Source organism: Phaseolus vulgaris, chromosome 4 (genome assembly GCF_000499845.2).
Source record: "Phaseolus vulgaris cultivar G19833 chromosome 4, P. vulgaris v2.0, whole genome shotgun sequence".
Lineage (NCBI taxonomy): Eukaryota > Viridiplantae > Streptophyta > Magnoliopsida > Fabales > Fabaceae > Phaseolus > Phaseolus vulgaris.
In genome coordinates, this window is record NC_023756.2 from 43,071,356 (window position 1) to 43,143,444 (window position 72,089).

Consider the following 72,089-nt stretch of genomic DNA (forward strand, 5'->3'; position numbering starts at 1 on the left):
ATTTTCTTTTCGTATTACTTACTCCATCTTTTCATTTTATATATTTTTTTAGTGTTACTTTTTTTTTATAGTTTCACCTTTATCTTTTTTTTAAATATTTTTCTACTCTCTTATTTTTAAAATATTTTAACATTTTTATCTTTAATATTCATTTTCTTCAAATGCTTTAAAGAAAGATCTATTCTTTAGTATATAATTAAAAGCTACTTTATCTTCTCTTCTATATTTGTAAAGTTTGTATTATTTTGATATATTTTATTCAAATTTTTAGTAGATCTTAATTAACAAAAATTGTAAAATTTCACTACAAGAAATTAATAAATTAGAGTCGATAAAAAGTAGTATAAAAATGAAAAAAAAATCGTTATTTAATTTGTGAACAATGTGTCGATTTATCAAAACGCCCTAAAATGGGTGAAACGTACTAAAATTAAAACCGATGTACTTATTATATTATATTGACATAGAATCCAATATTAATATAAAATTTTATATATTTATATATATATACCGTCCCGTCTCCGGACGTTGACCAGAGTCAAAGTCAAAGTCAACATATGGTGGGACCCCTTAAGGAGTCCAGGGAGGAAGGTCAACAAGTTGACCGCTTGAGGCGTCGCTAGGTTGGGGCGTCGCCAAGTTGAGACATCGACGGTGTTACCCCCCGATACCCACGGGTAGGAAAGACTGTGGAGGGGGCAACACCACAGGAGGCCACGGTACGGATGAGGAGGCATCGGGCCTCGGTACCTCAGGACAATAATAAAGGGAAGAGAAAGGTGGTTTCAAGGCCATAGTTCTAGTAGTACCAGTAGGGAGTAACCTGACTCGTGAAGTACCCACGCCACCTCTAGGAGACCCCAGACCCCTGGAATAGATACGACCCATGAGGGGGCCACGCCCAGGGGTGAACCAGGTGCGTAGTACGAGAGGAAAGTATATACACTCCCAGGGCGAGTGACTAGAGGCTGGGGCGCATGAGTTGGCACCCAGAAAGTCACCCCCTGCGCCAGATGCACTTCGAGGAAGGAGGGCTTAAACGATGGAATGTCCCTAAGTTGGGTTACGGTGCTATGAGGCCCTCCACGTAAAATAGCAATCAAGTCAAAAGAACACAGGGCAATAAGCACTGAAACATCAACGGTTATAAGTTTCCCTGAAAGTTTGCTAAGGTATGTTTTTATTCAATTTACGTTTTGAACGCTTTAAAGCACTTTGAACGCTTTAAATGCTTTGAACGTTTTAAACACGTTGAACGTTTTTATACGTTTTAAATGCACTTTAAGAAGCTTTAAATGCTTGAGACATTTAAAAGAAGCGACTTTAGATGTTTGAGACGAGGGGGAGACAGTTTCACACACACTCTAGTTGCTTGCTCGCGGACTCACTGTACGCACAGGCAATTAGGGAAAGAGAGCAAATTAGTTACTCAGTTATTCGACCACCTTCAGAGCATCCATTCACGGTGCTCCGATACGGAGGTGTGTCCCTTTGATGATTCTCGCTAGCTGACTTGATCGCCGGAGTGCAAACGGCCGCGAGGGCGCCCCTTTGTTCACTTCTTTTCAAGTACTCACGACGGCGCAAAATGAAGGTGTCCTAGCTCGCGAGTTGAAGCCACGCACGAAGACGTCCCTGGTCAATTGCCGGGAACAATATATATATATATATATATATATATGATGGAGATCCCACATCGACTAGAGATAAAGACATTTCATTGTATATAAGTTGGTGCAAACCTCAATCCCATGAGTCGGTTTTATGGGGTTGAGTTAGGCTTAAAGTCCACTATCTAATATGGTATTAAAACCATTTTTGAACTTATCCTAGCGGGTATTTGGTGTGATGGAGATCCCACATCGACTAGATATTAGAGTCTTTCATTGTATATAAGTGAGTGCAAACCTTATCCTCGTGATCCGGTTTTATGGGGTTGAGTTAGGCTTAAAGTCCACTTTGTAATAATATATACTATTATTTTTATTATTATTATTTTATTTTCATTCTTTTATATATATATATAATATATCATCTGCAACATAATAAGTAATATGGAAATTATTTTAAAATAATAATGGCGACCACATATTTGATATAAAATAATATAATTAAGACAGTTAAAGTATAATATATGCAAGACATCCTGCAGATCCTTCAAAAATTAAAAGTAAGTCCAAATAATTCTTCAATTGTCCATGGAAAAAATAGTCCAAATGATTTCACTGCCTTGAATTTGTGTACATAATATAAACCTGAACAGTAGTGAATTTATCATAAAATGAACTTGTGAATTTTTTTTAAAACAGTATTAAATAAATAAATAAAGTTGATTTAAGGAATTAATGTCATTATTGAAATATATAATACCAAAATGTCAAATTTATATGTCTTGTGATGCAAATGGATTGATTTAGTTTGGAATGAAATAATGGATTAAAAATATTGATTTAGAGTTTGAGTATAAAATAAGCTATGTGATTTGGTTAAGATATGGATGGTAATCCAACATTATGGAAAGTATGTATGTATTCCAAGAGATATATTGAGTTATATTCTAAATAAAAAATATTACAATATTAAGAGATGACTAATTAAATAAGGTTTTTGTATTAAACTTTTTAAACTAGATGCAATGAACTATCCTTACTATATCAACTTATAGTTATATATGTAAGAACGTTGCAATTTCCTTTTCTTTCTTTCACTCTCCATCTCTCCAACTCTCTCCCTTTTCTCTTCATTTCTCACTCCATATATTATCTATTTTAGAATCTGATCGCATCACGCTATAGCTGAGGAATTAAGGAACATTTCTACCTGATCAGATTTTCAAACAGATTAAGTTCATTTTTACTCTAAAGATCTCATATTCTATCTTTTTCTCTATGACTTAGTCATCAATCTTAGTGGGGTCAGTTGAGAAAAGTGTTCCTCTCAACTTATTATACTATATATTGAACTTCTTGAGGGTGATGGTACGATGGATCAAGTTGCATGAAACATGTTTTTCATGTAGACATGAGATTTGGGTATCCAAAACTTTAAGGAAAAAGTGAAAATGTGTATAAGGCAACCTATAGATCTAAATATGATCTATAAGAGTGAGTAACAATGTCTTTAAAAGGATAACATGAAAACGAAAAGTTATGTGGATTTAATTGATTGTTACATGAGGTTGATTAGTTACATTCAATATGGTAAAAATCTTAAGTACTTGTTTGATCAAAAGAGATTAGACACGAGACAAAAGAGATTGGTAAAGTTATTAAGGGAGTAAGATTCTAAGTTTGTGTATCATTTGGGGAAGGAAGATTTAGTTGAAACTGCCATGAGCAATGAAACATTTCAAGTATCAAATGTAACGGTTAAAGATTCAAAATAATGAAGAGTTAAGAACTAAGTGGTCTGAGAATTTCATTATGGCACTAAAGGGGGAATTATGAGGTTTAGGATAAGTTTTTTGTATTTGTAAACAAGAAGTTAGAGAACATAGTCTAGTATAAAAGTTATAAAAATGATTTAATGTGCATCACACATAACTAAGATAATATTTGAAGAAGTTTTGTGATGGTTCAACATAAAAAGGAAGTGGCTCTATATGTCCTTGTTTGTCTGACCTATAAAAGATTGAAGTGGAGTATCAAAGACCTGGGATAATGTTACAATCATTGGACATGACTAAGTAGAAATAAAGTTGTGTTTATATGTGTGGTTCCTTTTCCATGGACAATGAGAGTACATAATGGAATCTGGATTGTGGTAGTGTTCATATATGATATTTTAATTTATTCTCATGCAAGGTAAGAACATGCAAAACATCTTAGAACTGTCCTGAACATTTTGAGAGAAAAACATTTATATGCTAAACTTTCAAAATGTGACATCTGGATGTCAGAAATACAATTTTTAGGACATGTTATCTTTGCACATGGAATATCTGTAGATCCTTCTAAAGTGGAGGTTGTACTTTAGCATGAACGTCCTAAAACTGTTACAGAAATTAAAAGTTTTATGGGGTGAGCAGGATATTACAAGAGATTCACATAAGGCTTTTCTAAAATAGTGGCTCCTTTGACCCAATTGACTAGAAATGATCATTCTTTTGCATGAACTGAACAATGTGAGAGAAGCTTTGAAGAGTTGAAAAGAAATTTGATTGGCGCTCCAGTATTGACAATCCCTGATACCAATCAGTCTTTTGAAGTTTCCTATGATGCTTCCTATCAGGGATTGGGTTTTGTTCAAATGTAGAATAAGAAAGTTGTTGCCTACATTTCTCGTTAGTTAAAGGTGCTTGAAAGAAATTATCCAACTCATGATCTAGGTTGACAAAGACGACACACTCCCTACCTATAGATTTGAGAATCTTTATGCGGAAGTTGACGCAAATTTACATAGGTGAAATAGTCAGATTGCATGGTGTACCCTCTAACATACTATCAAATAGAGAACCCAGATTCACCTCCAGATTTTGGCAAACACTTCAAGAAGCTTTGGGGACTAAACTCGGACTTAGCTCAACATACCATCCTCAAACTGATGGGCAATCAGAGAGAACTATCCCGTCCTTAGAGGATATGCTCAAGATTTATGTGTTAGACCATTTGGGCAGTTGGGATGAAATGAGTTCACTTACAATAACAATTACCAAGCTATCATATGAATGGCTCCTTTCGAGGCATTATATGGAAGAAAGTGTAGGACACCTCTGTTCAGGTTTCAGAATGGTGAGAGTGTGTTAATTGGACCATAATTAATACAACAAACCAATGAGAAAGTCAAAATGATTAAGGAAAGATTGAAAACATCTCTCAGCAGGCAAAAGTCTTATGCAGATCAAAGAAGAAGACCTTTAGAATTTGTTGTAGGTGAGCATGTTTTTTTAGAGTTACACCATTCACTGGTGTAGGAAGAGCAATCAAATCAAAGAAATTGACTCTCAAGTTCATAGGACCATATCAAATTCTCAGGAGAATAGGCCCTATGGCTTATGAAATTGCCTTGTCTCCTCCTTTAGCTAACATTCACAATATTTTCCACGTATCCTAGTTAAGAAATTACATACCTGATCCTAGTCACATTCTCGAGTCTAATTCCATTCAGGTCAAAGAAAATCTGTCATTTAGATTCACAAGTGAAACAACTCTGTGGAAGAAGTATTCTAATGGTGAAAGTATTATGGGATCTCATCTCTGGAGATTCCACTTGGGAAATTGAAGAGGAGATACGAGCATCTCTCTCTCCATCTCTCCAACCCTCTCCCTTCTCTCTTCGTTTCTCACTCCATACATCATCTATTTTAGAATCTGATCGAACCACGTTGTAGCGGAGGAGTTAAGGAACATTTCTACTCGATCAGATTTTCAAACATAGTGAGTTAATTTTTACTCTAAAGATCCCTTATTCTCTATGATTTAGTCATCAATCCTAGTGGGGTCAATTGAGAAAAGTGTTGATTTCAACTTATTCTACTATATATTGAATTTTTGTTCTGTTTGAATAACTTGCATTAGGTCCTTAAATCTTGAAGCTTATCCAAACTGAGGGGATACAATTCTAGAAATTGTTTGGAAAGCAAGCAATTAAGGTAAGGGAAGCTAATTTTTTTTAATAGCATCCACTACAAGAAAATAACAATTTAGTCACCGAATTCAGCGACCGAAAATAAGTGGTCGCAATTTGCAACCGAAATAGTCACAGAATACATGTAGTGTCAAATCTGCAACCGAAATAGCGACCAACTGAATTATTAATGATTTTAGTTAGTTTTGCAACCGAATCAGCGACCGAAGTTGAGAGTGACAAAATAACTGGTCGCTAAAGTGGTGACTGTTTTGAATAAATTGGAAAAATATATTTGCAACCGAATTAGCCACAGATTATGTTTCTTTTTTAGCCATCGATTTTAATTCGGTTGCTAAATATTATTGTTTATTTTCTGCAACCGAATTAGTCACCGAAAATGTTTATTGTTTAGCCACAAATTTTCCTTTGGTCGCTAAATATAATTGTTTATTTTTGCCACCGAATCAGCCACCAAATTTATTTAGTTTTTAGCCACCAATTTGTTTGTGGTCGCTAAATATAATTGTTTATTTTCTTTACCAAATCAGCCACCAAATAAATATATTTTTTAGCCACTGAATTCTTTTGGTCGCTAAATATAATTATTTATTTTATTACTACTACTAATAATAATAATAATTCATTTTTATTTTAAAAAAATATACAAGGATAACACTTTATATATTCATGAGTGATATGAGTTTGTAGTTTCTTAAATTTAAATAAAATTAATGTTATATTATTTTAAAAATATCAACTCAAATAAAAATTATAAATAAAATTACATAACAAAAAATTATTATTAATAAAATTAATTCTTTTAAAAAAAATTAGGCCACATAATTATTATTATTGTTTAGAAAATAATTAGATATTAAAATATCTTTTTATTTCAGCATTATAATTTTTTTATTACACGTAATTTCGATAACCCCATATTTCATTTTTACATATGTCTTGTCAAAATTGGACTGATCAGTTTTTGTGATCTTAATATTATATACTTCTCATCAGTTTTGTGATAGTTAATACTATATAATTTCAATATTAATATATATATATATATATATATATATTACTTGACACTATTAATTAATATTATTCATAATTATTAATTCAGGTTCATTAATATGTTGGGTATATGATCAAATATTCATTAATAAATATAAGCTGCCATTAATTAATCAATATATTAATTAATATTATTTTAAATTTAGTTAGTATTTTATTAGTATCTATAAATTAGTAATACCAATATACTTATATAAAAGTATAAGTATATTAAAAATAAAATTAGAAATATATGATTAAATATAATAGTTTGTATTAAATATACAAGCAAATTTTTCATCTACAATGATATGATACATTTAGTTATTTCCGATTGTATGAAGTGTTATTTATAATTTATATTTACATTTTTTATTTATTAGTGACAAATTTGTATGCAATTTGATCCGCTAGCTTGAAGTTATTTGTAATATAACTTATTTTCTTAACTTAAATACAATGGGCAGTAGGGTATATGCTAAATTCCACTTCCGACACTGTAATTTCTCCATTATTGTTTATGCCACATAAACAAAGTTAAATTAATTTATTAAAACTTTTTGTAAAATTAATAATTTATATTTAGAAAAATAATTTTATTTTTCATACACAACTTACTACTTTTAATCCATTTTTTTAATTATTTTTGTTAATTTATAAAACTGAAATTTGAAATTATATATGAAAAATTCAAATTCAAATTCAAATTTATTTAAAAAACTGAATTTGTGTGTCATAAATTATTGAATATTATTATTATTATTATTTTTAAAAAAAAATTCTTATTCTTCTTCAAGTTTCAGTATAGATTTGGTGTTGACTTTTAGGGCATTGAAGAACCATTGGAGAAGTAGGAGGAAGTTGTAGGTGGTGGTTGTGGTGCGAACGAAGGTGCGAGAGGAGGAGGAGGAAGCTGCGGGTGGAAGGCGTCGCAAACGGAGACGAACGGAGGTGCGAGCGGAGGCACAAGCGGAGGCGAATGGAGACGCGAACGGAGGTGTGAGCAGAGGCGTGAACAGAGGCGCAAAGGAAGGTCTGCAAGTATTTCACTTGTCTTCTGCATTTTCTTATACTTACATACATACATTCCTAGAGCTTCAATAAACCCAATTAGAATGTATAAGCACGTCAGAATCTATCAATAGATTCCAATTTCATAATAGATCTCAGAGATGAAGTAGATTCAGCAGCTCTGTTGTGAATTGGGGATTCTTTTTGTGTTTTTTCTTTGCATATGGTATCTGGTTTTATGTGGAACTTGTTGCCATGTAATGTAAATTTTTTCTGTAATCAAATTGATTCAGTCCAGCTTCATTGAACCAATTGCTTTCTGTTTGTTGTTAATTCAAAACCCTCTCAATCAATCGAAGAATTTGTCAAGTTTGTAATTTTGATTAACTTATCTGTATTGTGCCAATATAAGAGTTTTTGTATTGTCAGAAATCATCATTAGAACGATTTCTTGATACATGGCAGTTTGTGATTAGATGACAGTGTAAGTGCAAATATTGTTTATTCATAAAATTGTTATAATAGAGCATATATCAAGGAGAAGAAAGCATCTTGAAAGGAATATGATTACACACAAAAGTTAAATAAAGAACTGAGAATAAATTGTAATGCTCCAAAGTGTCTAAAAAGAGGTTTTAGTTGATGAAATTTCCCTACACCAAATTATTCTGTGAGGCTTTAGAATTTCTTTTATCAAGTAGGCATGATCAGATATAGCAAAAGAGTTCCTACTCCAAGCACAATTATAACAATGTGGACCCACAATCACATGCGTTCATCAGTAGTTGCCATTGTCCATCATATCAAAAAGGAAAAGTAAACATTTAGTGAAATTTTGGAATAAGGTTGCAGTGTAAAGCAAACCTGTATACTGGTATGGGGCATAGGTTGCCTTGTTTTCTTCTCCTGCAAGACCTTCTGGCGGCTTTCGTAAAACTCAAAGTCATCCAATATGGAAGTTCTTGCCACATAGTTCTTGAAAATGTTGAGTATTTCAACACCTTGGGGAAAGTTCACTTGAAAGAAGAAAAACATAGATGACATGAGTAAGCACACAGGATAAATAACCAAGTCTTTCTCAGTGGATTGTGCTGGTTTACAATGAAATGCAAAATGCAAACCTCTTGTGTGTCTCTACTATTTGTGACGGGCTTGTGATCATTATTCTCAAGTATTATGTGTCGTAGTTGAGGATTTGGAACATCCTTTATAATGTGCCATTTGACCTGAACATAAACATCTAGCAGTAAGATATTGAGAAACACAGTTATCAATCTTAGAAAACACATAAGCAAATAAACATGGATGCGGGGAATCTTAAGTTTTTGAGACAGAACCAAATGGCGTACCGAAAAGAAAAGGAACACAGGGCACTTGCATCCTTTATCTTCCATTCTCTTTTGTGCATCCTGATATGCACCATCCAACCTCTTGTTCCCATTAGGAGTACTTGCCCACACGTTGTATTTGATGCTCTTGTGGATATCCTCTTCATTGTATGATTTGATGACAAAGAAAAGTGCATGGTCATATTTGGTTGGAAAATCAGGAAGGTTGTATTGATCTGTCCTGATTTTGCTGGTAACATTTCCACTCCCACCTAGGGCCAAGTTTCTCACATAATTAGCACCAGACACTAATGCACCTTTTGCATTAGCTGTTCTAGGACCTTGATTCTGCTCATTAAGAGAATCATTGACCTTGTTTTTGTTTTTCAACTTATCAGTACTAACATAGGTACTGAACAAATTAAGGTACAAAAAAGTGTTGAATCAAACAATTTGGTCTTATGATTGATTAATGGTAGTTTTCCCATCTGGATGTGCTTAGCAGTTGTGTTTTGATTTGGTGAAGCTTACTTGGTGGAGGAAACATCTACATTTGCCTCATTTTATTATCCTGATCATGTTGAAATAAGAAGGACTAGGATCCCTCGTAATCTTGAAGTAGGCGAGGGTTCTTCACGTGCTCCTCCTATTTCAATTTTCAATTATCCAGGAAGAGAAATCGGAAAATGCATGACATATTATCTAAATCAAAAAGACTTTGATGCTGCCCAATTGTATGTTCTTCAAAACTGTGAAGAGGTTCAATCATACTTTGAGTAAGACAATGTTCACTCATTTGAAAAGAAAGTTAATTATGTTGCATGAGGTTTGAATAATCAATTTCTTTGTTGCAGTATTTATGTTGAATATTTAAGAGAGATTAGTCTTACTGCTTCAGACGCTCAAATTGGCCAATACATTTCATCCTAATTTGCTACATGGTTCAAACAATATGTATGTTTTTAATTTGCCTTTTATACAAATTTTACTTTTAGATAGACGATGTGTAATTTATAATCTTTTGTTTAGGTTCTAAATCCAGAAAATAATATTGAAGATCCATTATTGGTTAACTTAGCATGGGGTCCTAAGAGAAAAGTTCAATCATGGTCTATCTATGTTATCAATGGATACAAATTTCACACTGTTCTTTGGAGTGAAGGCATGAATTCCACTAACTATGGTGTTTATGTACGAGGAACCAATGGTCAATCAGAGTCAGATTTTTATGGAATATTGTCTAATATTATTCAATTGGAGTATACTGGCTTTCCAATAATGAATGTAGTTCTCTTCCAGTGTGAATGGTTTGAGAAATACTCATAATATAGGAACCAAAGTAGATAAGAACTATGGGATCGTTCAAGTAAAAGAATCACGGAGATATAATAAAGCATATGATCCATTCATATTTGCCCAACAAGCAGAGCAAGTTTATTACACCAAATATCCAGAGGGACACCAAGGTTGGTTGGGAGTAATTAAAACAAAAGCTCGTATTAGAATCATTAATAACACAGTAAGTGAGGTTGAGCATGACACTCCATACCAAGATGATGAGCTTCTACAACTTGAAGTAGTGCTACATGTTGATCCAGAATTCATTCATGATTCTCTTGTTGATGTTGATGGGGGGAGAAGAAGTAGATATACAATTACTAAATGAAACAAACATAGATGAACAATACGAGGAGGAATACATTTCAAGTGAGGATAACATTGAGAGTGATTTCAGTGACACAGATACCTCTTCGGTAATTCATACATTAAAATTGATTGTATACCTTGTCCAAATTATGTTTAACATTAATTTTATTGTGGTTTCCCATAATTGTAGTGAATAACAGGGTAGATAACTGACATATTTGGTTGTAGAAAACACAATCAGGTTTGAGTCTTTTGATCATGATTACTTTATTTGTTTATTCAAAATTGATTGATCCACTTTGATTATTGTATTAATTACATTTTATATATGTAATATTTTTTACTTGCATATGACACCAAGGGGTAGAGGTGGTGATCGTAGACCACCTAATCGTGGTGGTCGAGGTGTTCGTGTTGATGATATATCTTTACCCAATACCAACATTCCCCCTTCGTTTGTTCTTCCAACAACTATGGAGTCTACACATCCTATTTATGAAGGAGTCGCCCCACTTCCTACACTTCACGGACAAGATATTGAACATCATGTAGGAGAATCAAATCCTACTACCTTTTCTACAGAGCCAACTATGAATCAACCTTCACCGATACAAGACTCTCTTACACCTGACAATGAGTATGGCAATGTAGTTGATCAAAGACCCTGGCTTCATGCAGAAAGAGGAGAGTAAGTATATTTTAATCTAATTGTAATTCGTAAATATGATCTAATTTTCATATATCATTTTGACAATATGTTTTGAACATAGTTTTTCACCTGCAAATGGACCTTCCAATGTAATCTCACGAATCATCAAGCAAAAATATGATGAACCTAGTCCCACTTGGAAGAAGGTTCGTCTTGAGCTTAGAGATAGATGGTTTGGAGAGTTCAAGGTAATTTGAGTTATGATTACATTTAAAATGATATTTTATTTTTCTACAATGTTTATTTTCTAATTTATTTTACATGCAGAAAGAGTATAGGTGGGATATGGAACAAGACCAACTCATTAGATCCATTTTTGATACAAAAGCCTCCCGTATCTTTAAAAATGCTATGAGTAAAGTTAGGCATGGTCAAGATAAGGGGACCTGGATTCCACAACTTGTTTGAGCAACCTTGGACCAACATTGGAGTTCTACATAATTCCAGAATAAGAGTGCTATTGCCAAGGCGAATCGGGCTGTTGAGAAGGGAGCCTCAGTCTACTGTGGTGGTTCCATATCTACCGCAACTCACTTTGAGAAAATGGTAATATTATTATATTTCTTCTCTTTCTATATTTAATTTAAATACAATCTATTATATCTTTTTATTGAATTTATGTAGACTAAAGAGCTTGAACGACAACCAACTGCTTGAGAGGTTGTAGAGAGAACAAAGAAATTGAAGACTGGACAATGGGTCAATGACAAGACTTGCGACCTTGCGGTATGTTTAAAATTTGTTATGGTTTAATTTTTACTATATGTTTTCTTCGCAATAATCAATTTGACTTCATTTTCAGGAGAAATATAAGAAACGTCGAGAAGAAGCCCAACAACAGCAAATGCTTGAAAGCGCATCTTCGCAAAACTCTCATGTTGCCTCTATTGATGACAATGAAATATACATTGATGTTGTTGGAAGTGGAAATAAAAAAGGGAATGTCTATGGTCTTGGTGTATTGAGCAAAAGGTTTAATAGTTCAACAAGTGCTCACTCTGCTGCAAGTCAAGCTCCAGTAGTCCATCAAATAGAAGAAATGAGTGAGATTATTCAAAAGCTAAATGATGAACTTATGACAAAACGTGTCAAGGAGCGGACACTTGAAGAAAAGATGAAGCTATTGATGAAAACTCATGAAGAGCAAAGTGAACGCATGCGCAAACAAGATGAGAAGATGCAACTCATCCTACAACACATTCAAATGAATAATCCCGCATCAGGCTCTTCAGATCCTACTACCAGTGGACATCATAAAGGAGACCAAAGTAGAGATGACAATTCAGAAGAAGATTAGTTATATGTTGAATTATATCATAGATTTGACTCTTTTAACTAGTTTTCAACAGTTTTAGTTGTGTAGTATGATTTACCTTTAATTTGAGCACAACTTCTTCTTAAACTATGTATTTGAAGTTCATTACAATTTAGCTTGATTGAATTTTGAGTATCTCTATAAGCAGGTCTAATTTTTTTTATAAAATGGTCAAAATACCATTTTAAATAGGTATTAATAATACAAATAAAAATAGCCACCGAAATCAAATTTGTCGCTGTAGAAGTCTCCATTTAGCCACCAAAATAGTCACCAAAAGATTTCTCTGATTTAGCCACCGAAATTTGGGTAGCTAATTTGGGTTTTGAATTTCTGTGACCAAATTTTCTGCGACCGATTTAGTCACCGAAATTTCGGTTGCTAATTTGGTTTTCGAATTTTGGTGACTAAATTTATCTGCGACAAATTTAGTTTCTAACTTTTGGTGACCAAATTCCCTGCGACCGATTTAGCCACCGAAATTTCGGTTGCAAATTAGCGACCACTTTATAATTCGGTCGTTAACGGCTTTGCGACTAGGGTTTTCACTTCCATCTTTATTTGGTGACTGTTTCGGTCGCAGATATGATTAGCGACCGATTATAGTGATTTTAGCGACTGAATTTGGTGATAGCTAAAAGTGATTTTTTTTGTAGTGATCCTAGGCTAGAAGATCTGAATGTGGAGGAGATGTGGTCGAATATTCAATTTCTTTTGCAGGGATATTGTATGTTTATATATTGTATTGTTTGTTTATATATTATTTAAACTTGTAGAAATATTAGATTTTGATGGTTTAGTATTTAAGAGTTGTTTTTTTTGTTGTTAAATAGACTTTTGAATGTCGTGGATCGCGTTTTGAATGATGCTGTATGATGAAAATGGTATGAAATTGAATTCATACATTTGGAATAATGTATGGACTGGTGTTTGTTGTGTACTAAGTATTGATGCTTATGTGGTAACACAGATCTCCGAGCTTCACTGATGATCTAAGTCACATAAACTAAGATATGATCCTTTCTCTTAGATTCATTGGTAATATTTGGATCAAATGTTAGTATCTGGTAGGACTTACTTAATACGGGTCTTCCGTAAGGCGTTGTTATTTTGTTTGTTGAATATCCTGGATGTGTAGATCCATGTGAGATCAATGTGATTATTTTATGTTGGAATTTAAAGAAGATTGAATAATTCGAATATTGATTCATGTAATTTTTCTCTTTTGATTTAATTGTGTATATTATAAAATTTTATTTTCACTAATTTACCCTTACTTTTCTTGTTGTTTTTGAACTATGATGACAGTACTATGTACACGAGTAGATGATCATGTAGATACAAGAGTCTATAAGGCTTTAGAATCTCGTTTTAAGTTATGAATTGTAAACATTTATATTTTTATAAGTCCTATCATGCATTAGGAACCTTTTGAAATACTCTAAACTTATATAATATATTGAAATTTTATTAATAATTAATTGTATTTAGGGTTTAGGGTTTACATAAAAAAAAAATACTTTTCATTATATATATATATATATATATATATATATATATTTCCATACGAGAATTACATTCAATTCAGAAATATGATTTTCTAAAGAGAACTTTCAGGATTTGAAAAACATACACTCTTCTTACAAATGTCAGGGTTTAGGGTATTGCCATAAAAAGAAAATGTCAGGGTTTATAATCTCCAAGCTTCAAAATTATTACAAGGGATTTTAAAATTCTACAAAAGTACAATTATTAAGGGAGATAGAAATTTTTTCGTGTCTTCTGCTTTTTCTAAGTGGAGACACACGTAAAATTTCAATTAAGTTAAGAAACTAAGAGAAGTAAATTTTTTTAAAAATAGTCTTTTAATTTAATTTAATTTAATTTAATGATGAACTATTTTTTCCTCTCATCTTGATCGTTCAATAAATAAGGTAATCAATAATCTGTAAATAAAATATCTAAAAAATCTAAATCTCATTAATAGATCATTGTTGAAAAAAAACCCCACATAAACTTTTTTTCTATTTAAAGATATTGTTCAACCAAAAGTTGAATATTTTTTCAATAAAACCTTGTGGACCCCACATCAACTAATTTTTTCCTTGATAGATCTACCAACTAATATTGCAGCTATCTTGAAAGACTTTAAAAGTACAGCAATTGGGTATTAAGATAGGTGTATGTATCTATTTCTACACCTTTCACTCACACTTTGCATTATTCTTACAAAGAACCAAACAAAACCAGAATGGGTTCACAAACCCCACAACCAAACAAAACCAGAATGGGTTCTCAAACCCCACAACCAAACCTTACTCTGCCTTTCAAAACCCGAGTTGCGTTATCCTTTCTCAGTGCCGTAACGGATTTTGCGCGTCGCTCTGACGGCACCGTTAAACGCGGTTTCATGAACTTCTTCAATTATAAGTCCCAACCCAAAGCCAAATCCGTTAACGGCGTTTCTACTAAAGACGTCACCGTTGACGCCAACAGAAACCTCTGGTTTCGTGTCTTCACACCCACCGCCTCCTCCGCCAACGGAGTTGTTCCCGTCGTCGTTTTCTTCCACGGCGGCGGCTTTGCTTTCCTCTCGCCGGACTCCTATGTTTACGACGCCGTGTGCCGGCGATTCTGCCGCCGAATACCCGCCGTCGTTGTCTCCGTGAACTATCGCCTCGCGCCGGAGCACCGGTGCCCTTCGCAATACGACGACGGCGAGGACGTCCTAAAGTTCCTCGCCGAGAATCCCGCGGTGCTGCCGGAAAACGCTGACTTGTCAAAGTGCTTCCTCGCCGGCGACAGCGCCGGCGCGAATCTGGCTCACCACGTGGCGGTTCGGGTCGCCAAGTCGGGGATCCGGAATGTTCGAGTCGTCGGGTTGGTTTCCATTCAGCCGTGGTTTGGGGGAGAGGAGCGTACTGCGGCGGAGGTGAGACTCGAGGGGGCTCCAACGGTGTCGACGGCAAGAACCGATTGGCTGTGGAAGGCGTTTTTGCCGGATGGGTCCGATCGCGATCACTGGGCGGTAAATGTGAGTGGAGCGAATTCGGAGGATTTGTCGGGTCTGGATTACCCGGATAGCCTTGTTTTTGTGGGTGGGTTTGACCCGTTACAGGATTGGCAAAGAAGATATTATGAGTGGTTGAAAAATTCAGGGAAAAATGCAGAATTGATTGAATATGAAACCATGATTCATGCATTTTACATTTTCCCTGAATTGCCAGAATCATCTCAATTGATCTCACAGGTTAAAGATTTCATCACCAACACAATCTCTAATTTGAATTCATCACTGTTGAGTGCAAATATTTAAGATTTCATCACCTAAACATATTTCTATTTGTATTTCTAAAACTTTATTATTGGATTCTTCTTTAATGTTGTGATGATGATTGGGTGTGTTTTTTATTAGTGTACTTGACACTTTGAATCTTTATAAATGAAAAATGATTTTTTTAAGTCAATTATCCATTAGTTTTTATTAAATAAATTGTCTTTTATGTACAATGCTTATTAGTTTAGTGTGGTTTTTTTTATTAAAATGTTTATCTAGTCGTTACGTTACTAAAAAAGTATTTTTAAAAAGATATAAGATTTGAAACTAAATTTAGGTTAAAAAGTTAATTGCACATAGAAAAGGTATTACCACTTTTGGATATTCTTAACACTATTATTACCTTTGATTAAACGGATTAAACATGTAATATGAATGTAATTTGTAAATTTTTATTTCCTCTCTTAAGTTATTAAATTTAAATTATTTAAATTTTATAAAAATGTTCATTTGGATTTAATAAAAATAATTTCTATTCATAATGAAAAAACCTAGAACTAACTTTTTTGTGTAAAAAGAATATGATGCATATTAAATATTTCTAGTTTTAAATTTTTAAATTTTTAAAATTTTAATGAGATTTTATATTTTTATATTTTTAGAAATAAGATACTGTAAAAGATTATATTTAATATATTTATAAACCATATAATTAACAAAAACTAGTGTGAATTATACATTAATATTATATATTATTACTTGAATTTTATTTAAAACATAATTAATTAAAAAAAATTATTACATTATTTAGGATTTAGAGTTCATGATTTAGGATTTAATATATTTAAATAATTTTTTAATAACATATATAAATTTATCCTTTATTATTCATTTAATTATATTAAATAAAAGAAATTAAGATATTTTTTATTTTGTGTATATTTTTAAAACTTTTTCAAATGAATATTTTCTTTTTATTTTGTTATTTTTAAGTTTTTATATTTTTAATTTTAGTTAATTACTCCAAAAAAAAATTGTTTATACTTACTATTAGAACAAATAAATAAGTATGATATGTATTATTTGAAAATTACAAATTACTATTTTTAACAATTAAAACAATTTTATAAGAATTATCCGTGAAAAACTAAAAGGAATATCTAAGTACTCAAAATAATACACAATATAAACAAGTTTTTAAAAAAAATATCAAACATCTTATTAAGTTTCTAAATTAATACAAAATCATTTCATGATATATTTTTCATCAAATATTTTATAGATAAAAAAAGAGAGCATATGCATGCAAGAGTTTGGAGTGATAAAAAAATGAAAATATTATTTCTCTAGTAACAAGGATTGTTAATATTATTTTTCTAGTAACAAGGATTGTTACACCATCATGACCAAATAAGTAAAAAAGTACTCTCTCTGATAACATAAATCATATCAAAACAATAACCTAATGGTCTTAAATGTATTTCTTGAACATGTGTACTTACATTTTGATACAGTGCATCACTATTGTCGGTTTTGTGATCATGAGGAAGGTTCATCATTTTTTAAACAACGTAAACAAAAAAAGACAAACAATAAAGTGACAATGACCAAAACTTTTGAATATATAAGATATATCTTTGCCAATTTTTTTGAAGAAACCAGATATGAACTTGTGATGTTCCTATAGGACATCACTACAATACTGAAGAAGTCTACGATGGTGCCCATCAACCAAGTTTGTGGTTGTCAAAACTACTCTTGAGAAAAAAAAAAAGAATACCCATACTCTTGGTGGACGGCTTTGTACCGTAAAAAAATGTTAATGAGACAGTTAGATGCAATGAAAGAAAGTTACATATTTATTTAATTATATATTAGTTTAAAAAGAGAGAGGTGAAGATGAAGTTAATATAGTGCATGCATTTAATGATATTTTGAGAAGAAATTTTTTTCATAGTTATTGTTGTTATAAGCTTGATTTTATTTACAAGGTAATCATTTTAAATAAAAAATGTTTTAGTACAACATGAGTGATTATTTAGAATCCTCACTCTAAAATGTATGAACATATTTTTTATTTTATAATTAATAAAATAAATATTAATAATATTAATTTTTTAAAAATATTTTATTTATAATTATGTACTAATCAACTACATATGTTACATTATTATAATAACAACAAATTGTGAAACAACCAAATTATCAATCAATATATATTATTGATTTTTTTTCTTTGAAATGTGGCAATTACCATGTCAATAAAATAATGTATTTATTTATGATATATTTAGTTATTTGGGTCATTCTAATTGATAGGCCAATAATATACTCTCTTTTTTTTAATAGGAAAGTTAGTATAATCTGATATATTTTATTCAAATTTAGAATAGATTTAAATTAAAAAAATTCACAAGATTTATTCTCAGTATATATATATATATATATATATATATAAATAATATTTTACCACATAATAACACCTTAAAATATATGTTTCTACAGTTATAAAGTTGAGATTATTTTGTTACTTTAATTTATAAATATGCATAATTATATATTGATTACCTATTCATTACTTTGTATATTTTGATTTGAATTGATATATACTATATATTATTCATATTATTTCATATCATATTAAAATTAATATTATTTTAAATGAAATAATTAGCTAGATTGTGAACAACAAATAATTCTTTGTAAAATATTCATCATTATTATTATTTTATTATTATAAATTGAAAACATTAGTATTAAAAAAAATTAACTTATGTCATTTTAGTATGTTTAGATTTTTTTTTCATATTACTTACTTCATCTTATTATTTTTGATATTTTTGTTTAATGTTATTGTTTTTTTTTTATAGTTTCACCTTTATAAATTATTTGCGTAAAATAAAATAACCTCTAAGTACACAAAACAACATAATATATATAAAAAAAACACACAAATAATCAAACATCTAATTCAAGTTTTAAATTAATAACAAATCATTTCATTTCATGATATATTTATTCTCAAGAACTTGATAATAAAAAGGAAAGAGAGCACATGTACACCAGAGTTTAAAATGATAAAAAAGAATTGAAATTATTATTTCTTTAGTAACAATGAGTGTTACAAAATCATGATCAAATAAATATAAAACTAATATCACAAATAAGATAAATCATATTAAAACAATAACCTAATGGTCCTAAATATATTTATTGAAAGTGTGCACTTATATTTTGATGCAGTGCATCACTCTTGTGGTTGTGAGGAAGGTTCATCCATTTTGAAGTAATATAACCAAAGCAAGAAATTCAATATGGTGACCATGATCAGAAACGAAAAGATGATAATTAAAATAATTAATATATCATTGCCAACATAATGATGTTTCTTAAGCACATTGGGGACATTAGGGAAATTAGGGACATTGGGGACAAAAGGGACATTGGGAACAAAAGGGACATTAGGGACTAAAGGGACATTAGGAACATCATCCTGAAGAAGTATACGGTGATGCCCATAAACCATGTTAGTGGCTGCCAAAACTGTCGCTGAGAACAAAAAGAGAATGGACATTCTCTTGGTAAGTGACTTTGTGCACATCATTTTGTATGGAGAAGATTTTGTTGGTAGAATTAACTTTGAACACCTTAGAAAAAATGTTAATGAAAGAATTAGTTGTGATAGAAAAGAGTTGCATATTTTGTTTATTTATATATTAGTTTCAGAGAAGAGAGGTGAAAAGGGAATGAATGTAGTGCATGCATGCAGTTAATGATCATTATGAGAGGAAAAATTATTATTGTTGTTGCTTGATTTTGTCCCCAATTACATAATAATCATTTTAAATGAGAAATGATTTAGGAGAACATGTGTGATTATTTAAAATCCTCACTCTATCAGAAAAATATATGAACATATTTTTTTAATAATTAATACAAAAAATATTAATAATTACATTTTTTAAAAGATTTTATTTATAATTATGTAGTAATCAACTACATATTTTACATTATTATAATAAAAAAACTGTGAAATAAGCAAATTATCAATCAATAATATTGTTTTTTCTTTGAAATGTGACATTATTATAATATATTATAATAATAAAAAATTGTGACAGTTTGAAATATGAGAGAACTTGTTTATTTAACTTTTTTTTATAATTCTTAAAATTAACTGGATTGATTAAATCATAATTTTACAGATAAATTTTATTTTAAATTGTATAGCAATTAATTTATTAAAAAAATTTAAATCATTTTTTATAATTACCATAATCAATTACCACGTCAATAAAATAATGTATTTATTTATAATCAATTGCTAGGCCAATAATATATTTTTTTAATTGGAAAGTTACTATAATCTGATATATTTTATTCAAATTTATAATAAATTAAAATTAAAATTTTCGCAAGATTCATTCTCAAAATATATATATATATATATATATATAACACCTCTATTTAGTATGTTCCGATTGTTGAGATTGTTTTGTTACTTTAATATATAAATATACATAATTATATATTAATTACCTAGTTATTACTGTGTATATTTTAATTTGAATTGATTTAAATGAATTAATATAATTTTTTTTATAAAAGTTTTTACATTAACTAATCTCAAATAACAACACTTATCTGTCATCACTTAAAAAATTATTAAAAACAAAAAAGAAAATACAAAAACGTGGAGAACTATACCAAAATCCACATGCTAACAAATATGATACATAATAAATTATACTTATTCATGTAAAAACGAATTAATATTATTAATATATACTATATATTATTCATATTATTTCATATCATATTAAAATTAATATTTTTTTAAATAAAATAATTAGCTAGATTTTGAACAAAAAATAATGTTTTTAAATATTAATTATTATTATTATTATTATTATTATTATTATTATTATTATTATTATTATTATTATTATTATTATTATTATTATTATTATTATTATCAAATCAAAACATTAGTATTAAACAAACTTAACTTATGTCATTTTATTAAGTTTAGATTTTTTTTCGTATTACTTACTTCATCTTTTTATTTTATATATTTTTGTTTTGTGTTTTTTTTTTATATAGTTTCATCTTTATAAATTATTTGCATAACATAAAAGGAACCTCTAACTACACAAAACAATACACAATATACAAAAATAAAAATAAAAAACACACAAATAATCAAACAACTAATTCAAGTTTCCAAATTAATATTAAGTCATTTCATGATATATTTATTGTCAACAACTTCATAGACAAAAAAAAGATAGAGCAAATGTATGCAAGAGTTTGGAGTAATAAAAAAGAATTGAAAATATTATTTGTTTAGTAAAAAGGAGTGTTACACAATCATGACCAAATAAGTAGAAAACTAAACTCACTAATAAGATAAATCATGTCAAAACAATAACCTAATGGTCCTAAATATACTTATTGAACGTGTGCACTTATATTTTGATGCAGTGCATCACTCCTCTTGTGGTTGTTCTGGTTGTTGTGGTTGTGCAGAAGGTTGACCCTTTTTGAAGCAACGTAACCAAATGAAGACAACTAATAAGATGATAATGACAAAAAATACAAAGATGGTAATGTAACTAACAATGCCAAAACTATTGAATGTATGAGATATTTTTTTGAAGAAATCAGGTATGTCATGATGTTCCTCAGGCCCATCGGGGACATCAGGGAAATTAGGGACATTGGGGACAAAAGGGACATTAGGTACATCAGGAACAAAAGGGACATTAGGGACATTGGGAACAAAAGGGACATTGGGGACATTGGGGACAAAAGGAACATTAGGGACAAAAGGGACATTAGGGACAAAAGGAACATTTGGGACATTAAGGACATCACCCTGAAGAAGTTTACGGTTGTGCCCATCAACTTTGTTAGTGGCTGTCACAACTGCTATTGAGAACAAAAAAAGAATGCACATGCTCTTGGTGAGTGGTTTTGTCGACATCATTTTGTATGGAAAAGATTTTGTTGGAATAATTAACTTGAACACCGTAGAAAAATGCTAATGAAAGAGTTAGTTGTGATAGGAAAAAGTTGCATATTTTGTTTATTTATATATTAGTTTCATAGAAGAGAGATGAAGAACGAATCAATGAAGTGTATGCATGCAATTAATGATCATTATGAGAGAGAAAAACTATTGTTGTTGTTGTTTGATTTTGTCCCCAGTTACATGATAATCATTTTAAATGAGAAATTGTTCTGTATAACATGTGTTATTATTTAGTGCACTCAGAATCTCTATAAAAAAATGTAACCATATATCATCTTTTTATAATTAATACAAAAAATATAAAGATATATTAATAATATTACATTTTAAAAAAATATTTGTAATTATCTATTAGATTCAGAGAAGAGAGGTGAAGAACGAATCAATATAGTGTATGCATGCAATTAATGATCATTATGAGAGAAAAAATTAGTATTGTTGTTGTTGCTTGATTTTGTCTCCAATTACATGATAATCATTTTAAATGAGAAATGATTCAGGAGAACATGTGTGATTATTTAAAATCCTCACTCTATCAGAAGAATGTACAAACATATTTTTTAATAATTAATACAAAAAATATTAATAACTACATTTTTTAAAAGATTTTATTTATAATTAGGTAGTAATCAACTACATATTTTACATTATTATCATAACAAAAAACTGTGAAATAAGCAAATTATCAATCAATATATATTATTGATTTTTTTTCTTTGAAATGTGACATTATTATAATAAAAAAAAATTGTAACATAAGCAAATTATCAATCAATATATATTATTTTTTCCTTTGAAGTGTGACATTATTATAATATATTATAATAATAAAAAATTCTGACAGTTTGAAATGTGAGGGAACTTGTTTTTTTTTATTTTTTTATAATTCTTAAAATTAACTGGATTGATTAAATCATAATTTAACATATATTTTTATTTTAAATTGTACAGTAATTAATTTATTAAAAAAATTTAAATCATTTTTTATAATTACCATAATCAATTATCAGGTCAATAAAATAATGTATTTACTTATAATCAATTGGTAGGCCAATAATATATTTTTTTAATTGGAAAGTTACTATAATCTGATATATTTTATTGAAATTTATAATAAATTTAAATTAAAAATTTCGCAAGATTCATTCTCAGTATATATATATATATATATATATATATATATATATATATTATCAAATCAAAACATTAGTATTAAACAAACTTAACTTATGTCATTTTATTAAGTTTATATTTTTTTTCGTATTACTTACTTCATTTTTTTATTTTATATATTTTTGTTTTGTGTTATTGTTTTTTTTATAGTTTCATCTTTATAAATTATTTGCATAACATAAAAGGAACCTCTAACTACACAAAACAATACACAATAATACAAAAATAAAAATAAAAAACACACAAATAATCAAAAAACTAATTCAAGTTTCCTATTAATATTAAGTCATTTCATGATATATTTATTGTCAACAACTTTATAGACAAAAAAAAAGATAGAGTAAATGTACGCAATAGTTTGGAGTAATAAAAAAGAACTGAAAATATTATTTCTTTAGTAATAAGGAGTGTTACACAATCATGACCAAAGAAGTAGAAAACTAATCTCACTAATAAGATAAATCATGTCAAAACAATAACCTAATGGTCCTAAATATATTTATTGAACGTGTGCACTTATATTTTGATGCAGTGCATCACTCCTCTTGTGGTTGTTCTGGTTGTGGTGGTTGTTGTGGTTGTGCAGAAGGTTGACCCTTTTTGAAGTAACGTAACCAAATGAAGACAACTAATAAGATGATAATGACCAAAAATACAAAGATGGTAATGTAACTAACAATACCAAAACTTTTGAATGTATGAGATATTTTTTTGAAGAAATCAGGTATGTCATGATGTTCCTCGGGCACATTGGGGTCATCAAGGAAATTAGGGACATTGGGGACAAAAGGAACAAAAGGAACATTAGGTACATCAGGAACAAAAGGGACATTAGGGACATTGGGAACAAAAGGGACATTGGGAACAAAAGGGACATTAGGGACATTTGGGACAAAAGGAACATTAGGGACAAAAGGGACATTAGGGACAAAAGGAACATTTGGGACATTAGGGACAAAAGGAACATTTGGGACATTAGGGACAAAAGGAACATTTGGGACATTAGGGACAAAAGGAACATTTGGGACATTAGGAACAAAAGGGACATCACCCTGAAGAAGTTTACGATGGTGCCCATCAACTTTGTCAGTGGCTGTCACAACTGCTATTAAGAACAAAAAGAGAATGCACATGCTCTTGGTGAGTGGTTTTCTCGACATCATTTTGTTTGGTAAAGATTTTGTTGGAATAATTAACTTGAACACCGTAGAAAAATGCTAATGAAAGAGTTAGCTGTGATAGTAAAAAGTTGTATATTTTGTTTATTTATATATTAGTTTTAGAGAAGAGAGGTAAAGAACGAATCAATGTAGTGCATGCATGCAATTAATGATCATTATGAGAAAAAAAAAACTATTGTTGTTGTTGTTGCTTGATTTTGTCCCCAATTACATGATAATCATTTTAAATGAGAAATGATTTCGTATAACATGTGTTATTATTTAGTGCACTCAGAATCTTTATAAAAAAATGTAACCATGTATCATCTTTTTATAATTAATAAAAGAAATATAAAGATATATTAATATTAATAATATTACATTTAAAAAAAATATTTGTAATTATATAATAATCAAGTATATTATTATAGTAAAAAAAAATTCTCACATAAGCAAAATACCAATAAATATACTTTATTAAAGAATTTTTTTTAAAATGTGACTGAGCTTGTTTATTTACTTTTTTTTCATAAAAACATATAACTTTCAAAATTAACTAGATTGATTAAATCACTATCTTATATATAATTTTTTTTTATTTCAAATTGTATAGCAATTAATTTTTTTTTTATTTCAAATTGTATAGCAATTAATTTATTTTTTATTTCAAATTGTATAGCAATTAATTTTTTTAAAATTTGTGAAATCAATTTATAATTACCACAATCAGTTATGACGTTAATAAAATAATGTATTTATTGATGATATTTAGTTATTCTGAACATTCTATCTAATTCTATTTGATAGTGCAATGATATACTTTTTAATTGGAAAGTTAGTATATTCTGATATATTTTATTCAAATTTATAGTAGATTAAAATTAAAATTTTCGCAAGATTTATTCTCAGTATATATATATATATATATATATAATATTTTATCACATAATTACACATTTATTTAGTATGAAGGAAGTTGAATTTTTTTGTTGCTTTAATTTATAAATATGCATAACTATATATATATTATCTAGTTATTGTTGTGTATATTTTGATTTGAATTGATTTAAATGAATTAATAAAACTAATATATACTATATATTATTCATATTTATTAAATTAAAATTAATATTATTTTAAATAAAATAATTAGCTAGATTTTGAACAAGAAATAATTATTTGTAAAATATTAATTATTATCATTATTATCAATTGAAAATATTAGTATTAATTTTTTTTTAACTTACGTCATTTTATTAAGTTTATATATTTTGTTTAGTGTTATTTTTTTTATATAGTTTCTCCTTTATCTTTTTCTTAAATAATTTTATACTCTCTAAATTTTAAAATATTTTAACATTTTTATCTTAATGTATTTCGTTAATTCTGCATATATGGTTAAAAGAGAAAAAAAAATACTATGTTATAAGAAATATGGTTTCTTTTTTCAGAGTTTAAAATTTATATATGTTTGCTTCTCTTTAAAGAATATTGTTTCTCTTACTATTTTTCACACACGTGTGTATATATATATATATATATATATATATATATATATCGTTTTCTTCTTTTATTAATATTTTTAAATAATCTTCAATATTTATTCTCTTCCAATGCTTCAAAGAAAGATATATTCTTTAGTACATAATTAAACGCTGCTTTTGTAAACTACTATCTTCTCTTTTATGTTCTTTATAATTACCATAATTAATTATCATGTCAATAAAATAATGTATTTATTTATGATATATTTTTTATTGAACATTCGAATTGATAGTTCAGTACTTATATTTTTTATATATTTTATTCAAATTTTTAGTAGATTTTAATTAAAAAAATTATAAGATTTCGCTACAAGAAATTAATAAATTAGAATCGATAAAAAAAATACGTGTAAAGAAGCAAAAGTCATTGTTGATTCGTCAACACTGTATCGATCTTTCAGTATACTCTAAAATAGTGGAAGATACTCAGTTTAAATTCCATGCACATAACAAGATCCTATATAGAAATTACATATTATAATATATTATTTATGTGTGGGCTTCACCCATGTAAATAACAACAAAAAATTAAGAGAGTCGATTTGGATGACACAAGAATAATTATTCTGTAATTTAAAAAAAATCATGTGTGGATTTGATAAAAAAACTAAAAAAAATTTAGAATTATATTAACCCACGCTTAGAATTTTTAAAAATTAAAAGAATGCTAAAAATGAGTTTTACCCATGCATGAATCGACCTTAAAAATTTAGAAAATATAAACAAAGAAAAAAAGTTAGCATGGACTTCATCAGCGCATAAGTCGATTATAAGATTTTTTTTAAAAAGTTATAATTTGGAGCAAACGAGTAAACACCTTTAAAAAATTAAAACTATCAAAATTTCAAATTGAACCCATAAAGATAAAACGATATCATATATATATATATATATATATATATATATATATATATATATATACATAAAAATATAAATACAAAAGTTTTGAAGTTTTATATAATTTAAATGTGCTATAATTTTGTATGCTTTAGACTAGATTATTTACACATATGTTTACTAAATATTTGTTTAAAACACTTGTGTAGTGTAATAGTAATTGATTAAAGATTAGTTAAGGTTATATAGATTTTGAATAGTAGAAATGGTATTTATATATAAAAAATTAAAATATAATTTCTTCTTCACCCTTTCATAGATTTATCTTGTTTTTGTCTAAGGTAAATATGTTAGGTAATTTTCTAAATTCAAATCAAAGTATTAAATGGATGTTGTCCACCTAATTATAAAACACCATGTAATTTTAAGTTTAGGGTTTTTGAGCATGGGTTATTTTTGTTTGCTTTTTACGAAAATGGGGTTCGTTTAAAAAAAATTACAAATTTAGGCAAGTCGTGCCAATTCGGCACGACTTCATATGCACAAATCGTCCCAATTAGACACGACTTTGTCATGTCCCCAACTTGGCACGACTTCTGCCACGTCATAATTTATTTATTTTTAATTTTATTGTTTATATATTGGGTAGTAAGTTATGTAATGTTAAAAATTAATTTGATACATAATTTTCTAAGAGTATTAGTTTTAAGGAACAAAAAATTGGATAATCGTGTATGAATCATGGTTGAATTGAATGAATAAATACACGAATAAATACACAATCGTGTAATTGAATTGAATTGAATGAATAAAGACCCTCTATGTATTTATTCATTCAATTCAAACATGATCCATACACGATTATCCAATTTTTTGTTCCTTAAAACTAACACTCTTAGAAAATTATGTATCAAATTAATTTTTAACATTACATAACTTATTACCCAATACATAAACAATAAAAAAAATTATGACGTGGCAGAGTCGTGTCTAATTGGGACGATTTGTGCATATGAAGTCGTGCCAAGTTGACACGACTTCAGTATGACAAGGCAGAAGTCGTGCCAAGTTTGCACGACTTCAGTATGATAGGGCAGAAGTCATGCCAAGTTTGCACGACTTCTTCAGTATGACATGGCAGAGTCGTGTTTAATTGGGACAATTTGTGCATATGAAGTTGTGCCGAATTGGCACGACTTTCCTAAATTTGTAATTTTTTTTAAAACAGACCCCATTTTGGTAAAAAGCAAAAAAAATAACTCCATCATGGTAAAAAACCCTTAAGTTTAATAATGAAGAGTTCATAGTATCATGTAGAGATTAATATGGTACACATATCTTAATTTTAAACATATGATACAAAGAAATTCAAGAATAGCATGTATTCAACACTAACAACACAACAAGTTTTTATAAGAATGTTCAATTATAAATTCATCACATATAAAAAAAGACAAAATATTTTGCCAAGATGAAGGTCAAACTATAATTCATTACTTTGAAGATAATAAAATGGTTAATAAAATACTTGGATGACGAGGTAGATGCTTGAAAATTATGTCATCGACAATTAAGGATTTGGAAAGGCAAGACAAAGGATCAGATGAAAATGCGTTGAAGGAAACAAAAGATACAATGAAGAACTTAATTGAAAGTCTTTCATGAAGAGTTTCAATGGGATTATAAAACAAATAAAAACCTTATACGGGCTACGAATCCTTTCAAAATTGAAATATACGGGCAAAACATAGTTGAGCCATAATTTGAAAACAATTGTGAGATATTTATTTCTTTTTATATTTTACCGAACTTATGTTTCTTTTTTTTTAATTTTCAAATGAAATAAGGTTTATTCTATTAATAACTTCAGAAAGCATAAACTAGCAATTTCCAATGTCTAAATTGACAACTAAATGATAGAAAGAATCTAGATTGTGCCCCTTATCAAAATTGATGATATAATGGTTTTAAATACATAAATCACGCTTTGTGTCAAATAGGACATTAGAATAGTTGAAATAACCAAGAGTGTGTGTCATGTCAAAATGGTTAGACAACCTAGATCATGCCTCATATCAAAATTGATGTTGGAAAATTTGAAAAAAAAAATATAAATCACACCTCTTATTGGAAAGAACCTTAGAATTGTTGGTTATTAATTCAGATTTTATTATTATTAATTCTGATTTTATTACCCTTAAACTAATTTACTGTTATTATTGCATTAATGGTCAGTTTACATGCATGTTAGTATTTATATTTTATAGCTTTCAGTAATTGTAATTTTATTATATAGTATTGAAGTAAATCAAATGAATAAGACGAACTCAACAATTTGCAATCTTGTGCAATTACCTTCAATCAAATTCTACAATCTTTTGTCTTCTCTTATTTCCTTCAATTAGTTCCTACAAGAATAATCGAAATAACTTACACCACACCTCTTACACCAAGTGAAAAACGTTGATTAAGATTATGATTTGTTGAAAATGATGATAAATGTTGTTGAAAATTGAAAATTAGGGGTCACAACATTTATATACATTTAAAAACATATATAAATAACAATATCAAGTAACAACTCATTCATCAAACTCTGAAAGTCTCAGCAAAATAACATCAACAATCATCATCAATCCATTTTACACAACCAATAATGATTTACAAAATAATCATGATAAAAAACGAGTCATGCAACCAATCACCATTAATACAAGATCAATAGAAGCATAATAATAATGAATAAAAAATACATTTTGAAACATGAAAAAAAATAACTAACATGCATTATAGAAAAATGTAATCACAATTACCATAACAAAGTGAAATTAGTATCAAACTCCGGTCATTTTATTTCAACACTCACGACATAACAAAGATATTAGCTTCAAATTTAAAAAACACACCACACACAATTCTATAAATGCATTTTAAAACTAAAATAAAAAATAAATCACTATGTGTTACACTGTGTTGAATGATAGAAGATTATACACACAAATCATGTATTGAAATTGTGTATAGAGTATAAAAAAACACTATATAACTCCTCTCTATATAAAAAAGAAGTTGTCGTGTAATATTGCTTTATGACATTAAACATAACTTCTTTTATTGTGAAAAACATGCGTTAGTAAAGTTCATATTCAATGTTATGTTCGAATTGACTTCCTAATACAATATGTTACGAAGAATATGTCATGATAAAATCTTCATCTTTCAATACATATTCATAGTTCTCTTATTTTTCACTTAAATCATCCTTAATGTCTTTGGTTAATGTTTCTTCATGACTATCTATTGAAGTTCCATCAACATGCCATGTATGCATATGCTATGACCAAAGAGACAAATAACTAATAAATATATGAATGTTAATAAATAAACAACTACTTGATAAGATGAAACCTTCCACTTACCTTTTCCCTTTGCAATAAAACCTTTAAACCATTTGCACAAAAATAAGGAAGTTGGAACAATGATGATAGATGCTTTGAGGTGAAACTTTTATTTCTCTAGTCTCTTTTTAATGCTTCCAAACTATGTGATTCTCCATAAATTCAACATATTGATATGAATAGGGTATTTAACTTTCGCATATGATAAAACAAATAATATATACGTATGCGATTAGAATAAAAGAGTCGTATAAATATGTGATAAAGAGGAAAATAAATATAAAAAAAAGAAATAAATTGGTAGAACAGAAAAAATCAAACTCTGAATCGAATAGATGGTAAAATAATTGTGAGAACTTTATGTAATAAACTATTATAAGATCAAGGCGTCGGGTAAATCATCTCATTAAATCATTTCATTTTTAATTATTTAAGAAAATAAGCATAAGTTAATTTATTACAAATTCAATCTTTTATAAACTATAATAAACTAATTAACATTTTCTTTCAAATATTTAATTAAAATTAGTTTATTCTTGTTATCATAGTAACTATATCTTGAATGTTGCCAAATATATTAAACATAAATTAGTGATTTGACCTTTATATAATTAATAAAAAAACTGTATAATAAATATTAGAATATTATGGTATAAGAATATGTTCCTACCGTTGACCTGAAACGTCTTCATGCGTCTACATCGCTCTCACATCCAAAAATTTTACATTTGCAAGTGTCTTTTCTGTGATGAATGCTTGAAAACACAAAGACAGAGGACGCACTCTAGAGACCGTTTGCACTCCGACGCTCAAGTCAGTATTAGGGCTAGGAAACACCAAACTGTATAACTGTCACTATTTAATATATATATATATATATATATATATAATATTAAATAACCTATTAATATCAACATGTTGAATTTAGGGAGAATAGGGGAAGAAGAATTTTAGCATATACATGTTTATCACAATAAAAAACCGTAGATAGCTATTTAAGTGCAAAATAAGTATATATATATATATTATTTAGAAAATTTTCTCTATTATAAGAAAGTGAAACAAAGTTTTTTAAAATATAAATTAACTTATATATTTTGTACTTAGAGGAACTTAGAAACAATTAATACTCTTCTTCTCTTCTCAGTATATTGGACTCTCACTGCTATCTTGGGTTTTTGGCTACAATGTTCACTATTTTGGGTTTGGACTGGTTCTCGGATGTGGGATATGGACTCTCACTTGTCTGGCTTGGTTAAGTTCAACTCTTGACTTCTGGGCTCAGAATTAACTCTCGGGTGTGTGTATCTACAAGGGACTTCGATGATAAAATCATAATCAATTTATAACACTCACTTATTGAACTTTTGACTTAATTGGACTTTTACTCTTTGCACTTTACAATTATTAAATGTATAAATATTTTGGACCTATGTATTGAATTTTGGTACAGTATTTCCCAATTTTATTATTTATTTATTTTAGTTTAATTTTTCATTATACATAACTTCTCTATCTTTTCTATCTTTCAACCTATTTAAAACCTAGCCAGTACCTATTTAATTCTAAAAACAATTATGATCTAAATTCTTTAAAAGTTATAATGCATAAATTGATTTTAAATAAGATTAATTCCTTTTATATTTACTTCTTGTTCTTATTACTATTTATAAAGAAACCGGCTCAAATAAGATGATATTTAATAGTCTTGAAAATATAAAAATGTAATATTTTTATTTATAAATAAGCAAATTAGCAGAAGGACGTGACAGAAGAAGGATCGAGTTATAATTACTTAATCTTATAATTAGAAATTACAATACATAATAAAACTCTAAAATAACATTTAATACATTGTTAATTAAATTTAAACATATATAACATTATATTAAAATATAATCATATTATTTTTACATGAAAATACATTGATGAATTGAATTAGGAGAGTTTGGTGTTGATGAAATCCTTGATTTGTGTGATCAATTGAGAGGACTCAGGGAAATCCTGAAAAATATAAAACGCATGAAACATATTTGGATACTCAATCAATTGGACCTTTTTACCCCATTTTATTAACCAATCATGATACCTCCTTTGCCAATCTTGTAACGGGTCAAACCCACCCACAAACACAAGGGTATCCGGGTAATCCAAACCCGACAAATCCTCCGAATTCGGCCCACTCACGTTCGATGCTTGGTGGTCACGATCCGACCCGTCAGGCAAAAACACCTTCCACATCCAATCGGTTCTCTCCATTGACACCAGCGACACGCCTTCAAACTTCACCTCCGCCTCCGTCCGCTCCTCCCCGCCGAACAGCGGTTGGATCGATACTAACCCGACCACCCGGATTCTCCGGAGCCCTAAATTGCCCACCCGGTTTTCCTGGAGCCCCATCTTCCCGACCCGAATTGCGACATTGTGAGCTAAATTGGCACCGGCACTGTCCCCGGCGAGGAAGCATTTTGACACATCAGCGTTTTCCGGCAGTACCATGGGATTCTCGTCGAGGAAGTGGAGGATGCCCTCGCTGTCGTCGTACTGCGTCGGGAACCGGTGCTCCGGCGTGAGGTGGTAGTTGACCGAGACGACGACGGCGGGGACGTGGCGGCATAATCGGCGGCAGAAGGCGTCGTAGCCGAAGGAGTCTGGCGAGAAGTAGGTGAAGCAGCCGCCGTGGAAGAAGATGATGACGGGGAGGCTGCCGGCGGCGAAGGAGACTGAGGGGGTGAAGACACGGAACCAGAGTTTGTTTTGGGCATCAATGGTGATGTCTTTGGAGGTGACGCCATTGACGGGGGTGGCGTTGGCGTGGGACTTGAGGTCGAGGAGGTTCAATAGGCGGCGGTTGATTGTGCCGTTAGAGCGGCGCGCGGTGTCGGAAATGGTAGAAAGAAAGGTTAGTGAAATGCGTGCCTTCCAAGGTATAACTGGCTTGGGTTTTGAGGTTTCAGGCGCTTTGAATGTCACCATTTTCGTTTCTGCGTTTCTGAGAGCGAGTGAAGCTTCAAATAGGAGAATCGCAGAGGAACAATAACATGTGCCAACACCACACTTATGTCATTTTCTCTGTCCTAAAAGAAAAGTGGTCTTTATTTATCCATAGTTAGATAGGAATAAAAGCTTCCAAGGGGTTCTTTGATAAAAATAGCTTATTTATTACAAATATACAAATATTATTTTGTTGTTTTCATTTAAAATGAGATGTCTAAATAATCCTTCCCTAAATTACACCTAAATTGTTCTTGGCCTAATTGTTATAAAGTCTGTAACATTTCATTTCTTACAAGATTGTTATTAAAAGTATTAACTAAATGAAATTGAGTTCACGTTACTTTCTCTTAAATATTATTACAATAGAATTTATATTAAAATATGTTTTATTTAGTTAACATCAGGTTAAAATCCGATCATTATGAGTTGGATTTGATAGTTTTATAGATCAAATTTGGCGATCGAATCTAGTTGTTGAAGCCCGCAGATATACTTGATATTTACTGTATTCAAGTGTGTTTTATTATTGTTTCTTTTTTAACATAAGTCTAACAGAACATAATATATTATGTGCATCATCATGCATGAATAAAGAGAATATGAGAAACAATTAAGAAAGTTGTTTTGATTTTTTTTCGAAGAGAGATAGACGAACACTACAAAAGACCAATAAATAGTCCCTAATCCAAATTAAATACATACTACACTGATACTTTATGTTTTCATTAATATTGTCGGAGTATTTTTAACGATGAAACTCCCATCATCTCATTGTCATATCTCAACACTCCAAAGTTGCAATTGTCAAGGATCATTATAGAGATCATCCTCAAACATTCGAATTTTGGAAATGACAAAATATATTTTAAATTTTATAATCTATTTGCATATTATTTTTTACATTTAACTTATCATATGCTTCCTTGTTATTTTATGAGTGAAAATTATTGTGAGATAATTGAAAACTACTTTACATATGATATTTAAATTAATTATTACACAATCAATATCTTTTAACTATATGGTTATTTGTTATTAGATTATGACATAAAAAATTTGAGTGCTCATATACTATAATATAAATAGGAATTAAGAATTCATGAAACAAGTATACATATCACACAATATATATCAATAGAAGGATCATTAATTAATTATAAATAATAATGAGGATACAATGGTACATTTCTTTTTCTTTTTTAATCAAATGTAATGAATTAATTTTTCAAATAATAAATGTTTTGGTTCTCATGATAGTGTTTGTAATTATACACTCAATTCCTACCTTTTATTATAATTAATAATTTCTTATTATAAAATTACCAATTTTAAGTAAATCACAATTTAACATTTTTTGACATGTGTACCGGACACCGGACGACCGAATGCATTAATAAATAATAAATAATATTATAAATATGTGACAAAGGGTTACTACTCATCATTGAACAGGTCAAAGGCACGTTGAAACATGTTCCTGTAATATCGGGAACCACTATGCACGACTTGGAGACCACTAGCCATGACACATGTCTGGGCAACCAACTATCCGACCCACATAGGAAGAGACCCAAGTCAACCTATATAAGGGACTTCTGAAAGGGGGAACGGGTATGTTTTTGATATCCTGAGAGACTAGACTAATCACTAGGACTGACTTGAGCGTCAGAGCACAATCGCAGGTACTCCGCCGACCAGACGAGCGCACGCGCGAAGGAGAAAGAAGTTGAGGAATTAGGGAGTTACTAGCACAACAACAAATTGTGTACCAACATGTATCAATACTACTTTGACTCTGACATCCACACAAGTACAACATGAAATGACCTTCAAAAACAGAATAAATCTATATATCTTGAAACACAAAGAAAGAATAAAAGGGACAAGGAACTATTTATTCTAACTTAGAGAATGAAAAAATAGAAATGGTGCAAGTGGTACCTTGTGTGGGAGCACTTCATTCAATATAGGTTATTACTCATCCCTTTTCACTCTTATGGAGTTCAATTTCTTTTAAGGCTTACCTCCCATCAAATTTCTCTTAAACATTGTTGTTGCCCAATTTGTTTTCTCTATTCATTAACATTGTTTTGTGTTGTGACCTCAACCAATGTATCAAGGATCAATTCCTCAAGACCACACTCTTTTGGTTCAAACAAAAAATCGAATTTCCACCATTTTCAAAACAAAAAATAACAACACGATATCTAAAAAGGATAACTAGAAGCATGACAATAAAAAATGTATTTGCTCATAAAAATAATTGTTTACTTTCTTTATTTTGGATTTCTTGAACTCATACAGTCTAAGAGTTATTTTTCCTTTTATTTGTAAAATATGTGCAAATATTAATTTTTAGTTTAGGTTGTAGTTGAACCTATTGAGCCCAATAAGTACTTCGGAGTGCGACTTTTGGAAGACAAGGTAGCAAGGAGTAAAGACAGCTTCTTCCTGCACCTCCATGACTTCTTCTCCCACCCCCATACTAAAAGTACATTTACTAATATACCCTTCAGTAAAAATATTAAAAAATTAAAATAATATTTTAATATACTTTTAACCTTTAACCTACCTAACCTTCACTTTCACCTTCGTGCCTCTTCTTTCTGTTCCTTCCAGCGGCGCCGCTCCACACCCCCATTCGAAGGTTTCTTTCTCTTCATCTCTCAAATCTCTCTAAACCCCACTTTCTCTATCACTCACACATCCAAAGTGCCCTCTTCACAGGTTAGTAAGTTGAATTTTCCAGATTTTGCATTGCTTCTGAAACCTGCTGCTGTGTAATCTGGTATTATAATTCGTTTGTTGTGTAATCCGGTACTCTGCATTTTTTCGTAATAGGCACTTAATTATGTAATTCGGTATAGTTGAGAATGTAAAGTAATACTAGATTACTTAATCCGGTTTAGGTTATTTAAGTAATTCTGATTAGGTATTTTAGTAATTCTGGATTATGTAATCCGGTTTAGGTTTACATTGTGTATGTTTCGGATTATGTAATCCAGTAGTGTTCTTACAAAGTTTGTATTTTTGTGATTTTGCGTTTTTGTTATGTATTTAGTTTCCAACCCACTTGTTAAAAAAAATTTCTAAATTTTATATTATGTACACAAATTCATGATTATATTATTTATTATTTGTAAATAATTGAAATTTAAATTGTGTTGTGGATACATATGGCTAAAACTAGAGGTGGTGGATCTCAGGATCATGATCGCAGAAGACCGACAACATCCGTCCGTAGAAGAGACTGAGGTGGTGTCGAGGAAAGGATTGATGATGATGTTCATATTGATAATGACAACGAACAAGGATTACAGAATGATGACCAAGTAGACCATGGAGAAGGGTTTCCTGGAGGACCTTCTGATATGTCTTTACTGGTAAATTTTGCTGACCATATTGTTGTTAAGCTTTGGGAGGGTGAGGTAAGAACGAAAAAAACCTTCAATTAAATTATCTTTATTAATTATTGTTTAAATTTATTTAATTATATTTAATATATACAAAATTTATATTAGGATCAGGGAGAACTTAAATTGGTATCTCACGGTAGGAAATTACGTAAATTTGGGATGCCTCATGCTAATATTGAGCTACTTGTACAAAATTCCGGATTGTTTAGTTTGTGCAATATAAGTTATGAAGTGGGTGACAAGGGATTGATTTCAGCCTTTGTTGAAAGGTGGCATCGGGAGACAAACTCCTTCCACCTTCCTGTAGGTGAGATGACCATCACACTTGATGATGTGTCATCTCTTTTACACCTCCCCATTTTGGGTCAATTCCCAACATATGTGCCCTTAGATTACAACGGAGCTGCAACAATTTTAGCTAAGTTACTAGGGGTGGATGAGACTCGGGGGAAGGCTGAGATGAGGTAGTGTTGAGGCGTCCACGTACGATTGAGTTGCTTCAAGATATATATGAGGAATGTTGCGCTCAGGAGGCTTGGGAGTGTGCTGCCAGGGCTTACTTGTTGCATCTGCTTGGATGCACTATTTTTGCAGATAAAAGTGCCACCTCTGTATCTATATCGTACTTATTGTTATTCAGCAATCTACATGTGTCATGGATATGCATGAGGAGCAGCAACACTTACATATCTATATGAGCAGTTGGGGGATGCATCTTATTTTAACACGAAGCAATTGGCCAGTTATGCGACACTGGTTCAGGTATGAAACCATACAAATAATTAGCAATCACATGTTACATTCCATAATGTTTTGTATTAAATATTTTATAATTAATATGATTGAATTACGTAGGCATGGATTTATGAGCACTTCTCGAGCAAGGGAAGAAGGGATATTAATCCCTCATATGACGAGGTACACCCGCGGGTAGCACGGTATATTGTTGCACTTCATATTTGCGTAGTTGGTGATGTGCGGTTGCAGTTGGATGGGGTCACACACGATGACATCATCTGGACTCCGTATGAGGACCATAGATTGAGCAGACCATTTGAGACCATTTATTTATTCTCAAGTCACTTGCGATTGGGCAGCTTATCACATAGACATATGCCCGAGCGTGTTTTGTGCCAATTTGGGTATGAGCAGAGCATTCCACCATCACCGATGGCGGCTGAGGCTCCTGGTGCACATGTCATTGATCAAACGTGGTTGCAGTTTGATCACCACGTGGTGACAGGTTTGAGAGTTGCTTCTAGTCCATCTGCATGTGTTCCTGAGTACATGTCTTGGTTTAGGACGGTATCACACCCATACATTCGCAGAGGTGAACTTGGAGATCGACCCAGTGTTGTACCACATTGTTGCCTTCATAGTCCAAATGCTGAGCAGGCAGGTCATTCGTCTCAAGATGAGCGTGCACAGGCGGTAAGTTTTTTTATTGTTATGTGATTAAACAATATATTTGACAAGTTTAACTTATTTTGAAATTGGTGCAGGGTATATTTAGGCGCATTGTCAATATCCTCCAGTGCATTATAGATTGTCGTCAGGTCACTGAAGGCACTGACGCATATGAGAGTACGGAGACAGCGCTAAAGTTAGCCCGGAGTGTGACAGATGACGGGGCAGTCTACACGAGACGATCACGTAATGTTCGTGGACGTCGTTGATATTTTTTTTATTACATGATTGTAATGATAGTAACTTTGTATGTGTACAATATGGCTTAATTAATTTATGTTATAGTGTTTGTTATTTTATTTTTTATCTAACATAAATGCGAATAAATTATGAATCGGAATTGAAGTAATAAATTATGAATCAGAACTTAAGTAATAAATTATGCATCAGAAACCGACATAATAAATTATGTTTACATCAATCGTCTCCAAGATTCACATATGTCGGGCTAATATTGATTAATTGTGTAAAAGATTGCATCTGAGCAATGTAATATGATGACCATAACCTTGCCTCTGGGTAACAATGTGTACACCATAAAATGTCAGCGGTAGGTATGGGACAATCATCAAGCAATTTTACCTGCACCACAAATGGAAATTAGCAAACAAAGAAAAAAAATAATAAAAAATAAAATATATATATATATATATATAATGTGTTGAGTAATAACCTTACCTGCACAAAGTGTGAATCATACACATGACCAATACATAGTAATCGGTGTAGACTAGCATCGGTAGGGGGTGCAGTACGCAATGGAAAAATAGTAATATTTTGTTTCAATGACAAACAAACTAAGATAATATTGTATCTGCTTGCTATTAAGTATCTCATATCCGGTATTGTCATCCATTTTTCAACACTAGCCTGCAAAATGCAATAATGAAATTAGATTGCATACAGGTTCAATTAATCAATGCACATGAGTCTTATGAATATGCACTTACCACTGACAACTCATCCACTAGTAAGGACCTCTTGATATCTTCTACTCGTTGATGACCACCTAACAATGTTGCGTATTCTTCACGCCACTGAGATATTTCTTTGAATAAATTCATTCTGATGAGTGGCCATGACTCTTCACCCATCCCCAACAATGAGGCAATAGCACGAAACCCACAATGTCCATTAGCTTTAACATCTATTACATCCAAAATATAAGGGTGACATTTCGGATGAAATTGATCAAGCATGGGAATTGCATTGGTGTTGGTCATCACCTTAACCTTTCCCTTACAAGTCTTCAAAGATGATGAACTATCATTTACAAAATGGATGCGATCTAAATGCTCAAAATATGAAGGGGTGCGTTTTGTAGACCTCTGAAATTTATTTCCTTGACTCTTTTGAGATCCTTTTGTCTTAACTACATTAAGTGGTGCACATAATGTTGTCATGTCCGGATAGGCAATTTCACGCAACTTGTTTTTAATTGTCACTTTGCCATAAATATCAACCTCGTCGAACCGGGATAGAATCACATCCCATTCTTGTTGAATTGACAACCGAGATGATGAATCACATTTAAATAAACCTGAAAAACTCAGTCTCGTCCACATAACATGAACTTCATTAAGAGGAATGACACCCATAGCATACCTGGCTAACTGACAAGCACATGGTAATCCGTGAATCTGTCTGAGTACACATCCACATCGTTCACTATCAAACCCCACATCATTGACCCGATCAAACTCTTCAGCAATGAGAATTAAAGCATGTTTAGATATAGAGCCAACCAACATTTTATACAATTGCACATTGAATGTGTGTCCTATCACATGTAGACTCATTTGAAATGATGTCTTGATCTCGTTATGTTGAAGTATAATAACATGCCTGATAGCATCCCAACACGAGCACAGGTCTCCCATACTATTTTGTAATATTCGTTTCAAAGACCAATGAGCTGATTCAACCCTCTATAAGTATAAAACATAATAAAACAATTACACGTTATACACATTCTAAACAAAGTAAAGGCATTCATATACCTGTTTGATGTTGTATTTCCCAAATGCATTAACAAATTTGTCCAACACTTGACAAACTTTTCTTTGTGCGGAATAATCCAAGTGTTCTTCACATGTTCATTCGTTTTTAATCTGCCTGCATATGAATGACCAACTAAGGTATCATACAAATCATGATTATGAGTACCACATACTACCTTAAATACCCAACCTTGACCCTTTCCAACAGGTTTACCTCGCACTTTAAAGGGACATTCACATTTTCGAGTACCAGTTACACTAACCTCCAAACCATCCTTGTACTTTCTGTAACTACCCCCCCTTTCACAGCCTAACAAGACATATGTCTTTCTCCCTTGCTTACCATTTGCTATGTCAGACCTAATAATGACAATAACAAAACCAAGTCCATAACCAACCCTATGGACCCATTCAAGTAAGTCTTCTCACGAAGGAAACACCTACACAAAGTTATTCTAACAATATTACAAAATCACTTCTTCAAATTATAATGCAGTAAACATAAATGAAATGAAATTGTATTCACCTCATTTGTTGTAAAATGGATACCATAGTCCCCTTCAAAAAATTCATGTTGATGCACAAAATTCATTAATTCTTCCATACTTACACCTTCATTCATAAAACATAAATTTTCATTTTATTATAAATTTCCATAAATTCACATATGCAAAACAAAAATAGCATAAGATTTTGTAATTGACAACTTAAACATGACTTCCGGATTGTATAATCCATAAGTCAAATTTTAACAGCATAATGAATTCCGGATTACGTAATCCATAAGTCATTTCAGGTGACTTTCGGATTGTGTAATCCATAAGTCAAAATTTTCACAGCAAAATGACTACCAAATTATGTAATTCGTAAGTCATGTTTGATGTTCCAAATGTCTTCCAAATTGTGTAATGCGTAATTGAAATTCATATAGCAAAATGAGTACCAGACTACGTAATACGTAAGGCATATTGAAAGTTTTAAAATCACTTTCGGATTGCGTAATCCATAGTTCATTTGGTACCGGATTACACAATCCAGAAATATGACTTTGGCAGGTTCTGGATCTGGTATGCACAGAAGTTATCTAATCCAAAACGCTTTACTTAAGCACCGGATTGTGTGATCCGTGAATCCACCGGATTAACTAATGCGGAAATATTTATTTAAGACAGAAGAATGAGAATGAGAATGTACCTCACCAACGGTGCCAATGCCAACACCACCTACCACCGCTGCTACCTACCACCGTGCACCACCTCAACCACCTTCTCAAGCACCACCTTCAGCACCACCTCCAACACCACTTCAAGGACCACCACCACCACTCAAGCTCGAGTGTTGCACCCCACCACATGAAGTAACTTCCTTTTTTTCACTAGCAGACAAACAATATTTTCATTTTTATCTTTTTACTGAAGGATAATTTTGGTATTTTTAAACTTTATGGAGGTGCCCGAAGAAATCATGGAAGTGCAGGAAGAAGCTATCAGGAGTAAATTGAGGGTGTTTTTTTCTTGCACCCTAACAATTTTCTCCCTGCATCTCATAATTTTTTGAAAATATTATTTTACCTTTTTTAAAAATTACTTACAGATTACTTTTTTCATAATGTTTCCATAACATATTTTATGAATTATGGATTTATCATTCCAAAAATTATAAATATATATTTTGGAATGGTTTTCTTTTTTTGATTTCTAATTTCGAAAACACTTTTGCTTACGGAACACTCTTATTCTAGAATCATCCAAAATTATTAAGGGTAACTTAGGTATTTCGAAGAATATAGGGGTGCAGAAAAAAGTATAGGGGTGCAGCAAGAAATATCTGTATATTGAAGGCAATAAGCCCAGTTAAAGCCCATGGAAAATCTCAATCAGTAATGCAAGCACAAAGGCATGGGGAAAAAACTACACTTAATGAGTATGGCACTAGCATGAGAATGAAATCCCTTAAAAAGAATAATAATATATTGTATTATGAGAAAGGAAAAGACTAAAGTTTAAGAGTTTTACTACTTAATGCAAAACAAAACACTTAATTTTAAAAAATAAAAATATTTTACTCAATCTTTAACCTCTTCTTAATCCAAATAAATGCTAACATTTATTTTTTCACATGTATAATTTGGAATTGAGATAAGGAAATTAAGACATGAGGTGACAGAACCAACCAACCCTCACCTCAGATACCCAAAGATAAGAATTCTGCCCATAGATATTTTTTTGCATTCTTTTATGTATATAAAATTTAATTCAAATATATTCCTCTCTTTTTAATTATAACATGTAACTAACAATAATTATAGTAGTTACTTTAAAATCTATCTTTGGCATTATTATTAATTAATTAATTCTGTAGCTTTTTACATAAATTATATACATTTGTTTCCATAAAAAAAATCAGTTTATTTATTTAATATTTGTATAAACACTATCCTAGTCATCAGAAATAGTTATAAAAAATCTTCTCACTTGCATCCACTTCTTCCCTTGTTCGTTTCACTCTCCGAGTCACCGTGTCAACCGAGTCAACTCACCACCACCTGCAATGGCTGCATCAACCAAACCAACCATTCCATGGAAGCTTCGCATACTAACCACTCTGCTCTCTCTCCTCCTCAAAGCCTCTCGCCGCTCTAACGGCACCGTCAACCGCCGTCTCTTCAACCTCTTCGACCCCCAGCTCCCTCCCAACCCCAACCCTATCGACGCCGTCGCCACCTCCGACGTCACTGTCGATGCCAAACGCAACCTCTGGTTTCGCCTCTTCTCCCCATCCGCCTCCGCCGCCACCCTTCCCGTCGTCGTCTTCTTCCACGGCGGCGGCTTCACGTTCCTCTCCCCGGCCTCCACCACGTACGACGCCTTCTGCCGCTCCTTGTGCCGCCTCCTCAACGCCGTCATAATCTCTGTTAACTACCGCCTCGCCCCCGAACACCGTTACCCTTCCCAAAACGACGACGGTTTCGACGTCGTTAAATACCTCGACGAAAACGGCACAGTTTTGGGAAACGTTGGGAAGTGCTTTTTGGCGGGTGATAGTTCGGGCGGGAACATCGCCCACCACGTGGCCATTCGGGTTTGTAAAGAGAGGCTCCGATTCGTGAGAGTAATCGGGTTGGTTTCGATTGAACCGTTTTTCGGAGGGCAAGAAAGACTCGAATCAGAGATCCGAATCACGCAAGACCCGTTGGTTTCGTTGGATGTAACCGATTGGTATTGGAAGGCTTTTTTGCCCACCGGGTCGGACCGTGACCACGAAGTGGTTAATGTGAGTGGGCCCAATGCGGTGGATATTTCGGGTCTGGACTATCCGAATACGCTTTTGGTTGTGGCGGGTTTTGACCCAATAAAAGATTGGCAAAGAAGGTACTATGAATGGTTAAGAAATTCGGGTAAGGATATTGAAATAATTGAATACCCGAATATGATTCACGGGTTTCACTTGTTTCCGTATTTACCCGAAGCTTCTCAGCTTCTTTCTCATGTCAACCATTTCATCAACAAGCAAGTGGCTGGTAGTTAGAGTTCACTCTCAAGTTTGATATTCTAATATTATAATTATAATAATAAGATTTTATTTTCTTGTAATCTTATAATTTTAATGTGAAAAAATAAATGATATTTTTGTTTGCATGTTAGAAAAAAACATAAATTGGATAGACTTGTATTCATGTTGTGTTATGATTGGACATGGTGGTTGGGTAATTTACATAGAGCAATTAATGGCTATTAATGATTATAGGTAATTCTCATAAAGTTTTATAAATTTATTCATATATTCTAACTGTACCGGGATGGCCGACTGGTCATGTTATCCGGTCAATCCATGCGTCAAGACCATACTTTAAGGTACGAGGTCGACCATATATCATACGTGGCTGACCGACATAAGGTGCTCAAGTCAAAGGTTGACCCAAATAGCAAAGGTTAACCTATGGTTAGGAAACGACCTAATCCAACCCTAACCGCTAAACAACCTCCTAATCCGGCCCAACAGTAAGGGCCCATCAAGGTAATATAAATATCACGCATTCCAAGGAAGAAGGTACGTCATTATCTACCATATTCTAACCAGTCGAATACGATACCCCACTGACTTGAGCGTTGGAGTGCCATCTGCAGGTACCCCACCCGCCTGAGGAGTCATCTAGCAAGAAGGACCGAAGGAGGAAGTGAGATACGACCGACCGAGTGACATCCGAAGACAATAGTTCTCCCAATCCCCAACCTAGTTCGAGAACAGTAACTAAAAATATACCAATGTCTTAGACCAATTTTAATTAATAACTTTAATTAACTCGAATCTACGATGATGATGATAATAAACACGAATACCATGAAATAAATATTGTGTTAATAATATACTAAACTGAAGAATCAAATTTTGCACTTTGAAAAAATAATTAAAGTTAAAAGTTAAGGGTTAATAATATATTCTTTCACTTTTAAATATTTATTTAGTTTGAAATAACTTCAAATATATAGAACAAAAGTAGACTACTACAACTATTTTCTCTCTTCAATATATTTAGATTTTGATATGTATGATTTTTATAAAAAAACTTGATAAATAGGTATAGTAAAATGCAAACAAAAATAAAATAAATACTCCTTAAAAAAATCTAGCCTTTAGACGTGACTCCATAAAAAAACATATGGGTAGGAGAATTTGTTAAATTAAACTATGTGAATGTAATATTATAGCTGGTCGGATAAGTTAACTAAATTTCATGATAATAACTTTAATACTATATTAAAAAATAAATTTAATTAAATAATACAACATTGACTTATAAGATGGTATAATTTTAATTATATGTTGGTTGGTGTTGATATTTTTTATTTATAAAACTTTTATATTTTTTAGGATTTTTCTTTTTTAATTTACGCTAATTGAAATATAAAATAATGCAAGCAAATATGTTTAATACCGTAACTAGAGATGATATAAATTATATATCAGGATGATTAACTCTTTATGTAAGTTTTATTTAAGAAAAAAAAATAAAGTTTATGTTTTTTTTAATATATCAAATTTTACATGACATGTCATACAAGTGTCTAACATTTATTTGTACGTGACAAAATTATATTTGAAAAAAAATTGTTGGTGGTTGTATATGTAAACAACGTGTTCCAAATAGTAGTAACACTAGGCCGAACGAAAGGGCCCACACGTTTTAAAGAAAATGAAAGCTAATGGGTGTACAAATAAAAGAAGGGGTGGCAAACATAAAAGGTACTGGCCAGACAAATGGGCCAGGTTTTTCAGAAAAATAGTGCAGATATGAAACGCGAGTGGCATATAGCGGAAATAATGGGCCAGCCGAATAGGTCCAGGTTTATAGAAAAAAAATCAAAAAACTACTGTGTGGTGCATTATAAAAAATGGACTGCTTCTTCCTACACCTGCATAGATTCTTCTGTCACCCCATACAAAACATGAAAATACATTTTCATCCTTCTTGTGTCACCCCCATAGAGTAGCTTCATTATGTAATCCGGATACACTTTTGAAAAAAGACTTCCAGATTACATAATCCGGAAACTAAAAAAGACTTATGGATTATATAATCCGAAAACTAATCATACATCTGAAAAAAAAAGCTTCCAGATTAGATTATGTAATCCGAAAACTAATTACAAATTTGAAAAAAAACTTTTGAATTACGTAATATGGAATATTAAAGAAAGATATTTTTAAAAATATGGAAATTTATGGAGGTGAGAGAAGAAATATGGAGGTGCAGGAAGAAACAGTCTAAAAAATGTGCCGCAAATAGGCTGGGCAAAGGAATGGGCCAAGACTCTCTTTTCTTTAAGAGAACAAAATTCTGGAGGTCGAAATATCAAACTGAGGGGCCCATGAAGCAAACTGTCTAAATTACAAAAAAAAAGTGGCAAAAATTACCATGAATTATTTTTAAATGGAAAATAGAAAAATGGCTGCATAGATACCAAATGATTTAGCAAATAGCAAGACAAATTTTGCAAAAAATAAAAATGCAAGTAGAAGCATTAAATGAAAAAGCAACTGGCCCAACAAGTTCCAAAAATTTGCACCTAAATTGCGTGTCATCTTAGGTAAAAACAAAATCCAAAAGCTGAAACTCCATTGAAGCATTAAAACATGATCCCCACATGCACCAAAATTGTCAACAAACCCTAAAACAGCACCAAATGGTGGGCCCCACTCCCATATCTTTTTTCAGGCAAACATATTTTTTAACACAAGAGAAATATTGTTTGGTAATGAAAATACGAAAATGGCAGAAAAATTATGGAAATCGACGATTCATTTTCGAAGTCGACTACAATTTTAATTAATTAAGTATTCTAATCTGCTTTAAAAAAAATTAATAGAAGTCGTCAATTTGGATGATAATTTCAATTCAAATAAGATATAAAAAATTTGGATTTGAGATTCACGATTTAGTATATTTTTTTTTCTCATTAAGATCATAATTAATATTTTTTTTAAATAAATAAATATATATATATATAATAATTTAAAAATTATTTAAAATTACATAAACTACTGAATAAAAAAATTGTAAAACTTTTTATTTTATAGTATGTAATATTAAAAATTTAATTTTGTTTTATTTAAAAAAATCATATATAAAGTTGAAGAATTAAAACTATTTTACAAAAAATAAACTTATCTTAAATCAAGTTTTCGTATGGTGATTTTGCTGGTCAATATGTTAATAACTTTAAAAATAGTTTTTTCACCATGGATAATTCTGCAAGATTTGTCACCAAAACTTAACATATTTTTTTTTGTAGTCATGGTTGTTTGCCTTTCAATTATTTAGGAGTATCTATATTTGTTAGTGATCCAAAGTGTCAATTTCTTCAACTTTTGGTTGATAAAGTCAAATTGAAGGAAGCATATTGGGAAGGTAAATCTCTTAGCATGATGGGTCGGATTCAGTTAATCAATACGGTGATTACTGAATTTCTAGCTTATAGCTTTAATATGTAAAAATGACTTATTTCACTTCTTAACCAAGTTGAGCAATGGTGTCGAAATTTTATTTGGACTGGTGATATTATGAAAAAAGACATAGTCACCGTGAATTTGGATACGATTTGTTCTCCTCTTGAGAATGGAGGCTTGAAGATTATTAATCTTCGTCATGAAAATAATGCATATCTTCTTAAGCTTGCTTGGAACTTTGCTTATAGCAATAAACCTTGGTTTTTTCTCTGGAAAGTCAGGGTTCTTAAATCAAAATACGAGTTTAGAATGGTTTATTGATCTTATTCTCTTTGGTATGGAATTAAACAGTTTTATTCTACTGTACTTGATTATACTTCTTGGACTGTTGGTAAAAGTTCTTGATTATATTGCAGGGTTATCTGATGGTGCTAACATTTCGGATACAGTCTCTCAATTTAGGACAGGTTGTGATTGGAATATTTCCTTATTTTTACAGCAGATGCCTCATGTTTTAATCATATCATGGTTAAGGAGGAACAGGATATTCCTAATTGGATTTTAGATGAGTCTGGTCGTTTCACTCTTAAATCGGCTAGGACTTTTAAAATTCATGTTTGAATTCATTTAGATTGAAGGCATTTTGTTTTCCCTTGGTAAGGGGTTTGAAGAATCATGCTACTAATTATAATGAAAAAGTTCTTCAAGGACTTCATTTTTCCTCCCTCCATGAGCTTCAAAACAAGGTTTTACATGTCTCATGAGCACCTTCATTTGATGTTGAAGCTACCCCCAAAACACTTTGGTGTAGTCCTACTTTATTATTGTTTGACATTACCTCTCTTGGGTTCACCTGCTATGTGTGTCTTATTTTTCACTCTCTTCAAGTTTGTTAAAAACTTGTTGGTTGAACCCCTCCCCTAAACCCTAAAGTGTTGTGTTTTGACCTCACCAAAGAGCCCATTGATCTCCTTCCAGATTCTAAACCATCATTCCTTTATTATCCTCTTATAAACCTTTATCCAAATTCAAAATGGATTGAGTTGAATCACATGGATGCCCATGTTTAAGAGCTTTCAATTATGCTCAGTCAAAGGCTTGGAGTTGAGTTGCCTCCTCCACATGTGCCTCTCTGTTGATGTTGGGCTTGGGGAGTAAATGGAGAAGAAAGGTAGAGAACAAGAAAATCTCCCAAGAAACACCAATTTTACAAGATATCAACAAAAAAAATTATCATAAAAAATGAAAAACAAAGAAAGTAACTCCAAAAGAGGAATATACTTGAATAATGATTCATTTACTTCTTCTTTTTCTTTTAACAATACATGCAAATTGAAATATGTCTCACAAAAAGGTTCAAATAAAATTTATTCTTTTAACATAAAAATTATATTGAAACTATAAAATTACAATATGTGTTTGTTAAATAAAGAGTGGCACTCTCACAACTTGTTGATTTTCAACATTTTTTTTAATACCAAAGAATATGGCAGAACATGTTAATGCCATATAACTTAAAATATACTTTTTCTTCAAATAGAAAATGTTACAATAAAAAAGAAAATTTAAGATATAAAGTAAAGACAAGATTGTTCATTTATTTTTTAATATCTTATACATTCCTTAGTTATTTGCTAAATTTATTGAACATTACGTGGTTTAGTACTCACAAATTAAGTGAGTCATTAAATAAAAAATAATAATAAATTAAAATTTTGGTTTCTCTTAATTTGGTACAAAAAGCAAAACATAAGTGTATATATAAGAAAGTTGAGCCTAACACAGTGGCAGTGGCAAAGAGTAAAACCAGCCCAATAGAGGCCCATAGGGTAAAACTACTGGATACTATTTTAGTTTTTCATTTTGTTTTCAACAACATTAGATTTTTCGTTTTAAAAAAAATCCAAAAATTTAATTTAATTTTCAATTTTTCATACCTTAATTTAGTTTAAATTAATTAAAATATTTGTATGGTATATTTTCTTTTACATGTTAGTGGCAATAGTGCAAATTGAGGAGCAAGTTAAATGAATTTCGTTTTCTTCTCACATATGCAAAGCTGTAATTTCCACCTAGGACCTAGGATATAAGTGGTTTACCTCAATACCCTTAACATAACTTTGAAATAACTATGCATGAAAAGAGACTGATCTGTCAGTGGTACCATTGTGAAGAAGGAACCAGTGCATGAGAGAAAGCAGTGAATAAGGAATTCAATGCATACGTGGAGAAGAAATCACATGCAAAACAGTAATAGAATATAAGTGTTTTACCTTAATACCCTTAACATAACTTGTAACAGTGAATGCATGCAATGATATTGGTCTGTCACTGGCATCACTGTGAAGAATAAATCAATGCATGAGAGAAAACATCACACAGATGCACCAGAGACTGTGAGGAATCTTTTGCAACACTGAATGCATGAAATGAGATTGGTTTGTCACTGGTACCACTGTGAAGAAAGAACCAATGCAGGAGAGAAAATACCACACACTACACCACAGATTGTGAGAAATCTTTTGCAACAGTGAATGCATGAAATGAGATTAGTATGTCACTGGTACCACTTTGAAGAAGGAATCAATGCATTAGAGAAAACATTAGAGAAATCTTTTGTAAATAGTATGTTCACAAAACGGTACAAATATAATTTATTCTTTTAATATAAAAATTATATTGAAACTATAAAATTACAATCACTGTTTGTTAAATAATGAGTGACACTCTCTCACAAGTTGATTTTCAACATTTTTTTGTGTGAATATCAAATAATATTCAAGAACATGTTAATGTCATTTCACTTAAAATATATTTTTCCTTCAAAGAGAAAAAGTTACAATAAAAAGAAAATCTTTGACAAGATGCAAAGTAAAGACAAGATTGTTCATTTTTTTTTCATATCTTATTTTTAACATTTCCTTAGTTATTTGCTAAATTTATTGAAAATTACGTGGTTTAGTACTCACAAATTAACTGGATCAATTGATATAAAAAATACTAACAGAGTCATTAAATAAAGAAATAGTAATAAATTAAAATTTTGGTTTCACTTAATTTAGTCATCTACTATTTTAGTTTTCATTTTGTTTTGAACAACATTAGATTTTTCGTTTTAAAAAAAATTCAAAAATTTAATTTAATTTTCAATTTTGCATACCTTACTTAATTTACTTTAAATTAATTAAAATACTTTTTTAAATTAATTAAAATACTTTTATGGTATATTAAATTTACATGTTAAATGCAGAGTTATATATATATATATATATATATATATATATATTTAAGAATTTTCGAAATAGAAGACTAAAATCATGAAATTAATGAACGAAACTACAATGGGATTACTATTGAAAGAAATCTTAGTTTTAAATTATCTAATAAAAAATGAAACTACCAAAATTTGTAGTTTTTCATAAATTAAAAATAATAATAAAACCAGTTTTAAAAATATAATATTTGAGAGAGTATTGCAAGGACTCATTTTCATTTAAAAATTATTTATTTATTAGTCCAAACTTACTCAAAAAAGAGAGCAAAAATAAAAAAAAATGTCCACCCATAAACTAAGAGAACTTTAAGTCACATGCAACTGCTTTTTTATAATATCTTTAATGTGATAATAAATTTGAATCTAATGATTAATATTTTTTCCCTCACCTCTCATAATATATATATATATATATATATATATATATTGAAATAAAATATTTTTGTCTGAAAAATTAAATACAGTAATTATTTTTTTATATAAAATATACATTTAAAAGAATATTCTAAACAAAAAAAGCCACATAATAAATTTCTTATACTATTACGCTATTAAAATATGAAGACAAATCAAATTGTACGAAAAAAAAAATTAGCATAGTTGTCATTTATGTTCATTACTTTATTTAGTTAAGTACAACATACTCATTTGACTAAAACAAAATAATAAATAATTAAGGGTAATTTTGATAAATAACTATCTTAACCTTTAACGGTAACTTGATTTCTTCTCTTGAAACATAATAAAATTCAAATAAAAATTACTTATATTTTCGCTGTTATTTTAATCATATAATATATTTTTTTATTTTCATTATTTATAACAATTATTGGATTCCAGCAGGCATTCCATTGACTATCTGAGCCCCACAGTCTGAGGCTATCATTTCCAATAAAGTTACCGTTATTTTATATTTTTTTAAATTTCTTTTGCATATTCTCCATGCAGAGTATCAATTTGAATTGCAAATTGTCTAGTGAAAATGACCAAATATATATCTACAAAATGAAAAAAATAATTTTAAATGAATGAAAAATGTAGATCAAAAAAATAATTCTAGAAACCTTTTTCTAAGATACATTCCTAAATTATAAGCATTCTTTTTCATAATGCATTTTTTGATTGTGTTCAAGATTTTTTTTCCCAAAATATACTTGATTTATTTTTTCAAAATGAGATTTTGATTTTCAAATTATATTATTTTGAATTCCAAATTTTCAATTAAGGAATAAAGAATAATTTTAAAAAAATTGAGAGGCTATAAGTTGCATTCAAATTCGTATGATGGAGAAAGAATTTGACAAATAAAATTCGCAAGAATTGGTCTCAATTGTAACAAAAACGGATGAACACCAACTATTCAAGAAAATCCAAATTGTCACAAAATGATCTCTTCGGAGCATTATCCATTCAATTCCTTGGTCGAGAAAAGCTAAACCACGAATCAGCCTCAAACAAAGTATCAATGGACATCGCATTATACAAGGCCTAATTGTTTCTGAAACCCTGAATGATGATGAGCAAATATCTTGACAAATGTACTAACAAGCATGATCATAAAAGAATGTAAGAACCATCTTCTATGTGGAGCTCTTATTCTTACTGTTCACTGCTTCTTTCAGCGATCTCCCTAATGCAAATGCCAGAGGAGGAGGAACAGCATTTCCAATCTGTCTGTGCTTGTGAATGATACTGCCAGAAAATTTATAGCTATCTGGAAAACCCTGCATTCATAATGGATGAAAATATGCTTAGCTATAAAGATTATACCAAATTATGAGATGCATGCCTGTTTCTTAGGCAAAGATTCTAAGGATTATAGTTTTGTAATTAGCTATTAAGGATTATTATGCTCACTAGTTAATCATAGAAACTGATTTCTTGGACATTTCTATCAAAACTTGACCAAGATTATCAGTGGCAATTCAATACTATCAGAAATTTCAATTTGTTAGGATTCCATTTCTCAGCAAAACTAGACTTTTCAACTTACTTGAGATCGAGCACACTCACGAACAGTAAGAATCCTATCTTGGACAGGGTGGAAGCACATTCCAACCTTCCCCATTGGTTGAGGGTCTGTAATGGAAGTTGGGAAATTCCCTTGCCAATCCAACCTACCAAACAGTCCCTTCCATTGATTGTGTCGCTTAGCCGTGTTGGGTAAGCACCATGGTATCAAATCAACAACTTGTCCACTAGACAATGTTACCTGCATTTCATAAGGTTTCACAGATTAGATAGGTCACAAATTGTTGTGCTAAAAGTTCACAAGAATTCAGCTTCACCTTTTCCGCTGGAAGATCACGCCAATCAGCACCTGGCCTCTTGGGAATTCTCTGGCACCGAAGCATGTTCAACTCGTTCATCTCCTTTGAAATATGATCAGTCAAGACAACCATCTCACCACGAATCTTCTTTTGAAACCATGATGCAGGATCATTTTGATACTGCACAACATAAAACACAGGAAAACAGTGAGTGAAAATTTTAAGAGTGGAGGAATATGTGACACGTATCTTTCCTATTTTTAACATACCTCCATGTTTCCTTTTGAGGCTCCGTTGCCCACAGATGGGAGATCACCAATGGTATCTTTAACAGTTATTGCACGTAATGGAGCACCACTTGCAGTACTACGGACAGCAGCATACTGAACTTTTTCAGATAATGTGATCTTCAACTCGGGTGCCGAAAATACATGCAGTGGTTCCGGCCATTCTGGAAGCACATCATCAGGACAGGCTGCCCATATGAATGCCCTTTTTCTTGATTGGGAAACCCCAAATGCTCCAGCCTCAAGGATACCAAATCTCACCTTTTTGAATCAAACATTTATCAGTTCCTTGAAATTCTATTCATCAACGGAGTGCAATTACTCAAGGAAGAAAGTTGCAGTAATTTTACCTGATAACCCATCTCAAGAAGTGAAGCCAAGGTTAAACGGAATGTCTGTCCTTTATTGAAAGACACAAAGTTCCTCACATTCTCCAACAAGAAATATCTTGGCCGGAAATAATCAGCAAAGGATAAGAATGCTAATATCATCTCACACTGGACTTTACTCCAACTGCTCTGGTTAAACCTGTTCATCCCAGAGAAACCCTGAAGCAAAAACAACACATTATTGAACAATTACCTAATAATATATTCATTAGAAGAATAAATAAATAAAAAAAGCCAACAGCTAGAGAGACCTGGCATGGAGGACCCCCATTTATGAAATCAACTTGTCCAGGCATTGGTAAACTACTTATTTCCTCCTCATCAAGCTTTGCAGCCAATTCTGCAGCCTCAGTCGTTGAGATACAATCATCCATGTCCCCACACTTCTCCATTACAGCCCTACATTACAAAAAAAAATCACCAAGTCACTTAAATAGGTTCCACACCATTCAACATTTAGTACTGGAATCAGTTATCTAAATGGGATTATTTACCTAAGAATAACATTGCAATTGTTAACGAACACCAATGCCTCAGGATGATTAGCTTTAAATGCATCACCAGCAGGTTCTTCATACTCGATAGCCCATTTAGTTGATGAAACACCTGAACCATTTAGCAATACAATACACGTTATATTACGCATTGGTAGCAGATACAATATGGTTTTCTTCTTGCTATAATAACGTAGCTAAGATTACCTGACTGCTCCAACCCTTGTGATAAACCACCACAACCTGCAAAAATGTCCAAGGTAGCTAAACGTTTTTCATTTAATGTTTTCCCCTCCTTAGAGGACTCTGAATCGTCATCTCCCTCTTTACATTTTCCTTTTCTCTTTCTAGCTGCAGCATCAGATGTTTGTCCAGTTGAATATTTTACTTTTATATGAGCTGGCAACTGTCAAGTAATTGAAAAAAAAAATTAATTATCGAAATCATATTGCATGCTTGTATAATAGATTCAGTACACAATACCTTTTTCAGTGATCCAGTGGCGGGATCATACAAGAGCTCGCAGAAAAATACATTTTGGAACATTCCAAGGGCACTTTGTTCAGGAATATCTCTCTTCTTTCTGACCTCACATTTCCCTTCTATAGAATCTACTGAGATGATATGTGTTTCATCACTGTAATACACCTAAAATATAAATGTTAAAATACAAGTCAGTATAAAAACTTATAGATGAGATACACAAAGTAGAACCAATACTCAAAATAGAGCAATATGCACAAATAGCAGTTCACTTGTCATGGGAAAAATAACACTATAAAATCCACATAATCATGCTATCTAAGACTTGTATCTTATACCTCTTGCATATCAGAGCAGTATGCCTTCTCACTTGATACATCTTCTGGTCGAAAGAACCTCCTGATTTTTACTTGTGTAGATTTTATTTCGGTGTGTTTTATTTCTCTTTTAACAACAATCTCTAGCACTTGACACACAACATAAGCTTTCAACCCCACATTCCTTCCACTCTTATGAGTTCCTTGCTCGATCTTTTCCTCAAACTCAAAGGGACTTACATAAACATAATCATTAAGGGAATACTCAGTTCCTTTAAATAGGAAACCAGACTTGGAGGAATTTACAGTGAAAATATCTTTCGCCTTTTCAACGTCGTGCATTTTGCAAGATGAGCAAATACCAGACCCTTGACCCAAAGTATCAAACGGAAGGCTAAAGAAAGCACCTCTTTCAGGCCAGTACAGGCTTTTACAATAATATTCAGTAGGTAGTCCTTTCTTCTTCCTTTCTTCTGCTCTAGCCCTGTCAACTCTATCTGCAATGATATTATCCTTTCGATGCTGATGACCCCAAGGCCTTTTCTGAATATTTACAACAACTGTCTGCTTAACATCCTGCAGTCCCATATCCCTACACTCATTAGTCAAAAACACCTCTCTCTCATTAGCAGCATTGCCAATAACAGTATGACAACCGTACTGCATCATCCTACCATGAAACATTTTTCTTCCAATCTTTGACTCGAACATATACTCAACATAATACATGTCCGGAAATTCATCAACTTCAACTAACACAGATTTTCCTACAGAAATAACTTCCCCATTAATGATTGCCTGCTTATAAATAGGATATCCAGAACTAGTCTTCCCTTCAGGTTTTCCTTCCCATTTTATTTTGGCATTAACCGAAAATGTTTTTGTTTGCTTTGAATCTGAATGCTTCTTTGAGGTTCCCTCCAAAAGTATTGGCTCCTCTTCATTGTCCTCATCTTCATTTTCTTCCTGTTCCTCCAATTCATCCTCTTCCTTTAACTCGCTCACAGGCCCCTCTTTTGAATCCTCTGGCAAATGGTTTGAGTAATACTCTCCCCATATTCTATTGATTAGCTTTGTAGTCGTTGCTTGCATAGCTTTCCTCTTGGACACAATAGGACCCACTGCTGCCCTAGGATTTAAATTGGGTACACTTCTCGGAAAAATTTTCCTCTTGTTTACTAACCATTTGGTATGGTGCCGCTCTTCCATTTTGTTCATAAGACCAGTTACAAATGGAGACCTTCTGATCTGATCATCGGGAAAATGTGCAAAGAGTTGCAGAATAATCTGTCCATGGACAACGACATATCTCTCAACAGCCAATGGATCAGAAGAAATGTAAGATTTATCTTCCTGATTAGACTCAGATACTTTCTTGATGACATCTCCAAAGGAAAGTCGTGATACTCGGCTCTGTTCCTTCAGCAATGTAATCATGGCTATAGCTAGCCTTGCAGTTTTCAACACTGTGTCATACCAAGGAGCATACTGTTTTGATGGTTTGCCAAGTCTGTACCTGAAAGGAATGAAGTATGAGTGAGTCTGGTTGTGACTTTACGTACTACTTGTATTTAGAACAAAATAATAGTAAGATGAATTTATATTGAAAGATGTTTCATTACAAGTTAGTCCAAACAGATTTTTGTGACAATTTGGTTACAGTAGATTGATGATTGTATTGACAGCATGGTACACATTTACTCGTACGGATTTTTTTAATAAAATTTCTTTTGACACAAACAATAGCAATAATTTTAGACAAGAGGCATCATACCAGGCCATTTCTGTTCGGATGGATGTGAAAATCATAGATGATCCAAATTCTATCAACCATTCCTTTATGGCACTCAGATAAATTGGCATTCCTTCAGCAACCTGTGGTTCTGAAGTAGTGGAAGAAGATTGGCCAGCATCAGAATCAAGATTGAACCCACATCCATCGTCTGAAGTCATTACACCTGAACCAAAGATTGTAACATCGATGTCTGAACAAGCTTGCATGGGAAGAAGTTCCAGTGAAACCAATCTTGCATCTGAATTGTATAAAGACCAATTATGAAGCTTGGTTCGAGGAAGATCATCAAACCCATGCATATCATAGCCATTATCAAAAACTATATACTCGTCTGTTTCTTGAAGGGAGGTTTTGTAAAAAGCAGGGAGAGGATAATCATTGGCAATCTCGTCTTCATTAATCTTGATATAGTATTTGTTAGCTACAGGGAGCGGTCCGTAGTTTTTGTTCTGCCTCATACATCTCCAATACTCTTCATCCTGCAAGAGTCGTGCTAACTTTAAATCTTCCGCTTCACCATTTGCAGGTTTTACAGAATCCATCTGATCCGTCTCTTCTCCATTTCCAGTTCCTGAGCCAATCCTTAAACTCCCATTTGAGGGAATTACTTGTGCATGCGCAGGGTTTCCGTGCCTCATATACTCATCTCTGAGAGCAATAAGAGCGGAGATATCTGCAAACATCATGTCATTTGCCTTGGATGTCAGGTCCAAACCAATGAGTTGCTTATAAACGAACTCACCCAGAGAAATAACAAACTCCTTTATAGTTGCAGCTCCACAAAGCCATTTGTTACCACTCATAGTCCGTGCCATACCAGCAAGTAGTTCATCCAAACTTATATTAGGGTCTCCCCCCGAGGACTTTGCAATTTTTTTATATACCTCTATGCATACACGAGCCTTTTCAAAGAAATGATCATAAAAGTTTCTGTAACTGGCAGCAGGTTTCTGACAGTCATAATCAGCAACATCAGTAGAAATCCATATGACTGGAGAACCATCTTCATAGCCAGAGATATCCCAGGATTCAAGTCGACCAAATCCTTCACACTTGATACCTTTCTCTTTTTTCTTGCCTATGCTTGGTTCAAGCGGCAATATAAAACCAGTGACATATAAATCAATCACTTCAAGCATCTCAAGTGGCTGTATATTACCATTCTCATCATGAAGGATAAACTCTGAAATTCGCCTGTTTGGGCGACCATCGTCCTGTCCAGCAGTAAGTCGGACAGCTACAATTTCTTCATCAACAATCTGATCCTTCTCTATTTCAATGCGACAAGATTTATCAGATATCGAAAAGGATTTCTCTTTCAAATCTTTACACGCTGCAGCACGTTTTGGCATTTTGCGTGAAGATGAAGGCTGATCAGTGCTCTCTGCTAAACTTCGCTTCTTTTGTTTGGTTTTAGCCATAGGTTCCCCTCCCCTTCTGGAGACAGCAGATTCCAGTTTCCCCTTACCCTTGGCGTTCTTCTCACCTATTTCAAACACCAAAAAACATAATCATAAACTTTCTGAGAAAATAAGGTAAGTATAGAAGCAATCTTAAAGGGCAATTGAGACAAGTCTTGGACATAAATAACAATCAAGTGTCTTTTAATAATCACTGTATAGAAGGCTGAACATGGTTAAAGAAACAATAAATTTCGGTAAAACGAAATCTAACCACAGAGATGACCAACGCGGCCCTCCAAGGTTATCTGCTATATGGTCTCTAAGCCAAAACCATGGCAAAATCGAAAGATCGAATGTTTCACACAAAAATCACTGGAAAACATAAATTGGTATCTGGAAAAAAAAAACATTCAATCACAGAACCCACATAACACAGAAAATTTCACGATATGGGAAAAACGTCCCCTTTCCAATCAGAAACGAGAAAAAATAAAAAAGGGTATCTGAAAAGTTTTAAAAAATGGTAACTGAAAAGGGAAAAAACAAATAATGAAATCAATAAAACACAAAAAAAAAAAAACCATGATGTCATAAGAAAGAACACACCCAGGGACAGTGGCAGTTGATTGGGCACAGAACCAAAGATCGTGAAATGAAATGAAACGAAATGAAGCTCAAGGGGCAAAAAAACAAACCTAGGTAGGAAATTTATATGAATACTAAGGACAACAATAATATGGTTTAAGACCTGGTTCTGAAGAATCCAGAAGTGAAGCAGAACCCATGTCTTGAATCCTGTTCTTTCTCCGCAAATTGTATGTTTTATTACACTCGACTTTCTCTGTGAGGACTTGTGAGGAACCAGCTGAGGTTATTTCAAGGTCCCCTTTCACACTCTGGTCTTTGGCGGGGACGCCAATATTGGAATGGAGGGATTTTTTGGCGCTCATGAGTGCAGAAGGTGAAATCTTACAAAAAAAATATGAGAATGAAAAATATTTTAGAAAAATATTTATGAGAAAAAATTCAAAAAAAAATGTTGTAGAACTCACCACCTCACTCCCTTCCAAATAGATTTTCACCCAGCTTTTTCTAAATAATGTGTGCTCCGATTGTTTTTTACTGAAACCCTGTAGCGAAAGTATACGGCGGCAATCGTGAAAACTACGAAAATGTGCGACGGTCGTGAAAAGTGCAACAGTGTACGGCGGCAGTCGTGAAATATAAGTTAAAATAATAGTGTGTGAAAAGTGATGAAGTAGAGTAGGGCGCACTCGAAACTAGGTTAAAATAATACATGAGGGTGTGGCACTGCAGTGCAGTCAGCAGTCAGTACAGTGTAGTGTAGTGCAATGCAGTGTTGAACCTAGGTTACAGTGGTTAAAAGTAGGTTGCGTGTGGATACGTATTTAGGTTTATTAAATTTCTTCTAGTTTTAAGATTTTTTTTCTATCTACCTATTGTGATTTAAGAGGTTCTATAGTGAAGTTGCAACTGTATAAAGTAGGTGAAAGGTTTTTGTTTACGACAATCGTGAAATGCATGTTAAAATAATCGTTTTTGAAAAGTTCTACAGTGGAGTACGGTGTTGTGGATTAAAATATTCGAGCTTTTGAAAAGTTATGCAGTAGGTGGAGTATGTGGCGACATAAAAATTAGGTTAAAGTAATAAAGCTTTTGAAAAACTCTAAAGTGCAGTATAGTGTAGTGTAGTGCAGTATGGAAACTAGGTTAGAGTAGTTGAACGTAGTTTGCTTACTTGTGTCGATATGTATTTAGATTTATTAATTTTCGTATAGTTTTACTATTTTTTTTTAGGCTTTACAGTGAAGTTGCGACTGTGTACAGTAGGTGAAAAGTTTTTGTGTTAGGTATGTGAAAGTGTTTTTGTACATATATAGTTAAGTTTATTATTTTTTAAGGTTTTTGTCTCGATAAATCTGTATGCTGTGACTGAAAAAACTTTTAATACAGTGTACTATTTTGGTGTAAAGTATGTGAAAGTCATTGAAGTTTTTGGGTAAGGTAGAAGGTCATTGAGTGTTTGTGTCATCTGCATTTAAGTTTTATAGTGTGTAGGTAAAACATTATTAGGGTTTCAAAATAGTTCATAAATGGTATTGTGTTTAAGATTTATTTGTTTATTAATTAAAGTAATTGTAGGATTTTTAAGTATTTATGACTAATTGTATCTAACATTTGTTAGTGTGTGGTTATATGAAGTTTACAATTTTTTTCATTACTTCTGATGTGTGTTTATAATTTTTGAGTGTGCATGGATTCAGTGTTTGTGTGTAAATGTGTTTAAGTTTTTTATCTTTATTTTTAATGTTTTACTCTTAAAATATGTCTCAATATTTCCAGATTTCATCTACGAGTCTCTTTAATTATTTAAGTTTATCCGTGTTTATATCTCACAATTATGTCTTTAGTTAATTAGTTGTGTGTTTCTCAATTTTTTTTATTCAAATAATCAGTATTTATGTGTGAACAATACGTGCACTTCTTTTTATATATTATTGTATGTATCTAACAATTAAAATTAAAAAATGTTAAAAAAAATAATCAATAGTATATATAATGCACTAAAAATATATCAAAATTAAATGATTATAAAGTTTAAATTTTCATTTTTTTACCTTTTTTTATGAAATGCATATGTCCGGAAATTTTTTTCATTTCAGTTTATTATTAATTTACATATTTTTAAAAATCTAAAAGTATATAAACTTAATAATTAAAAATTATAAACTAATCATTATAAATTTACAAAGTAATCATTATAAATTATATAAAAATATATTATTATAATAATTCATATTAGTTTTAAAACATTAGAAAATTTAACAATTATTTAAAAAATTGAATATTTTTTTAAGTATAATTTCAAGATTATGTATCAATTTTATTTTATTTTACTCATTATAATAATATATTTATTGTAATATAATTATGAGTTCAATCTTACATATTCTTATAAAGGCCCATAAAATTTTCTTCTTTTTGCAAAATGTGCTGACTTCCTGGATCTTCTTAACCTTTCGGGTTGGACTTTCGGTTTACTCCAGCTTCAGGTTGGGCTTGTGGTTGACTCCTGCTTCAGGTTGGGCTTATGACTGGCATGTTTACTAGGTTGGGCTATATCAACTGGACCTCTCGGCTTGTCCTCTCGGTCTCCACTCACGGTTGGGTGTGTACCTACAAGGCGCTTCGATGCCAAAGTCAGAATCAGTTTTATATAATTATCAGATAAATTCATTCTACATACCTCTTAGATTGATGACCTATTTATAGAGTTCTCTTATTGGGCTCAAAACCTATTTAGACTTTTCTTTTTATACCTAATATATTTTTTAAACACACCTATTAATTTGGGTCTTACCATTGTGGATTTTGCTACAGTAACCATTTATAATTTTATTTATTTATATTTTTTATATTCAACATTTCGGCTCGACCTTTCAACCAAACTTTTCGGTCTAGTAGTACACATATAATCATTATTTATTTTATAATTTTTAATATAACTTTTTATTTTTAAATTAAATTTATTTAGTTTTATTTTATTTGTTTTTGTAGTCAAGGTGCATCATTAAGTGTGTTTGTTCAAAGGTCTTTAATATAAAATTATATTTCTTATTGGAATGACTGCTTGACTTGGTTCAAATAAAATAAATAAATAACTTTTATTATTTGGTTTGAGTGAGTAAAATACCACAAAAATAAGTAAAAGCAACTGTGATAATTTTTAATTAATTAGTAATGTTCATTTTTACTTAGATTTTAAAATAAATATAATATGTGCTCCGAGTGTTTCTCTCTGGAAACCTGTAGCGAAAGTGTACGGCGGCGGTCATGAAACATAGGTTAAAATAATAGTGTGTGAAAAGTGGTGAAGTGGAGTAGGGCGCACTCGAAACTAGGTTAAAATAATCTCTGCAGTATAGGAGTGTGTGGCAGTGCAGTCAGCAGTCAGTACAGTGTAGTGTAGTACAATGCAGTGTTGAACCTAGGTTAAAGTAGTTAAAAGTAGGTTCCGTGTGTGGATACGTATTTAAGTTTATTAAATTTCTTCTAGTTTTAAGATTTTTTTTTCTATCTTCCTATTGTGATTTAAAAGGTTTTATAGGAAAGTTGCGACAGTGTAAAGTAGGTGAAAGGTTTTTGTGTACCACGATCGTGAAATGCATGTTAAAATAATCGTTTATGAAAAGTTATAGAGTGGAGTACGGTGTTGTGGAAGCTAGGTTAAAATATTGGAGCTTTCGAAAAGCTATGCAGTAGATGGAGTATGTGACGACATAAAAATCAGGTTAAAGTAATAAAGCTTTTGAAAAACTCTACAGTATAGTGTAGTGTAGTGCAGTATGGAAACTAAGTTAAAGTAGTTGAACGTAGTTTGCTTACTTGTGGCGATACATATTAGGTTTATTAACTTTCGTATAATTTAGTATTTTTTTTAGGCTTTACAGTGAAGTTGCGACTGTGTAAAGTAGGTGAAAAGTTTTTGTAAAAATATTATTAAACTTGAAAACCCTATTTCAATATTTTTTTTTATAATTACGTTACCTTCATAAGAGTGTGCAAATGTAATACATTATTTTAATATAAATATTTTATTGAAAATATAAAATCATAAATACTATCTGTTAATTAATAAATGAAACTCCTACACATTTTATTTTGTTGATTTTCAACAGTTGTTTTTATTAACATTTCAGTTAAATTATATATATTTTTTAAAATAACAAAAGTTACAATAAAAAGAAAACCTGAATAAAAATGTAAAATAAATATGATATTGATCATGTATATTTTTGTTATATATTTTATTTTGAACGTTTCCTTTATCATTAGAAAATCATATGCATTAATTATTTCCACTTATAAATTAAATGAATAATTAATATAAGAAAACGTTAAATAAGAAAGAATAAATTAAATTTTAATTTCTCTTTAATTTAGTGATTTTTTATTTTTTTCACTGTTTAAAAATATTACATTTTTTTAATCCACAATTTAAATTTAAATTCAATTTTCCATATCTTAATTTACTTTTAATTAATTAACATATATGTATGGAAAAATTGAGTATATGGATTAATAAAGGCCACTATTATAATTTGTATGGATACTATTGAGAGTTTTTTTATTATTTTTTTTCACTGTTTAAAAATATTACATTTTTTCTGCACCCCTATATTTTTTAAAATACTGAAATGATCTAATAACAGTTTTATGTGATTCCAGAACTGTACCGTATTTACCCACTGCTTAGGGTTTGATCAGCCTGAGTAATTTCTTTAGAAAAAAACATTAAAAAATTGTTAAAAAACTAAAACTCAATTTTTAATTATTAAAAATAAAATTTTAAAGACTAATTTTTTAAATTATTTATTGGTTCATTATATTTTATGTAAAAATAAAAAATATCATTAAATATGTTTAGTATGCGTGTATATATATTTTATACGGAGAATAAATAAAAATAGTTAAAAATATTTAAATATTAGATATAACATTAATTACATGCTACAAAAGTCAATGATGATTGTTGGGTTTATAGAAGTGTAAAGTTTATGAGAGATGTGTAATAATAAATTGGAAATTTCAAACAGGATCAAATCATTAATAAAAATATATACAAATATTGAAGCAATTGCATAAAAAAATTATATTTATCTATACAAGTTTAAAATATAAAATAAAATACTATTTATTTTCTTTATAGCTTTTTGTATTTTGCATTTTAAAAAAGGTAGTTTCTTGCTGCATTTCTACATTTTTCTTCCTTCACTCCCACAAGGTTGTGCAAAGACAAAACTATTCTCATATAAAACTGTACATTTTTTTTTTTTGCATTTTGAATTATGAAATCCGGTAATTTACTGGATTGGTGCTTCTGGCAGTACGTGAATGACAGTGTTAATAAAAAATAATAAAAATGCAGAACATCCATAATTGAAGAAACCATTCCGGATCTGCCAACCCGTAATTCAAAATATATTCCGGATCCACCGATCCGTAATAAAAATTAGGCTTTAGGATTCAACAATCCAGAAATCAACAATTTATACAAACTTTATTTTCGGAACACCCCATCATCCAAAAAGAAACATGAATCACCTTCCGGATTGATGAATCTGTAGTACACTTCTAGATCTCGAATTCAAATAACAGGTGGATGTCAGTTTTAGGATTTACAAAAATTATGGGAGTGCAGGAAGAAAAATTTAAAGGTGCAGGAAGAAATTGCCTTATAAATATTTAAGATTTAAGATTGTTTTTGTTATTCATCATAATGTATCAATGAGACCCTATAACTACACTAGTTGAAACATGTATTACCTATAACACAGTTCTATATTAAAAAAATTATTTTAAATTGTAATTAAAATTGTGTTATGAATTTCAGAAATACGTTTCAAGTTATATAAGTCAAGAAATATATTTTTGAATTATAAAATCTATAATTAAATTCCAAAATACATAATCTATTGCATTACTTTTAATTCTCTTAACTCTAAAAACATTTATATTCAACATGATGTTATATAGTATTTTTTAAAAGACAATTGGATGCTTTATATATTTTGAGACATGTAAAAAGTATTATTTTTATGCAATTTCATAGCCAAGATTTTGTATTAAATAATAAGAAAAATAGAAAGTAAAAAATTAATTGTAGATTAAAGAAAAAATGAAAAAAAAACAATTTTAAATTATAAATTTTGAAATATATATTTAGATTATGTAATATAAATATGTATTCCAAATTATATCATCCTAAATTAATTTTACAGTTTTGAATATTTCAAAATGGCATTTCAAAATATTTTAGGTGTATAAAAAATATATGGAGGAGCAAACACGAATTTTCTTATCAAAGTGGACCTAAAGATAAGCAAATAGAGTCCGATTTTTCTTCTTCATAATACACTTTGAATAATATACTCTGATTTTTTTTCCTAAAAATTAATCATGATTTGATTAAATATTTTAGTCATAATTAAATAATTTAATTTTATATTAAAATTTATTGAAATCTTTATTGTTGAGAATATTTTACGATTGAATAAACACTAATAATAATAATAAAAATTATTATTAAATTTTTTTTTAAGTTTATTTTTCATCTTAAAATCGTAAAAAAAAAGACCATACAGTTTAAAAAACATTAAAGATAATTATTTTTTTAATTTTTATTTCTAAATTAGATTGATTCCATTTTTAATATATTTTTTTAAATATCTTTATATATTTAAAAATATGTCATTATATTTAAGCTATTTCAATGGGATGGGATGGGAAAAATAGGACATGGAAACTAGTTAGAATATTTTTTTAATGATCATTTGTACTTGTATTTTAAGACAAACACATTATTACAATATCATGCTGAGTTTAATATTTAACCAAATTATTAAGTAATTTCATTGTTTTAATCTAATTACTTTCAAATTTAGTACCATTTTCATCGAAGACACTCTAATATTTTGTTTATCAAAGTTGTTCAAATCTAAAACAACCAAAAGTATTATTTTATTAAAATATAAATATTTAACACAGTTTATTATTTATAAGTTTACTACAGTCATACTTAAAATTTGTTTTTCCTACTAGAAAAAATATTTTTTTTATAGACTCATAATTTTTTGCAGTTTTTAAATCAATATATGAATATAGTTGCAAGCATCAAAATTATGCAGCAACAGTGAAATATTGAACAACATTTCGGTTTCAAATGCTTTGTGGAAAATTATTGCACTCTATAATTTATGAAAACTTTGATGAACTAATGAATGCTTAAGTGTTGAGTTTTGGAATTTCCTAAGAATATGCTTAAGTGTGTTATGTTTAGAGTGTTTGGATTATTATTAGATAAGTGTGTATGAACTTTCGATGCTGATGAATTTCATAGAATGTGATTAGTAAAGTATGTTTAGTATTTTTAAATTGTTGTTTTATTTAAGTGTGTTACTATTGTAGCTAAGTCTTCAGAGAGTTTGTTATTATGTCTAATTATGTCTTTTAATTTAAGTTTGTAATTGTGTATTTATCTTTGTTTTAACTACGGAGATAGGAGAATCCCTCTAATTATAACACTCTTATATTTTATTTTGTCTTTTTATTTTACTATTTATGGTCAAATATTTTCTTGAATTGTAATTATTTACTCAAGGTTAAGGTTAATATTCTTTATTTTTATCTCATTTCATTATCTTGATTTAACAATTATTTGCTCCTAATTACTTGTACAAAATTTGTTAGATTGTCCTTCAGATTGTTTCAAATGATGTATTTATTTCAAGATGATTATGACAAAAATCTTTCTATATTTATTACAAACAAGTATATTTAAAGTTATTTATTGATATTCGTACCTTGTTGTTTTTAATTATCTTAAGAGGTAAGTTATCAAAATCCTATCTATTACTTTACAACCTTTCAGTCTTAAGTGATAAGACTTGTTTAAAGTAAGTCAAAATTCTATATATCATTACACAACCACTAAGACTTCAGCGATAAGACTTGCTTAGAGATAAGTGAGAGTTCTACCTATCACGACACAATGGTATTGGATCACTTAGGAGTCAAGGTCAATGACAATCTAAATACTTTATTGATCGAGAATTTGATGTAGTCTGCCTTGATAGACAAACTAGTGTAAAAATATTGTGCGTATTTCTTTTTCTTATTATGTCTTCTACTATGCATGTTATTTTTGTCTCTACTAATCTAAGATTAAGAATTATTGTGAAAATTAAGTTTGAAAAATGTTTTAAACAAGTAAACCTTTTAAGTTATAAAGTTGCCTCTGTTGCATTTCATCATACAAAATAATGTTTGTAAAACACTAACAAACATTTGTCATACAAAATTATCGTTTGAGTACTTATCATAAGACAATATATACAAACATTTTTAAACAAATATTAAAACACAACAATTTTCTCTTAACGTATTTTTTATGATTTATGCGGGGTTGTAATTGGTAAAACGTGTGCACTATGACGACTAAAGTGTGTGTCTATGACTAAAGTGTCTTTATGATTTTTATTTGGATTTTAAAATAAATATAATATAAAAATATTTACAAAGTTTAATCATTTTACCAGGTCATAAACTAACTTTAATTATTTTAATTTAACTAATTTATAATTTTTAACATTTAAAAAATATTTCGTTCATCATAATATTTTATTTATTTTAAGCTAAAATAAATAATCAATACTTCATAATTATATAATTCTTATTAGTAGGTAGTTAAAAAAAAAAAAGTCTATAAGAGAAAACGAGTTTTACATTCTTTTAAGATCCTTAATTTTCTTTCTTTCACTCAATATTAATTATTAATTAAACTAATTAACTTATATATAGGTTAACTATATCAAACATTTCCTATAATAAATACATTTATTATCGACATTAACCATTAATTTATTTTTCTGTCGTGTCAACTCATTTTCTAAATTTATCAATTATTAAAATTAATTATTAATGATAAATAATTTATATCCATAAAATTTACTAATATAAACTCTCAATAAAAATATTTAGTAAAAACTATTATTAAACTTGAAAACCCTATTTCAAGATTTTTGTTTATAATTAAGTTACCTTCACTTCACTTATGAGAGTGAGATTTTACAAGTATAGTCATACGTGCAAATGTAATATATTATTTTAATATAAATATTTTATTGAAAATATAAAATCATAAATCCTGTTTGTTAAATAAAAGTGAAACTCCCACACATTTTGTTGATTTTCAACCGTTGTTATTCAATAACATATTATTAACATTTCAGTTAAATTATATTTTTGTTTAAAAAATAACAAAAGTTACAATAAAAGAAAAACCTGAATAAAAATGTAAAATAAATATGATATTGATCATGTATATTATATATATATATATATATATATATATCTTATTTTGAACGTTTCCTTTATCATTACAAAATCATATACATTAATTATTTCCACTTACAAATTAAATGAATAATTGATATAAGAAAACGTTAAATAAGAAAAAATAAAATAAATTTTTAATTTCTCTTTGATTTAGTGATTTATCATTTTTTTTAATTGTTTAAAATATTACATTTTTTTAATCCACAATTTAAATTTAAATTTTCCATATCTTAATTTACTTTTAATTAATTAACATATATGTATGGAAGAATTGAGTATATGGATAATAAAGGCCCACTATTATCATTTGTATGTATGGATCCTATTGAGAGTTTTTTCATGCAACCCTACAATTGTTTCCTGAACCCTACAATTATCCTTTCACAGTTTTACGTGATTCTAGAACTGTACCGTATTACCCACTGCTTAGTCGGTTTGATCAGCCTGAATAATTTCTTTGGAAAAAAACATTAAAAAATTGTTAAAAAACTAAAACTCAATTTTAATTATTAAAAATAAAAATTTAAGACTAATTTGTTAAATTATTTATTGGTTGTAAAAATAAAAATATCATTAAATAGGTTTAGTATGCGTGTATAAGGAGAATAAATAAAAAGAGTTAAAAATATTAAAATATTAAATATAACATTAATTGATTTCTTTAACTTAAAAATATATATTAAATGCATTAAATGAATTTATTGATCAATTACATGCTACAAAAGTCAATGATGATTGTTGGGCTTGATAGAAGTGTAAAGTTTATGAGAGATGTGTAATAATAAATTGGAAATTTCAAACAGGATCAAATCATTAATAAAAATATACACAAATATTGAAGCAATTACATAAAAAGTTATATTTATCTAAGTTTAAAAAATAAAATAAAATACTCTTTATTTTCTTTATATCTTTTTGTATTTTGCATTTAAAAAATGACAGTTTCTTCCTACACTCCTACATTTTTCTTCCTTCACACCCACAAGGTTGTACAAAGACAAAATTGTCCCTATATAAAACTGTACATTTATTTTTTTGCATTTCGAATTATGAAATCCGGTAAATTTTTGGATTAACGCTTCCAGTAAAGTTTTGGATTGACGCGTCTGGTAATCTCCCAGATTGGTACTTCCAGTAGTACATGAATGACAATGTTAATCTAAAATAAAAAATGCAGAACATCCATAATTGAAAAAACCATTCCAATTCTGGATTTAGAAATCTATAATTATAAAAAACCATTTTCGATCCACCAATCCGTAATAGAAATTAGGCTTCAAGATTCAAAAATCCGTAAATCAACAATTTATACAAACTTTACTTCTGGAACACCCCATCATCCAGAAAGAAACATGATTCACTTCCAGATTGATGAATCCGTAGCACACTCCCAGATTCCGAATTCAAATAACAGGTGGAGGTCAGTTTCGGGATTTAAAAAATTGTCGGGGTGCAGGAAGAAGGTTTAGGGGTGCAATAAGAAACTGCCTCAAAAAAAAAAAAGATTTAAGATTTTTTTGTTATTCATCATGATGTATCAATGAGACCCTATAACTACACTAGTTGAACACATGTATTGCCTATAATACAGTTTTTATATTAAAAAAATGTATTTTAAATTGTAATTAAAAGTGTGTTATGAATTTCAGAAATACGTTTCAAGTTATATAAGTCAAGAAATATATTTTTGAATTATAAAATCTAAAATTAAATTCCAAAATACATAATCGAGCTTTTGAAAAGTTATGTAGTAGAGAGAGTGTGTGGCGACATGAAAATTAAGTTAAAGTAATAAAGTTTTTGAAAAACTCTACAGTACAGTGTAGTGCAATGCAGTATGGAACTTCGGTTAGGGTAGTTGAACGTAGTTTGCTTGCTTGTGTGCATACATATTTAGGTTTATTAACTTTCATATAGTTTTAGTATTTTTTTTTATCTGTCTACTGTGATTTAAAAGACTTTACAGTAAAGTTGTGACTGTGTAAAGTATGTGAAAAGTTTCTGTGTAAGTAGGTGAAAGTGTTTTTGTGCATATGTAGTTAGGTTTATTATTTTTGATCCATTTTTCAGGGTTTTTGTTTCCACAATTTTGTTTGTTGTGATTGAAAAGACTTTTAATACAATGTACGCTTTTTGTGTAAAATAGGTGTAAGTCATTGAAGTTTCCGTACAAGGTAGGTGAAGGTCATTGAGTGTTTGTGTCATATGCATTTAGGTTTTATAGTAAGTAGTTAAAATATTATTAGGGTTTTAAAATGGTTCCTGATTGGTTAGACTGTCTTTAGGGTTTATTTGTTTATTTATAGTCATTGTTCCACATATTTAGATTTTATAGTGTGAATTAAATTTAGTTTAAGATTTTTAAGTGTTTATGACTAATTGTACCCAATATTTGTTAATGTGTGATTAAAAAGAGTTTAGAGCTTTTCATTAGTCTTAAGGTGTGTTTATAATTTTTTAGTATGTGTGGATTCAATGTCATTTGAATGTTTTAGTGTTTGTGTGTGCAAATGTGTTTAAATTTTTATCTTTATTTTTAATGTGTTTCACTCTTAAAATGTGACTCAATATTTGCAAGTATGTTTTTAGTTAATTATTTGTGTGTTTATCATTTTTTTTCTTTATTCAAAAAGTCAGTATTTATGTGTGAGGAATTTAATGAATTCATTAATTTAACTATATAGAAGCATGCACTTCTTTTTGTACAAGGTAGGTGAAACTCATTGAGTATTTTTGTCATCTGCATTTAAGTTTTATAGAGTGTATTTAAAACATATTTAGGGTTTTTAAATGGTTCCTGAATGGTTAGACTGTGTTTAGGGTTTATTTGTTTATTTATAATTATTGTTTGATTTATTTAGATTTTATAGTATGTAATTAAAGTAAGTGTAAGATTTTTAAGTGTTTATGACTAATTGTACGCAAAGTTTGTTAGTGTGTGATTAAAAGGAATTTAGGGTTTTTCATTAGTTCTAATGTGTGTTTATAATTTTTGAGTATGTAGTGTCTTTAAGATGTTTTAATGTTTGTGTGTAAATGTGTTTAAATTTTTATCTTTATTTTTAATGTGTTTCACTCTTAAAAATGTGTGTGAATATTTGCAGGTTAGTCATCATTTACGAATATCAATTTATTTAAGTTTATCACTGTTTATATCTCACAAAGTATATTTTTAGTTAATTATTTGTGTGTTTATTATTTATTTATTTATTTAAAAAGTCTGTATTTATGTGTGAGGAATTCAATAAATTCATAATTTAACTATAGTGAAGCATGCACTTCTTTTTATATATTTTATGTATCTAACCATTAAATTTTAAATTAAAAAATGTTAAAAAAATAATAATAAAGTTTAAATTTTCAATTTTTTACTATATTTTTTACATAATTTTTTTAATGGAATGCATAATCTTCAAATTTTTCTCATAAATGTTCAGTTTATTATTAATTTACATATTTTTTAAAATATGAAATTATATGAATTTAATCATTAAAAATTATAAACTAATCATTATTAATTTACAAAGTAGTCATTGTAAATTATATATAAAAAATATTATTATAATAATTCATTATTAGTTTTAAAACATTACAAAATTTAACAAATTTTAAAAAATTGAAGACTCAATTTTTTTTAAGTATACTTTCTAGATTGCACATCAATGGAGTATACGGTGTTGTGGAAGGTAGGTTAAGCTGAGGTAGTTAACTCTTTTTGTAAGGTAGGTTGCTTGCACGAATAAATATTTAGGTTTACTAACTTTCGTCTAATTTTAGAATTTATTTCTCTATCTCCCTGTTACGACTTAAAAGATCTACAATGAACTTTCGACCATGTAAAATATGTGAAAGTAATTGAAGTTTATGTATAAGGTAGGTGAAGGCCATTGCGTGTTTGTGTCATCTGCATTTAGGTTTTATAGCGTCTAGTTTTTTTTTGTTTTGATCAGCAATAATTTATAGCGTGTAGTTAAAACATTATTAGGGTTTTTAAATGGTTCATGAATGGTTAGACTGTTTTTAGGGTTTATTTGTTTAGATTTTATAGTGTGTAATTAAAGTAAGTGTAGAATTTTTAAGTGTTTATGATTAATTGTACGCAAGTTTTGTTAGTGTGTGATCAAAAGAAGTTTAGAGTTTTTCAATAGTCCTAACGTATGTTTATAATATAATTTTTGAATGTGTGTGGATTCAGTGTCTTTGGGACGTTTCAGTGTTTGTGTTTGAAAATGTATTTAAATTTTTATCTTTGTTTTAAATGTGTTTCACTCTTAATAGGTGTCTCAATATTTGCATGTCCTCGTCTACGAATATATATTTATTTTATATCTCACAAAGTAGGTTTTTAGTTAATTATTTGTATTATGTTTCTCAATTTTTTTATTCCAATAGTCAGTATTTATAAGTGCGGAATTCAATGAATTCATAATTTAACTATATTGAAGCATGCATTTCTTTTTATATATTATATGTATCTAGCAATTAAATTAAATTAAAAAATATTAAAAAAAAGTTAACCAAAATATAATACACTAAAACAAAATCTCAAGATTAAATGATAATAAAGTTTAAATTTTCAA

At 30.2% G+C, this 72,089-nt stretch overlaps 8 protein-coding genes across 10 annotated transcripts; 4 read left to right on the forward strand and 4 right to left on the reverse strand.

Moving 5' to 3' along the window:
* Window positions 1-8,035: 8,035 nt before the first annotated feature.
* Window positions 8,036-10,562, reverse strand: LOC137838877 (YTH domain-containing protein ECT2-like). The gene is made up of 2 exons (XM_068648090.1): window positions 10,507-10,562; window positions 8,036-9,369 (listed from the first exon to the last, which is right to left on the reverse strand). The coding sequence occupies exons 1-2, from the start codon at window positions 10,560-10,562 to the stop codon at window positions 8,643-8,645; spliced, it is 783 nt and encodes a 260-aa protein (XP_068504191.1). The 3' UTR covers window positions 8,036-8,642.
* A 377-nt stretch (window positions 10,563-10,939) lies between these two features.
* On the forward strand, window positions 10,940-12,610 carry LOC137838878 (uncharacterized). The gene is made up of 5 exons (XM_068648091.1): window positions 10,940-11,292; window positions 11,375-11,501; window positions 11,581-11,715; window positions 11,761-11,859; window positions 12,116-12,610. The coding sequence occupies exons 1-5, from the start codon at window positions 10,955-10,957 to the stop codon at window positions 12,608-12,610; spliced, it is 1,194 nt and encodes a 397-aa protein (XP_068504192.1). The 5' UTR covers window positions 10,940-10,954.
* A 2,180-nt stretch (window positions 12,611-14,790) lies between these two features.
* On the forward strand, window positions 14,791-16,095 carry LOC137837774 (probable carboxylesterase 18). Its single transcript, XM_068646896.1, has one exon. The coding sequence runs from the start codon at window positions 14,880-14,882 to the stop codon at window positions 15,942-15,944; it is 1,065 nt and encodes a 354-aa protein (XP_068502997.1). The 5' UTR covers window positions 14,791-14,879; the 3' UTR covers window positions 15,945-16,095.
* Window positions 16,096-31,945: 15,850 nt separating this feature from the next.
* Window positions 31,946-33,093, reverse strand: LOC137836524 (probable carboxylesterase 18). Its single transcript, XM_068645195.1, has one exon. The coding sequence runs from the start codon at window positions 33,025-33,027 to the stop codon at window positions 31,990-31,992; it is 1,038 nt and encodes a 345-aa protein (XP_068501296.1). The 5' UTR covers window positions 33,028-33,093; the 3' UTR covers window positions 31,946-31,989.
* A 3,131-nt stretch (window positions 33,094-36,224) lies between these two features.
* LOC137838879 (protein MAIN-LIKE 2-like) lies at window positions 36,225-38,140 on the forward strand. The gene is made up of 7 exons (XM_068648092.1): window positions 36,225-36,284; window positions 36,369-36,476; window positions 36,570-36,928; window positions 36,995-37,086; window positions 37,141-37,226; window positions 37,320-37,895; window positions 37,967-38,140. The coding sequence occupies exons 1-7, from the start codon at window positions 36,225-36,227 to the stop codon at window positions 38,138-38,140; spliced, it is 1,455 nt and encodes a 484-aa protein (XP_068504193.1).
* Window positions 38,141-38,348: 208 nt separating this feature from the next.
* Window positions 38,349-40,483, reverse strand: LOC137838880 (uncharacterized). Its single transcript, XM_068648093.1, has 5 exons — window positions 40,458-40,483; window positions 40,117-40,291; window positions 38,882-39,859; window positions 38,610-38,801; window positions 38,349-38,513 (listed from the first exon to the last, which is right to left on the reverse strand). Exons 1-5 carry the CDS (start codon window positions 40,481-40,483, stop codon window positions 38,349-38,351), a joined length of 1,536 nt encoding a protein of 511 aa, XP_068504194.1.
* Window positions 40,484-42,285: 1,802 nt separating this feature from the next.
* Window positions 42,286-43,569, forward strand: LOC137837779 (probable carboxylesterase 18). Its single transcript, XM_068646901.1, has one exon. It carries the CDS (start codon window positions 42,482-42,484, stop codon window positions 43,457-43,459), a length of 978 nt encoding a protein of 325 aa, XP_068503002.1. The 5' UTR covers window positions 42,286-42,481; the 3' UTR covers window positions 43,460-43,569.
* A 7,943-nt stretch (window positions 43,570-51,512) lies between these two features.
* LOC137837780 (DNA (cytosine-5)-methyltransferase 1-like) lies at window positions 51,513-58,680 on the reverse strand. 3 transcript variants are annotated; one of them, XM_068646902.1, is made up of 13 exons: window positions 58,644-58,680; window positions 58,340-58,559; window positions 56,168-57,674; window positions 54,415-55,909; window positions 54,077-54,241; window positions 53,801-53,999; window positions 53,594-53,705; window positions 53,351-53,498; window positions 53,061-53,258; window positions 52,693-52,971; window positions 52,442-52,603; window positions 52,147-52,365; window positions 51,513-51,877 (listed from the first exon to the last, which is right to left on the reverse strand). In XM_068646902.1, the coding sequence occupies exons 2-13, from the start codon at window positions 58,539-58,541 to the stop codon at window positions 51,734-51,736; spliced, it is 4,830 nt and encodes a 1,609-aa protein (XP_068503003.1). In that variant the 5' UTR covers window positions 58,542-58,559; window positions 58,644-58,680; the 3' UTR covers window positions 51,513-51,733. The 3 variants fall into 3 exon arrangements, with proteins under 3 accessions (XP_068503003.1, XP_068503005.1, XP_068503004.1); XM_068646904.1 differs by lacking the exon at window positions 58,644-58,680 and having other exon boundaries at window positions 58,287-58,484; XM_068646903.1 differs by lacking the exons at window positions 58,340-58,559; window positions 58,644-58,680 and adding an exon at window positions 57,863-58,274.
* Between the last annotated feature and the right edge of the window lie 13,409 nt (window positions 58,681-72,089).

Excerpts from the sequence above, each read along its gene's own strand:
- LOC137838877 (XM_068648090.1), bottom strand. The coding sequence starts at position 10,562 with ATGAATTCTGGATCAACATGTAGCACTACTTCAAGTTGTAGAAGCTCA. Across the intron at positions 9,370-10,506 it reads TGTAGAAGCTCATCATCTTG|TACCTATGTTAGTACTGATA; the intron begins GTATGGAGTGTC and ends TAATTTGTTCAG.
- LOC137838878 (XM_068648091.1), top strand. The coding sequence starts at position 10,955 with ATGACACCAAGGGGTAGAGGTGGTGATCGTAGACCACCTAATCGTGGT. Across the intron at positions 11,293-11,374 it reads CTTCATGCAGAAAGAGGAGA|TTTTTCACCTGCAAATGGAC; the intron begins GTAAGTATATTT and ends TTTTGAACATAG. Across the intron at positions 11,716-11,760 it reads GGACCTGGATTCCACAACTT|AATAAGAGTGCTATTGCCAA; the intron begins GTTTGAGCAACC and ends ACATAATTCCAG.
- LOC137837774 (XM_068646896.1), top strand. The coding sequence starts at position 14,880 with ATGGGTTCACAAACCCCACAACCAAACAAAACCAGAATGGGTTCTCAA.
- LOC137836524 (XM_068645195.1), bottom strand. The coding sequence starts at position 33,027 with ATGGTGACATTCAAAGCGCCTGAAACCTCAAAACCCAAGCCAGTTATA.
- LOC137838879 (XM_068648092.1), top strand. The coding sequence starts at position 36,225 with ATGGCTAAAACTAGAGGTGGTGGATCTCAGGATCATGATCGCAGAAGA. Across the intron at positions 36,477-36,569 it reads TTAAGCTTTGGGAGGGTGAG|GATCAGGGAGAACTTAAATT; the intron begins GTAAGAACGAAA and ends AATTTATATTAG. Across the intron at positions 37,087-37,140 it reads GCCACCTCTGTATCTATATC|CAACACTTACATATCTATAT; the intron begins GTACTTATTGTT and ends CATGAGGAGCAG.
- LOC137838880 (XM_068648093.1), bottom strand. The coding sequence starts at position 40,483 with ATGGTATCCATTTTACAACAAATGAG. Across the intron at positions 39,860-40,116 it reads TTGGAAAGGGTCAAGGTTGG|AGGGTTGAATCAGCTCATTG; the intron begins GTATTTAAGGTA and ends TTATACTTATAG. Across the intron at positions 38,802-38,881 it reads TAGTGGATGAGTTGTCAGTG|GCTAGTGTTGAAAAATGGAT; the intron begins GTAAGTGCATAT and ends TGCATTTTGCAG.
- LOC137837779 (XM_068646901.1), top strand. The coding sequence starts at position 42,482 with ATGGCTGCATCAACCAAACCAACCATTCCATGGAAGCTTCGCATACTA.
- LOC137837780 (XM_068646902.1), bottom strand. The coding sequence starts at position 58,541 with ATGAGCGCCAAAAAATCCCTCCATTCCAATATTGGCGTCCCCGCCAAA. Across the intron at positions 53,499-53,593 it reads AATTGCAATGTTATTCTTAG|GGCTGTAATGGAGAAGTGTG; the intron begins GTAAATAATCCC and ends TTTGTAATGTAG. Across the intron at positions 53,259-53,350 it reads ATGGGGGTCCTCCATGCCAG|GGTTTCTCTGGGATGAACAG; the intron begins GTCTCTCTAGCT and ends TTTTTGCTTCAG.